General features: G+C 39.5%; 2 protein-coding genes and 1 non-coding gene across 4 annotated transcripts; 1 reads left to right on the forward strand and 2 right to left on the reverse strand.

Annotated features, from left to right (window-relative positions):
- Positions 1 to 2,183: 2,183 nt before the first annotated feature.
- LOC121527264 (matrix metalloproteinase-16-like) lies at positions 2,184 to 39,029 on the reverse strand. Of its 2 annotated transcripts, XM_041814143.1 has the most exons (11): positions 38,468 to 39,029; positions 29,718 to 29,866; positions 28,474 to 28,488; positions 27,940 to 28,062; positions 24,309 to 24,613; positions 18,001 to 18,162; positions 17,559 to 17,776; positions 13,989 to 14,127; positions 7,738 to 7,888; positions 7,178 to 7,293; positions 2,184 to 4,940 (listed from the first exon to the last, which is right to left on the reverse strand). In XM_041814143.1, the coding sequence occupies exons 1-11, from the start codon at positions 38,591 to 38,593 to the stop codon at positions 4,606 to 4,608; spliced, it is 1,839 nt and encodes a 612-aa protein (XP_041670077.1). In that variant the 5' UTR covers positions 38,594 to 39,029; the 3' UTR covers positions 2,184 to 4,605. The 2 variants fall into 2 exon arrangements, with proteins under 2 accessions (XP_041670077.1, XP_041670078.1); XM_041814144.1 differs by lacking the exon at positions 28,474 to 28,488.
- Positions 39,030 to 50,062: 11,033 nt separating this feature from the next.
- Positions 50,063 to 57,424, reverse strand: LOC121527090 (proteasome maturation protein). The gene is made up of 6 exons (XM_041813788.1): positions 57,299 to 57,424; positions 55,132 to 55,229; positions 53,852 to 53,912; positions 52,655 to 52,756; positions 50,852 to 50,945; positions 50,063 to 50,240 (listed from the first exon to the last, which is right to left on the reverse strand). Exons 1-6 carry the CDS (start codon positions 57,299 to 57,301, stop codon positions 50,173 to 50,175), a joined length of 426 nt encoding a protein of 141 aa, XP_041669722.1. The 5' UTR covers positions 57,302 to 57,424; the 3' UTR covers positions 50,063 to 50,172.
- A 261-nt stretch (positions 57,425 to 57,685) lies between these two features.
- trnac-gca lies at positions 57,686 to 57,757 on the forward strand. The gene has a single exon. It is a non-coding gene; the product is annotated as a tRNA-Cys (tRNA).
- The last annotated feature ends 14,332 nt before the right edge of the window (positions 57,758 to 72,089 follow it).

Here is a 72,089-nt window from a genome sequence, read left to right on the forward strand (position 1 = left end):
AAGATGTAAACAGCAGAGATGGGCAGTGCTGTTTTGCTTGATGGCCCCACGGTGTTTTACACACTGAGCATTTACTTTTTTTTTGTAAATATTTAGCAATAAAGAGTAATACACCAGTTTAAATCATTGAGGAATGTCTTTGTGTTTTTTAAAGAATCCTGTGACCCCATATCAGGTGTCTTTTGACCCCTGTGGGGTCCTGACCCCCACTTTGAGACCCACTGATTTGGATAAAAGTTGATCAAATCAATATAAAGTTGGTCTAAGAATGTTCTGGTAATTTTAGACCTTTGTCAGGTTTGTCCTTACAGGCAGATTGATCTGAATCTAAACTATCACTTGTAACGCTTCACTTTTGTCAAGTCAGTGTTAATCACACACAAGGAGGAACTTTTTTTTTTAAGGTTTATTTTTGGGCATTTTGTGCCTTTATTTGATAGAGGACAGTGGATAGTCAGAAATGGGGAGAGACATATGGTAAAGGGCCTCAGGCTGGATTTGAACCCGGGCAACCCGCGTACATGGGGCGCGCGTGTGCCTTATCCATTCTGCCACCTGCGCCCCACAAGGTGGAACTTTTAAGGAAAATAGGAAACCTTTTCATGTAGAGAATATATCACAATAAAATAAACAACAAACTCTAAATAAGCATAACCAATAAAGCTCTTAAGAGAACGTCATAAATTCATAACGCTTCACATTTAATGAACCACCACCACCAGAATGAATGCGCGCACTGCTAAATCAAAACTGGGTCACAACAAAAATAATGATTTAATATCAGTCTTTATAATTTCTAAATAAACTAAAAGTCCCAAACTAACGAAAAACACAACTTGTCTTCAGTTGCTGCTCTCTTCAGTTCCTCCCATAATTCCTTGTGTCTCTCAGTAACGGGACATCCCGCTCTCTAAATGTGCCGCCGTTATCGGCCTGGATGGAGTTTGTTCCAGATCATTACACTGCCATTTACAGGACGCCTCCATCCTGAGAGGACGCTGGTTTCTGAGACTGAAATTTTTCCCACAGTGCATGGCTGTGATCTCCATGTCTGTAGATTATTACTGCTATAGGATGGAGCCGGGGTCAGATATTAGACTCATGGATGTCTGGGCGTCTTTGTGAAGCTTTAATAGATAGATACTATCACACTGAGGACGCTGGTAGAGGGATTATTTAGAGCTGTCACGGGCGTTTCTGTCCATCTTCAGGCTGCACCATCATGTTCATTTATCAAAGGTGAGCCTTTGACTTAGACCACATTTATCTGGATTGGACTGGTGGTGTAGGTGTGGTGTGAACTGACATTTATGACAGGTAAGCTCTGATCTGATCAGAAGAAGTCAAATAATCAAAGATTGAGGATTTGAGGTTTTATCAGGGTACCCAAAGATCCTTGAATAGTCTTTAAACTGACTTTTCAAACCTAAGAAATCTTTAAAATCTGATATTAATTGTATGATACTAAGGCTCGTCTTTCGTTTTCTAGATAAATTTAACCATTCTTCTGGAATATGCTTGTCAAAGTTACGATATTAACATGTTTAAAAATCCCTTTAGAGATCCTTGGGGCATTTTGTGCCATTCAGTTTTTTTTTAGCCATTTTGGCTGTGTTGAATGAATTTTGCTCAAACTTGGCAGAAAATATTCATTTTTTAATAATGTTAGAATTGCCGTCTCAGTTCCTTAAATTAGCCTAAAATGGCCGAGCAACACAAAAACCGACCCCTTTGTTCCCAAGGACCAAAAATGTCCCGTTAAAAACCATTGAAAATGCCATTTTTGATCCCACATTTATCTTAACATAAATTGATGCATTCCTTTATGTTAAGATTTTCTTGTGGACTACTGGCTTTCAATTTTTAGTTTTTGTATTTGTACACCAGATGGCACTACTTTCTCCCATTCAAAGCATGCTGCAAAATTTCACACTTTTTACTGTTTTCTGTAAGGGTACCATGCCACTGTAATGATGAGTGTGTGTCGCTGTTGATGTTGGATAATGGTGTGTGTGTCGGATATTACTGGATTAATAAAACTTTACACAGAAAAATGTCTACAGGTCATTAGCTAGGACGGATAAAAGTTTTTTAATTTGAAAAAACCAGAGTGAGTTCAGGTAAATAAATCTACCCCAGCTCTGGTTTGATGTTTTCAGACACAAAGAGATGAGGAGACGGCGTAAGATCTTCACCATTGTTTTATTCATCCTCGCCATCATGAACACCAAAACGCCATCTTTGACCAGAAAACGGGAAGTAAAAAAAAACCAAAGGAACAAAAACAGTATGTTGTCATGGAAACACACACCCGTTCAGACATGTACCACACCTTTAGAGATTTCTCTGTACCTGAAGGAGAGGATGGAGGGGGCGGAGTTACAGTTCATTTAGAGCCACGCTGAGCTGAAGCGGCTGACGTTAAATGCTAACATGCACGCTGACACAGGCACTGATCCGGACTCATCCAGGGTCCTCAGTCAGGAGACAAAAAGCATTCTGGGAAATGTAGGCTCTTTAAAAACAAGGCAGTCATCTGTCATTCACAGAGAAAAACACGCACAGAGTGAAGGATTATGGGCCGTGGACAGAAAATAAGACTATGGCTGTATTCGAACCGCCTGCAGAGTGCCACTGTGGTACAAACTAGAGGTGAGTGGTAAACTGGTTTACGACCAGTAAATCAGTTTAAGCCTGTTATAGAGCACACAGAGGTACGGCCAGATCAGGCTTAGAGCATCAGAGACAGACCACAGCTCAGTCTGAGTCCAGCATGTTGAAGAACAGCCAGGTAAGTACCTGAACATCATCTTTCAGTGTCCTTGATTAATCTGCAGCAGGAAACAGCTGTTCTCTGAGTGTGATGTCTGTAATGACAGTAACATACACTCTGCAGAGCGTCTCTGCCAGCCTGTCTGGAGCATTAATACAAAATGTGAGACTCAGTCTGTCCGTAGACCAGTGGTGGAGATTCATATACCCCTTAAAAACGGTCTAAGGTGAGTTTTAACTGATTACTTTATTTCTAAGTCCATGATGAGTCAAAGAAGTGTGCAATGGTGTTAAACAGAGAAACAGCTGTAAACACAGTAGCTTCATGTTCTCACCTGTAGCTTTGTTAATAATAAACACATTAATTCAGAATGAAACTCATTTTTCTGCTCTGACATCACAGGTGTGTTTAAAGAGGAGGAGGAGGGTTTCAACACTGGAGTATGCATTTACCTGTTATCTCTTTAAGTTTAGTTATACTGTGGTATAATAATGGTACCATACAGGGAAAGAATACTGATACCTGTCTGATTAGGTATAAAGGCTGGACTACAAACATGGTAGTATGTTTCATGGCCCTCTAAATAAATGGTGGTAAATGACAACGTCTTTAGGGACTCAAAATCTTAAATATAAAAACAGGACAGTTTAACTTTCCACCGATCAGTGAGTTATACATCAAAATAAAGGTGCATGGTCACAGCAGAATGCTGCCATTTTGTTCTCTGACCAAGGCGCATTGCACTGTGGGAGACAGTCGATATATATCAAAGATTTTATATCTGGGTATTTTGGCTCAATTGGCATGCACAGAGGCGGTTTGAATACAGCCGTAGAATCAAAGCAAAACACTGTCAATACAGGCTGACCAGACACTCAGCAAGCCAGTGCTGAGGATTCTGGGTAATGTAGTAAAATAGAGAAAAATAAAACAATCACAGGAAGCTTCAGTAAAGTTCTTTAACAAACAAATAAATGATAAAAATGAACAGAAAACAAATAAACAAATAAAGCTGTATAAAAACAAACACCTCAGTGGAATAGGATGAAGAATTAAGGCGAGTTAAAATATTGCAGAATCTTTTGGCCCCGTGTCTCAGACAGACCCGCCCCCTTACAGTCTTAGCTCTGTCCTGGTTTGGTCAGGAGGACCTAGAGCCCATTGGTCTCTTTGGAGAAAGAGTCCTTTTTGGTAGTTTACATGTGTATGTGTGAGTGTGAGTGTCAGGTTAAAGGGAACAAAGAGGACTTCCTCTTAAAAAAATAAAAACCAAAGGGGGACGGTCTGAGACGGTCCACTTCCTGTTTGTCCTCCTTAAAGACAGGTGGGGGGGGCACTGAAATCAGTTGTTAGAAAACAGCCGAGTCAGCATCAACCTGATATGACTGATGGCGCCCCCCAGAGGTCCTGATTGATGGGGCCACGGGACCCCTAGAGGGCCCCCTCATGACTGATAGGGGTACGGCACCCCTTAAAGTCTTCTTTTAATTGACAGCAGCACAGTGCCCCCTGGAGGTCCTCCTCATGATTGTGTGTGTGTGTGTGTGTGGGGGTGTGGGGGTGTGTGTGTGTGTGTGGGGGGGGGGGGGCGGCGGCGAGAGGTCCTCGTCATGCCTGAAGGGGGCCCTGCACCCCCTAGAGGTTCTCCTCATGATAAAGAGTTAGTGAGTGTCTCCTGGGCTAACCAAACTCACTGTTAAAAAGCCAGAGGCCATGGAGGCCAGAGTCTGGTCCTGGGGGGCTAGAGACAGGCTGAGGCTCCCACTGCAGGAGGAGAATTGTCCGTCTGAGTCCTCCTGAGCGGGAGCAGGTCTACGCCCCCCGTAGTGGTATCAGACCCACTCCTGCATTGAGCGTTTGCAGTAGAGGATGTGCCGCGGCGTTCCTTTCCTCTTGAACTGGACTACGGTGTAGATGAGAACCAGCAGACACAGAGAGAGGACACAAGGGATCACGATGGCCACCGCCTTAACTGTGCTCGCCTCATCCTCCAGCTCGATCACCACGTCTGATGTGCCGTCATCGGTGGGAGGCCGGCCTGGATCGATGGGGGTCAGGTCACATCCCATGAAGTCTTTGAGGATGGAGCGAGGGTAACCGGGTTCAACCCGCAGCAAGTGGTTGTTGAACTTCCAGTACTCCCTACCTTTGTAGAAGTAGGTGAAGCCTGAAAGAGAGGACCATAAGACTGTTAACATGGAGTAAACTTAGACCAAACCAGAGTCAGACCAAAGGGTTATTATTGAATATAAACATGGAGTAGAGCTTAGACCAGAGGGGTTTTCCATGAAAGTGGATAAAGGGTTAAGCCTGGCTTACTTCTGCGAGTCTGGCTTATTTTAGTAGTAATTTCATTCCATCAATGTTGCTAATTGGAGTCTCAGTTGAGTAACCATGATTACTCAGACTTCAGAACTAGCCTGCTCTGGAGTAGGTTAACTGTCCTGCTAAATCTAGATGTGTTTCAACAAATGTCTGACGGACTGAAACTGATGCGCTACATAAGGTTCTGCCAAGCTTATTCTCACCCTCGTTTACATAATTAATTAATTCAGGCTACAAATTTCAGCAATACATTTTTAAACACCATGACAATGTTTTACATAGATCTCAAAAAACAGATTATGTCAATTTCTCCACAATAAAACTACGTATTCCTCAGGTTTACAGTAGTTTCAAAGACAAATTGAAAAAAATAGCAGCTTCATTATCATCAAATGTTTATTCTTTATTATCAAACATGAATTTAAAATCACAAGTTCAAAATCATGAATAAATAATAAATGATGTAATACAGAGAATAGCTGGCTGGGTTAGACCCTGCCCCCCCCGGTTATGTAGGTCACGTTAAGAGTGTGCTACTCTACACACCATCAGTGCCAACCCCTCATCCTCGCTGTTGTACCCCTCTTCCTGTTCCACCTGGCTTCTCCGGAGGCTCCGCCTCCCTCCGCTCTGGCAGCCTATCGTGTCACAGATGGTTGACCACCTGCTCTGATTTTCCTACAGCTCCTTGCCAACAGACCTGATCTGAATCAGCCAATCAGAAGAAAAGAAACTCCACTCAGTCCAATCAGGGAGCTCTCTGAGGTGTCTGAGCCCCCCTAAGCTTGGCGAGTTCTGAGAGCAGACTGAGCACCAGCGGATGTCGATTTTCTCCTGAGAAACCAGAGAGAGGACGGAGAGGCTGGGATACTGACTTAAGTGATAATAGTGATTAGTTGATCTGGATCAGTTAACCGATCTTAACCTCAAAGGTCTGAGTGCATCGGTCCCTGGATCAGTTAAAATGAAACATGAATAGAGTTGGACCGGTTCTAACGTAAGAGATTGGTTCACTGATTATCAGCTCTCGCTCTGCTATGCTCTGGCTCAGCGTTTTTAATCTTACATGACCAATGGTGACCTTTTGCCTTTAACGAGACTTGCGTTACCCATAGGTGCTTGCTAGGTAGCTGGATGTGTTTCAGTCCTCCACTTCAGAAATCAGGTCATGTGGACTTAATATGAAGGAAGGATGTATGCTTCAGAGAAAAGCAATGAGGAACAACGACAGCTCATCAATCTCAGCTGTTAAGACGGCGGAGCTAAAGTTTAGCTAAGATGTAGCACAAACAGACCTAAATATTAAACAGTTTCATAGCTAAAACTCAGTTATCACCGTAACTACAGCCCGCTCTGTAGTTACAGTATGGTTTACAACCACAACCTATTTATCAGAGTAATTGACATATAATCAATCACACTGATATCAAAGGGATATTTCAGGATTTTTGAAGTTGGGTCATATGAGGTACTTGGCTATAGTAGTGGCATTAGCCTCCAGTGATTTCTGTGAAAGTTGATCCTGTGGTTATTATGAGCTCAGAGAGATCCGCGGCATAATGGCTATAGATGGGATCGTTTCATCTGCATAGTTTAACGAATTTTGTGTGAAAATGGGCCAAGAAATTATGTTGGCTCGCCTGTGCGCTGTGTTGCTAATTTGCGATGCGGATTTGGGCATTTTGTCTTCTTCTGCGGCGCACAGATATCCTCTGATCAGCTGTGTGGGTCTGCAGGCTTCTACAGGGATAATAACACCACACGAAGCTAAAACAAAGATAATATGAGGGATTTCTACTTGAGTGATGTTGATGTGCTGTTCACTGTGGATACGAGTGGATATTTGTATGAGCTGGAGTACACCGAAGAAGAACTTGTACAGATGGAAAGCCAGCAGGCTGACAGAGAGAGCAGAGAAACTTCATTTGAAAGTTTTGAGCAGGAGTGATCCCGAGTTACCTGGAGGTGTAAGTGTGAAAAATACATGAACCCATGCTTGGGAAGCAGGGTCTGAGGAGTAACTGGTGCCTGAGCACTGACTATAATGATAAAGTAATAATGATGCTAGCATATACGAACCGTTAGCTTTGTCCACGAAGGCCCCCTGTGGGGAGTCCGGGACTCCTCTCCATACGGTGACAGGCTTCGGGTATCCGGGGTCCATAGTCCTGGTCTCCTCATTGTAACGCCAGTACCTGTACAGGTAATGAGGGAGTGAATCAAATCTTTGCTCTTAACCCACCAAGTTAACTCTTTAAAAATACTGGTGAGTAAAGGTCACTAATCTCTGATTTTACATGTTTAACTGTTTTAGTCATGTCTAAACAGACGTTTCAAACCTTTCCCACCCTCTCAAACTTCTCCACATTTCATCCATAGTAATAATTAAAAATAAATTAAATCAATTAATAATAACAATGCTAATAATAATAATAATAATACAACTATTACTAGTACTACTAAAAATAATAAATACTATCATCATCATCATCATCACCATCATCATCATCATCATTATATTATTATTATTATTTACTATATTATCACTGAAGTATAACCACGTTTCTTCCTTTCCTGACTCTGATCATGTGACTAGCTGTGACTCAGACTCTTAAGGTTTCTCCTGGTGCATGACCCACCTGTCCCCTTTAAAGAAGTAAGTCTTGGACACGTCCTCCCACCACAGCGCCGTGTCGATGCTCTGAGCCGGCATGCCTTGTCCAAACTGAGAGATTTCTTTTGGGTACCCGGACTGCAGCACGGTGTCTTTAAACACCCAGAACTGCTTCCCTGCAGGACGAGAGAAAACAAATTTATTAGAAAATCAGAATAAATGAGGAGAGGAAGGACAAGCTGGATCACGCTGCAGGGTCAGATTTATATGAACATGCATGGATGATAACCTCCTGGGTCAGATGCATGACTCATGTTGGTGTTTGTTGGTCTGACAGTTGTGTGTATCTGTAGTGTCAGTGTCTCTGGTCTCAGTGGATTTACTGATTACATAGACTTCCTGTGCAGTAATGAGGTGAAACAATGCGTAAGTGACCTCAAGAGGTGTTCCCCTTCATTATGGTGGAGAAAACAGCTAGGAGCAGGAGGAAAAGGAGCAGGAGGAAGAAGAGGAGCAGGAAGAAGAGGGTGGAGGATCAGAGAACAAAGAGGAGCATCACGAGGAGGTGAGAGACACACATCCTCTACACTGATATGAACAGAAGAGAGTGAAGCATGTGAGGATTCTCTGTCTAAAACAGTGAGATGGTCTTAGAGGTCTACATCAGGATGTGGTTTAGACTCCAGGGATGTTTGGGTCTCTCTGGGATGGTTCAGATTGAGGACAAACAAACAGAAGATGCTATCTCACCTAAGATCAGACCAGATCCATTTATAAACCATTTAACCATCCCAAACATCCTCAGGCTGTACAGTGGTACCTCCATGGATTAAAACCAGATTATGTAAGAAGCAGTATAAACCAATCACAGCCTGCGGTGTGGAGCTCAGAGCAACACCTCTACAATCAGTCCTTTATGCCTTTTACAGAGTCAATAAGGAAAACACAAGTGTCACTGTTGTCACAGTGATGCTGATCTTGAGCTGCAGAGCCGTTCACACACCTCACAGGTAAACTTAGTTACAGAAAATCAGATGAAGCTTCTTAAACTCAACATTACTGTGGATCATACAGACAGCTGGAGTCATGGCATTAGTCAACAGTTATTACAGGTTCTTTTCTTAGCTAATCCATCATTATAATACCATCTCCATACTGACATTTTTGTATCAACATGTTCACATTACACTGATGATTTTTCAAGGCATACTCCATAAATACTCTGAGACACCACGGTACTGCAAACCTTAGTGTGGGTTAGAGTTAGAGCTCTGACTCTCAGGAGGCTGTCTGTGGTTTAAGAAGAACATTATCGCTATCAGCAACAATGAGTTTGGAAGTACAGTTTCCTTTAGATTAAATAAACATGAAATATTTCTGCAGAATCAGATAGAGGACCACTCAGACACAGAACACTGGAGAGACCTGAGACTGGCACCAAACAGAGAAAGGAGGGAGACCTGAAACAGATGTGTTTCAGTAGTTAAGAGAGGTTTACTGAGCAGAGGAGAGAGGAAGAAGGGAGGAGGAGAAGGCTGGGGTTTTAATGTGAGCAGAGGAAATTCCTCTCATTTCACCTCCTCTGATAGTGCAACACTCAACCAGGGTCACACTTCCTCTGACAGACTCACAATAACACACACCAACACACACACACACAACCACACTCCCAGACACCGGCCCAGTCCGGATCCAGAGGCAGTGCTGAACTGGTCCATTAAAACTGAGACGGTACAGTCTGTCTCTGTCTCAGACTGAGTGTATAAAGCTCACTGACAGCAGACCCCCCCCCCCAACCCATCAGCTCTGAGCATGCTCTAAAGTCTGCAGGTCATTGGTCGATCTATCGAAACACTGTAGAGCTGTTTTCACTGGGGTGTACCAGTACTTAGAAACACTACTGTGCACATGTGTGTATTTACAAAATAATAAACTAAAAGCACATCAGTACTGTGCATCACATTAAACCAGAATGTGGTACTTTCAATTGTCAGCTTGAGGAAAAAAGACTCCACCTGTGGGTCGCATGCAATCATATCAGCCTGCGCTGGGAGTAATAGGCACTCATATCACTCTCTTCAGCTGCTTCAGGACATTTTTCTTCTTCAGCTGCTCAGGTAAATGGTGAAAAGTGCTCCCAAACTTTGTAGATAGTTAAAAATATCAATCCAGTGTAGATATCCATGGTGGAATCAGAAGAATTTAAGTAAATTAGAAAACTTTAAGAGCTGAAGGACGGAAAATATGATGCCTTCGGGTAACCTTGGTATTCTATATGTTATGATGTGTTCAAATGTCACATAAAAACAGGAAAATATAGTTTTTGACGAGAAACTTCAATAAATACATTTGTGAGTATAAAGAATGTGTTTGTGTGTGAGGGATATACAACAGATGTGACAGACTGAATCATATCTTTTTAACTAGAGCATTACTCAGCTAAGACCACTTCATTTTGTCTTTCCACAAAATTATACAAAAGTAACGATAGTGGTATCGATAAGGACTTGGATCAATAAGGGGTATCAAAAGGGTATCAATATCAATAAAAATTAAGGATCCCCATCTGGTGATGATGGAACAGTCTGCCATTGTTTGTCATAGCCCAGTCAAAAATGCATTCTGGGATACAAACAGACAATATGGCAGTGGGCTAACCTGCCAACTGCAGGAATGATTGATAAATGGCTTATAAATGGATGAAAAAGACGTCCAAGGGGCTCTGATTTATGGTTCAAACATAATTTAACTTTGAATAACACATCTCTTCTTGTCGTATATGACAACGCTGGCATAAGAGGGTTAAATGATAATAGGGTAAAGATCATTTTACTGCAACAGTTTTATGGTTTTATTTTGATAAGTACAGGATGTGTTGCTGCTGTCAGTAAATGGTGAGTCAGCGTTAACATGCTACGTCATCGTTAGGGATGGGACCGATCCGTTCCAATATCGGTATCGGGTCCGATATGCACATAATTAATAGATCGGATATCTGACTGATGGCGCCGATCCAAGTGACCGATCCAAATCCATCCTACAGTTAGGATGAGAGAACACAAAGAAGAGTGGGTGTGATGTTAGCCTGATAACGGGCGGCTCTAGCATTGAAAGCTAGTGCCGCTAGCGCCTTCATTCCTCTTTGAAAATTAAAATAATGCTTTGATATTTGGCCTCTTTTCACTTCGGATGAGTAGTCATACATGAGCTTAACCCTCAACAGCCCACATACCACTTTATTTCCATTTAATCCTTTGGAAAACTGTCGCTAACTGCCGTTAGCCGTTAGCCACCAACAAGCTACTGATTGTTGACATTGGGTGAAGGGTCAGAGAAGAAGGCTGCGGCCAGTAACTGAAGCTACAGCGGTCTCTAGTGGCAGGAGGTCTGTTACAGTTTAAAAGAGCATTACAGACAGGGATTTCAAGCACGTGCTCATAAAAAATGATAGGTAATTAGTTTAACCAACTAGTAGATCAATGTTTAGTAGTAGTTCAAATAAAGTTGTTTGGAATACATTTAAATTCAATTCATTTTTGTATTTATTTTGCTTTTTAATAAGAGGAGCTGGGTGGTTTACAACAGCTTCATGTAACCTCACACATTATACCAACAACAATAATAATTTTTAAAAATACAAATATATATCGAAATCTGTATTGGCACATATTTATCAGAATCGGATTGGAACTGAAAAAAAAGTGTATCGGTGCATCCCTAGTCATCGTCACACCAAACATTAGTGACCTCCATGACCTCCATACTCAGAGGAACCATGGAGACCATGACGGATGAAACCTCCTTCTTTGATTCCATCAGGTTAAATCTGAGAGCCAATCAGGAGGCAGATCTCTGCTCCTCATTTCCTGTCTGACTTTTTACACTAACTGTGATAGAATGAGGCCTGAATGAAATCAGTCCAGAGTGTTACCCTGAAATATGGTGTTCTGACTGAAAGTGTGTCAGGACGGTGAATCAGAGGGATGAGGGTGTACCTGGACTAGTCTGTTAGAGTCTAGACTAGATACATGAAGATGTGTAGTTAGGGTGAGTGATGCTAACAGGTTAGCGCTCTGCCTCCTCTCTCCTCTAACCACTGAAATTTTAGACTTGAATCTGCTGTTTTATAAAGGTCAGTCTGGATCCAAACGTAGACTTGGAGAGAAGACAGCTCAGACTGACAGGGATGATGATTCAAACAGAGACGTTAAAAACCAGGATCCACAACTCAGTTCATACCTGACATTAAAATCTGATTCAAGATTTTTTAAAAACTTTACTTCTTGATGTTGACACACCTCAGTGAAAACAGTCTGATAGTCCAGACTGATACTGAAGGGTCTGGGATGTTTTCATCTGGACTGGACTGGCTGTGTAGACAGAGACCGCCCCATCAGCTGATGTGAAGAGTAAACTAAAATCATGTCTTTATGTCTTTCCATCCAGCCTCACTTAGAGCAATGGGGATTAGGACTCTTTAATAGGTCGTTTCCACCGAGCGGTCTGGCTCAGTTCTGTGCGGTCCGGCACGCTTTTTTGGCGTTTCCATAGAGAAAGGGTCCCCAAAAACCGACCCGTACCGTCCCACTTTTCGGCACCCTTCCGTAGGGGTGCCAATCTTACCTAACCGTACCAAAAAGGTGGAGCTACACACACAACAATAGGGGCTGCACTGATGTCACATCAGCGCGCGACTCAGCTGCTCACCTCTGGGCTTCAAATATGGAAGTCTGTGCTGTGAGAAGCGGGCGAAAACGGGAGAGAAATGGACCAATATCTGCCTAAATGGGAAATATTTGGACACGACGGAGATCCAAACTGTTTCCTAGTCTATGGATATTGGTATCTGGCCACAAATCAAGTTTCCTGACGTTTACCTGGATGAGTTTAAGTACACAAAGCAGAGCCCAAAGGCTCACATCAGCCTGATCCATCCACGATGGATGAGAAACTAAATTAATGCTTAAGTTCTGTGAATACGAAGCCTTTTAACAGTTCATTAGCATCTGTAACTAGTTATTAATCTACGTCTTACGTTAGATAACCTGTGAAAACATCACTCTGTGGTTGTTGAACGGGCTCGTAAAACTTCAGGCTGCAGCCAATTTAAAACAAGATCAGCGCACCCAGGATTTCTGACTTAATCTAGCTTGACTTTAACACCAGCTGAACTTTTACTTTATTTTTAATGCGGCGAATTCTCACAGTACAGCTCTAAACTTTCATATTTTGTCACATAAACTGTTCTAGACTAGATATATTCACATATTAACGTAGCGTTACAACTCAGACCGTCTCTGTTCACGTATTCCATCAGCTGAGGATCTGTACTAACAGCGGTTAACATAATTAAGATGTAGTTATTTTTTCCAAAAAGCACTTTAAGCTGAAATAAAGCTGCTTATTCCCGACTGATTTCTGTCACTCATCCTTTCTATAACTCTGCAGCTGGAACAGCTGACTCGCGCTGTCTGTGACTTCACATGCATGCTTTTACAGCCCGCCCACCCAAGTGAGAGCACGGGTGTCTGTGGAAATGCAAACTATTTTTGGTTTCAGCGTACCAAACCATACCAAACCGAACTGAATCAAACCGGACCCCCTGATGGAAACACAACTTAAGAGATCTAGACTCTTGGTCTCAGATCAGTAATAAAAGCTGGTCTATCTGATCCCAAACAGATCTTCATCTGGTAACAGTTAGACTTTTGAAGTCTTAAAAAAATAGACATAGAAAAAGGAAACCGTCCCACAAATGCTCATAGAAAAGAGCCCACTATGAGAAGTGAAGGACGCACCATCACTCCTCATTAATCATCGTCTTAAATTATTACAATCTAAGGCTGGCCAGAATTTTAAGATGATGATTGTGGGGTGTATCCCAAGTGGAGCCTCATCGCAAACAATTCTTTGTCTAAATAATCATCGTGTGTGTGGTGTCAACACGATTGTTTTACTGCTCCACATCGCGTTGTAGCCTCCCAGACTCTTGATCACAAATACTAAATATGTTTGATATCTACGATTCTAGGTAGTAGGACCTTTGACAGAGTACCCACAACAACCAGTGAGAGTGAGCAGATGGGGTAGTCTCACCAGCTGGATCATACGTTCTTTCACCACTCAAAACCATAAACACAACAGTAGTTTCATTCAGCCAGGATTCCATCCTGAGCCTTTCCCTTGTTTTAACATTTTTGCTGCACCTCTAACACATGCCAGGGCAGCAAGAGGATATTGACAGACAGGTCAAAAGGAGGTCAAAGGTCAGCTTACCTTTAAAGAAGACAAACTTCCCCTCGCTGTTCTCGTAGACGGCGTCAATCTTTGGAGGTAGACCTCTCCAGAACATACTGATGAGCATGGGATACCCTGGCATAACCGAGTTATCTCTGACCCTCCAGAACCACTGGTCCTAGAACACAGAGGTAGAACACAGAGAACACAGAGGGAGAACAGGGAGAACACAGAGGGGAACAGGGAGAACACAGAGGGAGAACACAGAGAACACAGAGGGAGAACAGGGAGAACACAGAGGGGAACAGGGAGAACACAGAGGGAGAACAGGGAGAACACAGAGGGGGAACAGGGAGAACACAGAGGGGGAACAGGGAGAACACAGAGGGGGAACAGGGAGAACACAGAGGGGGAACAGGGAGAACACAGAGGTAGAACAGAGAGAACACAGAGGGAGAACAGAGAGAACACAGAGGGAGAACAGGGAGGACACAGATGGAGAACAGGGAGAACAGAGGAGAACATAAATGTCAAGTCAAACATACCCAGTCTAGGTTAGTTCTAGCTTTTATTCAACAACAGTTCTAGATCTGTTCCTTATGAGAGTTTAGATGTCACACAGGTCTCCTGAATGTTGGAGCAGTGAGAGCAGAGGAGGGTCATAGGAATAGCTAGTCATATGATATCACTGTATCCCTATATTAACAAATAGCTACCGTAATGCTTTAATTACTATCATTAAGCAGTGCTTAATGAGCACTGTTTAAGATGGAGAACAGAGAGAACACAGAGGGAGAACAGGGAGAACACAGAGCCAAGACCACACCATGAACAGACCGTTTATTCACCAAAACCGTGATGAGGTGACATTCAAAGCAGGAATCAACTCACCTAGGATCAAAAACTGATTTCATTTATTAATTTATTTCTGGAAAAAGAACAAAAAAATTCAGAGACAATCGTAGACCATTAGAGACTATCATAAACCAGTAGGGACCATCAGAGACTATCATAGATGATCAGAGACTATCATAGACCATCAGAGACTATCATAAACCAGTAGGGACCATCAGAGACTATCATTGACCATCAGAGACTATCAAAGACCATCAGAGACTATCGTAGATGATCAGAGACTATCACAGACCATCAGAAACTATCATAAACCATTAGAGACTATCATAAACCAGCAGAGACTGTCATAAACTATCAGAGACCCCCAGAGACCATAATAGACACTATGAGACCAGCAGAGAGCCTCAGTTAATATCAGAGATGATCACCATCCTCTATCACTATCAATATCCTCTTACAATCTCTCTGTCCCTCCTCTTATAATCTCTCTGTCCCTCTTCTAATGATATCTCTGTCCTTCCTAATGATCCCTCTGTCCCTTCTCTGATTCTAACAACGGTCCATCCATCATCTCTGACCTAGACTGGTATCTCTTCTCTTCGTTAAGATGAATGGAGGCCAATTAAGTAAGAGGCTCCTGGTGCCTCTTTAACAGCTTTTCTCCCTCATGTTGTCATAAACATGCTTTTAAAGAATGCACTGACATATTATGACAAAGGGGGCCTAGATTGGCCTACATGTAAAAGGCAAGGATGGAATGTTTTACACGCTCTTAAGGATGACAACATTGTTCAAAAGCCTATTTAAGGCTTTTAAGGCGGAGAATGGAATGTTGGTGAAGTTGGGAATGCTGGGGCTTTTAACCCACTATTTTTGATGATCAACTTTTAATACCCTTTAAAGACCCTGCAGACCCCCTCTGTTCCAGTCTGAACTATCAGATCTTGGACTTTTGGTGTGTCCAGATGAAGTATTACAGGCCCTCAGTATCGGAATATCCACCAAAGCTGTCACTGTGAGGTATAAATGGGGTCAGAGAGATGAACAATGATCAGACTGTCTCTGCTCCAAATCTGATCAGTCTGATAGTTTCTGTGGGAAACCCCCAGCCCCCCCTTTCTCTAGCTCTCTCCTCTCCTCCTGTTGGAGTATATCTGATAATTTACGTAGATTTTCAGTGTTTCAGTGTCTTTTTTTCTCTCTTCATCTCCTCTCTTCTCCTCTACTCTCTTTCTCTCCCTCCCCTCCCCCTCCTGTTGGGAGTTGTTTTCTGAATATTTTCTGTGTTTCAGAGCCTTTTTTCTCCCTCCTCTCCTCCTGTTGGAGTAATAGTAGTTCTTTATAGATTTTCAATGTTTCAGCGTCTTTCTTCTCCCTCCTCTCCTCCTGTTGGAGTAGTAGTAGTTCTTTATAGATTTTCAATGTTTCAGCGTCTTTTTCTCCCCTCCTCTCCCCCTCTCAGAGCTGGTTAATTGAAAACAGACCAAAAAGTGAAATGTGAGCATTCTGAATGGTTCAGACTTCATAAAAAGAAGAAAACTTCTTCCTCCACTCCCTCTCTGAAAATAAAGCTGAGCAGACTGAAGTCAGCTGGAATCACAGAAACTTCCAGAACAACTTCAGTCCTAAAGACGACAAGACCAATGTTCTCTGACCACAGTCACACTAGAACCAACAGGAATGCTCTGTCTGCTCAGAGAACCATCATTTAAACACAGAGGAGGATTGTGGAACATAAAGAGCATTATTAGATTCTAACATTATTAATAGGTATTATCATTAATAAAGGACAGAGTCTCTGACTCAAACATCTCTATTCTTAAAACTAGAATGGCCGTCTGAGGCGGCAGACCCACGCCTAAGCAGCGCCACCAAGGAACTCACGCTCCCATCGATTACTATGGTGTTCAAAATTCGAAGTCCAAGAAAAACCGAACGGGTGCGCGGATCATCACCAAAATCTAATCGATTCTTCCCTGTCACTATCCCAGTATTCCCTGAAAGTTTGGTAAAGATCCGACTTTCCGTTCTCGAGTTATCTTGTACACATACAAACAAAGATACGGAACCCTTTACATAACCCCCTGCCTATTTCATCGGCATGTGTAAACAGACACCCTCAATAAAGATGACTACAGACAGAAGAAGACTGAAACCCCAGAGAACCATGGAGACTGATCACAGAGACAAAGATCACTCAAAAATCGACTCTGGTCTCATCATTCAATCGTCAACCATCACCAAATGTCTGAGCTAAGAGAAAGGCTGAACAGTCACTGAACGCTTAAACATGGCCACCATGGACAGCCAGAACTCTTACCAACTATCAGGTCTGATCAGTTGTCAATATTTTTGTCCTATTTAGACATATGAGGCTTTTCTGACCTCTGTTTTTACAGACAGGTTATTATTTTAATTACATTTAAATGACAGAATTTTCTCCTGATAAAAAAAGGTACAAAAAAATGGTGATCAGAGTGTTGAATGTTCAGTCACACATCGCAACAGATTTCTGCTTCTGAATAAAAGTTCAGGAGAGACTGTCGGGGATGGGGGTTACCCGGTCCATCCACAGTTGGTCTATTATCCTCTGAATCTGGTCTATTTCTATCAATAGCAGCTCCTTCACAGTCAGAGAGAATAGTGATGCATTCATGGATATTACAGAGAAATCAGACAGAGCTGCTGTGAGCTGTCTCAGTTCAATTTCATGTACTGGTGCCCCCCCCAGGTGTTCTCAAGGAGCAGACTTACCTTGAAGACAAACATCTCCCTCCTCAGGATGGCAAGCGTGTTGAAGGCGCCCTCACAGATGTTTGGTTTAGCGTTGGGGTGGGACGGTCTGTCACCAGGGGGCAGGCGTGGGGGTCGGGTCTGTCTGTCCGGTTTACGAGGGTCTGAGGGGGGCAAAGAGCGAGGGGGCGGGGCTGTGGGTAAAGGTTTAGTGGGCTGGGGGAGTTTATCAGGAGGACCTGTGGGAGGCAGAGAAGAAGGAAGGGGTGAGGGGAGACAGACAGATATCTGAGACCACAATCAGTAGCACTTAGAATAACAACACACAATCATTAATACATGATCAATAATAATAATTGATAAAATAAATGAAGAGAGAGACGAATGATGCAGTGGCATTAAAGGTACACGTGCTGCGTCTTTTACACATGTGGACTACAGGTGTGATGGCCTGATAACTTACCGTAGATCTTCTGGATCCCTAGCAGGTCGTCCATGGGTAGTTTAAAGTTCTCCGTGTCCATGTACTGGTAAAATGGGGCCATGATGGCCGTAGGGTCGTTAGAGTGCTCCAGTCCCAGAGCGTGGCCCAGCTCATGGACAGCCACCAGGAACAGGTCGTTACCTAGAGACAGATAGAGAGAGACAGGAGTCAGGGGGGAAAGGGAGTGTCTGACTTGATATTTACTGCTAAGATACACTGATATTTACAGCTAATATAGACTGATATTTACGGCTGATATAGACTGATATTTACAGCAGATATAGAGCTGATATAGACTGATATTTACAACTGATATAAACTGTTACTTATAGCACATATAGACTGATATTTACAGCTGATATAGACTGATATCTATAGCTGAAATAGACTGACATTTACAGCTGATATAGACTGATATTTAGACCTGATATAGAGCTGATATAGACTGATATTTACAGCTGATATAGACTGATATTTAGACCTGATATAGAGCTGATATAGACTGATATTTAAACCTGATATAGAGCTGATATAGACTGATACTTACAGCGCATATAGACTGATACTTACAGTTGATAAAGACTGATATTTACAGCTAATATAGACTGATATTTACAGCTGATATAGACTGATATTTACAGCTGATATAGACTAATATTTACAGCAGATATAGAGCTGATATAGACTGATATTTACAGATAATACAGACTGACATGTACAGCTGATATAGACTGATATTTACAGCTGATATAGACTGATATTTACACCTGATATAGAGCTTATATAGACTGATGTTTACAGCACATATAGACTGATACTTACAGCTGATATAGACTGATATTTACAGCTGATATAGACTGATATTTTTAGCTGATATAGACTGACATTTACAGCTGATACAGACTGATATTTACAGCTGATATAGACTGATATTTACAACTGATATAGAGCTGATATAGACTGATATAGAGCTGATATAGACTGATATTTACAGCTGATACAGACTAATATTTACAGCTGATATAGACTGATATTTACAGCTGTTATAGACTGATATTTTTAGCTGAGATAGACTGATATTTACTGCTGATATAGACTGATATTTACAGCTGTTATAGACTGATATTTACAGCTGATACAGACTGATATTTTTTAGCTTAGACAGACTGATATTTACAGCTGATATAGACTGATATTTACAGCTGATACAGACTGTTTTTTACAGCCAGTATAGGCTGATATGTATAGGCAAAATATCAGTTTTAAATATTAGCAGTGATGTTGAAATCTGCCCATTTAAATATGCTGATATCAGGGCCTGGGAGATATACATCCAGCATACTAGATGCATCAGGGCTTTTGCCACACTCGATATATAAAATGACTATACCTTGAACATCAAGTTTAAGTGTAGAGCCATCACTGTGCATTTCTCGCTGGAGTTTCGCTACTCCCATATTCCCTGAATGCATCCTTCATACAGCAGAGTGCTCACTCCTCTGCCCACCCAGAAAATTCATGCGCATTTTTCTATCAGCAGAGGCGAGAGAAGCATGGCATAGGAAGTAAACCGACGATGTTTAGAGACGGACAATGAGAAACAGCATTGGATCTTTCATGTGGCAGTGATTCAGATTTAAAAAAAGAAGATGTCTAACTAAATGTGGTATTCTTTAAAATATGCTGCACAATGATACCAAGATAATGGCAGCAGTAACACAACACATCGACAAAAACATGAACCAGTGTTGTTGAAAAGCCACGATTTAAAAATCTCAGAAAGACACTCAGCCCAAAGTATGATTTGCCTGGGTGCAAACATTTTGCTGAAAACTCCCTGCCAGAGTCATACATGTCAGAGAGAAGATGGCCCAGCAGATAACAAATGTGATCCATTTCTCTGCAACTAAAGAGCCTTTTCTTAGCCTAACAGTTCATAACATCACAACTGGGAGTGCCTCCTAGTCCCTGATAATTACACAGGAGAGCTCCTTGCACAAGGGTCTAAAATACACTCTAATGTAAAGGAACTCGTCAGAAACTGGTCCAGTGTGCATCAGCACAAATAACGGACTGATGTCATCAAAGCTGTGATCCTGAATAGTGGACTAGACAGCAGTGTGTTGGCCATCGGCTGCATCTTAGGACTGGTGAGTTTCTGTGTATGTCTGCTTAATAAGGAAAATAATAACCATTTTAAAATCAACAATAGTAAACATAACAGAGAAAGAATGTCAAAACTTCCCATACACTGTTAAAGACTGGGAGTATTTCATGATTTATGTATTTTTTATTAGAAGGATTCCCATTCTTTATTTTTATTATTAAAATCGTTTAAATGAGGTCTTTTTCAGAGTAAAACAGTGTTCTGAATTTGACTTGATATTCTGCATACAAATTTTTAAAAAAAGTTTAATACAATGGTCTATTTTGATCACCATACTGGTGTCATTTTATGCATCATAGGGCTGGATTAAGCATTAAAGAACAACTTAGAGGATATTTTAAAATACTGCAATAAACTGATGCTTGGATCAGTGGTTTAGGGTTAGAAGAAAGGATATCCCTAAATCAGGCCAGGGCCCCCTCCCCTCTGAATTACAACATAAACCTTTCATTAACAGAAACAACAACCTTTAGTGAATTTGAACCAGACTTTACAATACATAAAAACAGAATCTCTACAGCAAACAGGTAATGGCCCCATCATGAACCGACAGACTTAAACTCTTCACCCACATCTGACTGAGACAGTTATACTGCTGTCTTAAAGAAAATACATATTAAAATAAATATAGAAAATAAATATAAAATAGAGTCAGAGCAACGTCTGAGCTGTCTGTCAGCGTTAGAACAAAATATAAAGAGTGAGTAAAGAAACACCAAGAGATTTATCTGATTCATATAAAAATAGTCAATCAGCTCCTCTGATCTATGAGAACATGAATGTTTATACATGGATCCTAACATTATAATAACTCCCATCTACTATAAAAACAGACATGGATGGCTATGAACATCATTTTGTTAATAACACGCTGGATCAGTAAAGTCTGGGTTATTTTCTCCTCATGGTCCGATCCGTTCTCTGCCAGTTTTCTCTGTGAGCTGCAGAGGATTATGGGTACGGCATTCTGAGACCATCTGACTTAGCGGTGGGAGGGCAGAGACCCCCCGCTGTGTCAATGTGAGTGTGTGGGAGGAAGAGAGCGCTGTGCCCCGTGGAGGCGTTTCTTCAGTCAGTGGGCGGCGGTTTATTTGTGGAGTCAACGTGGTGAGCAGAAACAGTCGGACGGCTCTGAGCTCAGTCTCCTCTGTTAGTCATTTTAATACTCTGGTTATCTGTTTAATAGTAATGAAGTCTAGTTTATTTTATTTATTTAACCAGCTGAAGAGTTAGTACTGATCATGAAACAGTCACGGCAGCAGAAGACAGTGGTTATAAATATCTAATAAAAAAATGAATAATGATGCTGATCATGTTAATTGATCCTATTACATAATTCTCTCCAGCTCTCTTTCTCCTGAACACAAACATCCTCCAAACTCAGAGTTTCTTTTTAACCCTGAATCTGTTTATCCTCCCACACAGAGAGATAAAGCTCTGATTCTACACTAACATCATCTCTATTAGAGCTGAGTTAAAGGGTTAGAACTCCTCCACAGCCTCTCAAACATCAGAATACCATCACACCTATAGTGACAGGTGATGTAAGGAAATGTTAAAGACAGAGAACTGAAGAGGAAAGTGTTCTTCTCTCACTGAATCAGAACCTGATCATCAGAGTTTACTCTAAAACTACAGCTAGGTCAGAGAAAAGAAAGAGTTCTCATGTTTCTGGGCTCAAATAGTGACTGGAGCACATTTATCATTGTAAATATGATTTTATCTAAAAACAGCTGCAACTACAGCATTGAGTGTTGTAAGTAAACTGGTATCAATACTATCATGGTAAATTTTCTACCAAAGACTGGATTTTTACTACGCTGTCATCACTGTTTTAAATGACTGTGTGTTGTGTTGCAGTCCACAGTTAAGTTCAAACTGTTGCTACTTTTAGAGCAGCAAAGTCCCAGGACAGACAACAGGTCAGTGTGAGTCCAGTCAGCAGGTTTAACTCTAGCATTTAGAGCAGCTGAGTAACTATCTGTGTGACTGGAGTTCAGTCTGCCATCCCAGGTTTGTCTCCTCCTCTTCATCACTCAGAAGGAGCAGGAGGTTCAAATAGAGTTGAATGAGTCTAGTCCACAGATTTGCTCCCTCCTCTTTATCACTCCTCTCCTGCCTCCTCTGCCCCCAATCACATCATCTATTGATTGGAGCAGTCAAACATCACTAGCTGCTGTCCACAGTGACCACGCCCTCGTCTGGGTTAAAGATCCCAGAGACTGAACAGCAGTAGGTTAGAAAACAGAGATTCAACTCTACTGTGTTGTATTTAGAGTTTTCTCCTCAGATTATGAAAGAGTGATGAAGAACAGCTCTGACTATGTGGGCTGAGACTATAGAGGATTAAAGAGGTCAGATTATGGACCAGTGTTGGTCCTACTGATTTTAACCCAGAGATCTCCCTGAGACAGCAGGAGCTGGAGTCTGATTCTTCATTCACTAACATCTTAACAACGCTTTAGAAGTTTGGATCAAACTGTGATTCAAATTCACACTTTCTATGGTGTTGCAGTCTTTGGTCACACGACAGGGCTGTGTGTCTGCTTTCAGGTAGGATCTGAACAGACACTTTAATAAACCTGTGACTGAGTTGATCTTCACTATTCATATATATATTTACCTGTCTGACTGTTGGACAGCCTCCTGATAACTTCAGTTTTGGAATTTTTACTCTTTTATCACCATTCAGACTACATGGTCACACCCAGAAATATTGATTATTTCAGTGATCAACAGAGCTAAACAGGTTTAAAAACATGTCCATGTTAGGGCTGAACGATTTGCAAAAATAATCTAAATGTGATTTTTTCCCAATATTGCGATTGCGATTTAATATGCGATTCTTATTAGGTTCCTCAACTTATGCATTTTTCAATATATTCAAGCAATAAATCATTCTATATCATAACAGTCAGGAATACTCATCATACGTTTAACCATTTTATTGCAAAATGGATATGCAGTTTTACTTAGCAGAGAAGGCTCTGCTCTAAAGATGCTCCCTGGGTTGATCAAGTAACATGTTTTGACTTTTCAGGGAGTGCAAGGCTAGGAACCACTATATGGATAGATACATAAATTATAATTTGAAACAATGAACAATGACAATGAAAAACAAATAAATTATTTCAGAAGCAATTAATTCACAGTAGCATGAATCTGAATATGAGGGTGCAACAAGCTTTAAGCTATAAAGGAGGTAGCTGGGGTGGGGCAGGTGAAGCTGGCTATAGCAGCTGGGGGTATGAACTAATGGCGAGCTTCATCTATATTAGATAGAATGAACTAGTTATTTCTACTTACATTGCAAATTAGATACTTATTGCTATATTGAAGGGAATTATCATTTTTATGGCACTCACTTTGACTAAAACAAAACACATAAAACACAAGTTTAAAGTTAAAGTAATACTGCAACTTCTGCAATTTGTAAATTGCAGCAGGCCATATTGCGATTTAATCTAATTTGCAATTAATTGTCTAGTCCATATCAGAGCTGGGTATTTGCTACAGACTGACAATTTATGACCACTACCACGTATTTATCTCCACACACTAGGGGTGGGAGAAAAAATTGACAAAGCATAGTATCGCAATATTTTGTCTGGGGGTATATGGTATCATCTTGTCTACCAAGTATCGATTTTTTCAAATTAATTGCTAATATGAACTGAAGTCTATGAAAATGGAAAAATAAAATCAACTGTTTAGATAATTGCTTGTCCAGTGAGGTCGGCAGAGGTGACTTTCATAGGGCAGGAGAAAGTTAGTAAAAAAAAACATGGCAGCACTAGGGGAAGGACGTTAGGAATGCAAGCAGGGCACACATAAAATGGACATGGCACATGAGGTTTGCAAGGAGTGCCTCGTGAAAATAAAATACTGCGGAAATACGACAAACATGAGGGCAAGACTAATGCTAAACCAGCTAAACAGTTGAAGAAATGGAAAGGATCGCAATATATGGTATCGCAATACTCACTGTATTGCAAAATATTTAAAATTGCAATAATATCGAATCGTGACCCAAGTATTGAGATAATATCGTATCGTGGGGCCACTAGTGAATCCCACCCCTACCACATACAACCATTAGATATAAACACGCTCTGCTCACCGTCATGGTTAGGATTTCCCAGCGTCCACGGCTCATCTGAGTCAAAGTGCGTGTCTCCTCCGATCCCCGGTCCTGGAAAGTAGGCGTGAGCCAGAAATCCTCCCTCGCCATCAAATGGCGAGCTGTCTCCATGGAAACCTGATGCAAAGATGATGGTGATATCCACATCTTTTTTAGTCCTCTCTAACTCGCTGTATGGAATCGCCTCAAAACGCAGCGGCGTCACATTCTGCCACACGTCAAAAGCTCGTCTGATGGCGTCATGAGTCTCCTCCGCCCCAACCTTCGGTGTCACGTTCTTTATGCTGCAGACAGAGAGAGGGGGAGGTGTTAGACATTATAACTACTGCAAACAGTCAGAGGGGGAGGAGTTAGTCATTGTTACTATTACAGACACAGACAGAGGGGAAGGAGTTAGATGCTATTACTATGGCAGACAGAAAGTGAGGGGGAGGAGTTACACATGTATTATTCTGCAGACAGAAAGAGAGGGGGAGGAATTAGACGTTATTACTACATAAGACAGGCCAAGAGAGGGGGAGGAGTTTGAAGTTTATTATTCTGCAGAAATACAAAAGGGGACGCTATTACTATTGCAGACAGACAAAGGGGGAGGAGTTAGATGTTATTACTACTGCAGAAAGACAGAGAGAGAGAGAAGGTAGATGTTATTACTACTGCAGAGAGTCAGAGGGGGAGGAGTTAGACATTATAACTACTGCAGACAGAGAGAGGGAGGGGAAGGAGTTAGACACTATTACAACTGCAGACATAAAGCGTGGGGGAGGAGTTAGGTGTTTATTATTCTGCAGAGGGGTAGGAGTTAGAAGTCATTACTACAGCAGACAGACAGAGAGGGTGAGGAGAAAGATGTTTATTATTCTGCAGACAGACAGAGGGAGACAAGTTAGACACTTTTACTATTGCAGACAGAAAGAGAGGGGGAGGAGCTGGATGTTATAACTACTGAAGACAGGCCGAGAGAGGGGGAGGAGTTTGAAGTTTATTATTCTGCAGACAAACAGAAGGGGAGGAGTTAGCCCTTCTTTATGGTATAGATAGACAGAGGGGGAAGAGTTAGAAGTCCTTTATGGTGCAGACAGATAGACATACTGTTTAATTTTCTGTCCTCCCCAGACTGTACCAACTACCACAGAGCTTGAAACATCATCAGATTGAAAAATCCATACCATACCAAATCCATGCCAAACTGTGACCCAAAAAAAACAATGCATGAACTAAACCATGACCTGAGTGAACTGTTACACCTCAACTCCAGAGTCGTCAGTGTTTTAGAGTACGTTAGAGTTGGCTTTAGGGAGGACAGCGTGGTGCCATCATGTGATGGTCCTGTGTGAGCCTGTTGAACAGTGAGTCCTTTCATAAAAAAATATCTTTATTTACCAATGAATGGAACATCATTATCAGGAGATCTGTCATCACGTTTATGACATTAGAGCTGCTGGAAACAGACAACATTGTAAAAACCTTAGACAGGAGGTTTTATGGTATTTAAAGTAATACTGGGGCATTTATAAATACTCCAGAATACCACACTGTAACAGATATGATCATTTTTTCCTTTATTCTAACAGTATGAAGAGTTAACCTGCATCAGCAGACACTGGAGGTTTATGATGGTATTTAAAGTGATACTGTGGCTGTTTTAAATACTCAAGTATACAGTATCAGAACAGATGTGATCAAGATTTTCTTTATTCAAACAGTATGAAGGGTTAAAATCCTGTGTGAGCGTGCAGCAGGAGACACTGCTGCAGATTTAAACATCCATGTGAGCTCAGATAATCAATAATTCACAGAGTGAAACAGAAGCAGAGAGGATGATCATCAAATATACATACAGATGCTGTGAAAAACACCACAACTTCATTTAAACAGAGGAATTATTTAAAATAAATGTTTCTCTCTGCTGACAGAGCAGCTGTGTATGTGTGTAAGAACCACCTGATCACCAGCTGATGAGGCTGCTCTCAGATCAGCTGGTGTTAAATATGATCTGGTGTTAATGTTTATTGTTGACTGGAGCAGCTTGGGTAGGTAGGTAGGAGAGAAGGTGGGTAAGTGGGATGATAGTTTTCATTACATTTATGTTGATAAGAATTTCTAACATTTGACTGAAACACTAAACAAAGAGCCCTTGTGAATGTCTCCTTGTTTAGTCCTCATTAAAAGCACGTCTGTGGACTCCATCTCTGACGTCTGGATCAAACACTTAACAAAGAGGTATTGAAAAGGACTGCTGTTTGGGACAGAGAAATTTCTGCTGGTAGAAAGAGCCCTGGAGGCAACTTGGCTAAGTAGACAGTCACTATTGGTGCTTAGTAGGCTAATTCTATTATGTCACTTCCCGTAAGGGTGCTTTCACATGAGACACAAATATCAGACTCTGCCATGGCGTGATTGTTCCCTCCTCCATTGTTGCCAAATAGACCACAGCTGACAACTTTTGGAAAGTAGGTGGAACTAAGTAAAGTAAGTGGCTGGTTCCACCTACTTATTAAAAGTCATCAACAAAGGACAGTCAGCAAAAGGCACAAAGGCAGGTTGTGATCACATCTTCTGTGTACCAGGCCATGGTCCACTAAATCACACCTAGACCATCTCTCCAAGCAGACTCTGGGCCCGTTGCCTGAGTTCACTATGTCTGCATTTGTAATGTCAGTAATGTCAGATTCCTAACATGTTAAGATCAAATTAAACAATAAGGTCCATGTTTTGATGTCCTACGGATGCTGACACAGATCATTATAGAGAGAGAACAGCAGGAGGACAGAGATAATTAACACCACAGTATGACCTGGAGTAGGTGGAGACATGTAGACCAACACATGTATGAAGCATGTTAATGTACTGACAACCTGTAGCTCTGAAAAGGATTGTTGAAATATTACAGGGGGCTCCACTGAGCAAATAAGCCCTGCCCAGAGACAAATGTATATCAGTAATCTCCTTTTGCGAGTGGGAATTTTTGTTCTAAGTTTTCTGGCTGTACTTTTTCAAACCCTTTAAAAGGAACCTGACATGATCAGACAAATTCACCTTATTGGATAGATATTTGTATCTCTCCTATTTATGTAAGCTCAAATTTACTCAAAATGCAGACATCTAGTGAGGTTTTTTGTTCGATATAAATATGAGAGATACAAATATCTATCCAGTAAGGTGAATTTGTCTGATCTTGTCAGGTTCCTTTTAAAAAAGTACTCCCTGTTTCATGGTAATAATAATGAATAATAGGTCACTACAGTGACAGCCTTGGTTTCAGACCTTTAAAGCTGTACTGATAACAATGGGGGCATGTTCAAGATTCTTAAAAACAGTTTTGGGTGATTGTCCATCAGACCGGTCTGAACTAACAGACTGACTCTATCATCCTGTTATGTAACAGATCTGTCAGAGAGACCGCTCTGCTTCAGCCAGGTTTTCTTCTGCTCTCCATCAACTCTTTGTCTCTCTGTGGTTTTATATAATGCTGAGAATTTCTCTCTTCTTCATCCTGTATGTGATGTATTGATATTGTTAAACCACAGGAACAGGTAAATATCAGACTCATCTGTATGTGATGTGTTAATATTGTTCAATCACAGGTACAGGAAAATATAAGACTCGCCTGTATGTGATGTGTTTGTGCTGCCACTTCTGTCCAGTGAGGGCGTAGCGACGTTTCCTCACACTGAACCTGGATGTTCCTCCAATCAGATCAGGAACTCCACACCTGGGCTTCTTCATCCACCTGAAAGGGGCGGAGAGGATGATACAGGTGAGCGGTGCAGTCATTAACAGGTAGATCTACACATCATTCAGACATTCAAGAGCAAGTCTGGTCTAGAACAGTTTACAAAAAAAACAATTTTTTTTTGTTATTAAAAATTAGACTGACATTAACACAAAATAATCTTTGATTACATCCAAATGTTGAAATTATAATATTCTGCTAAATAACTGAGCCTGAGTAGTCAATATAAACATCTGAATAGTCCAGTTTTAACTGAATAGACTCCTCAGATCAATAACAAGTAGCCATGAGAGGTGGGTGGAGCTTGACGGTCTGCCTCTAGGTGGATGGACGGGTTCATTGAGCATGCTCAGTTATGTTACACACTGAACATTCATACACAGACAGGTGGATGGATTGCGGTCTCACCTGATGGTGTTGTCACTGAACACCAGGCCAGCAAAGGAGAGACGGAGAGACACGTTAGATCATCACACACAGACAGAAAGGTGTTAGTCTCACCTGGGCTCAAACTAGGGATATACAGATACCTGTATCAGGTAACAGTGGTGATACCAAGCCTGAGTATTCCTAAAACATCACAGATACTCGGGCTCATTTAAACCATGGTGTTACCCTCTCATGATGAGTATGTAGTCAGAGGAGGAGTCAGGTTTGCAGGTTGGTGATAACTGAACATTAATGAAGCTGACAGAAGTAGAGAAGACTAAGTTAACATCTAGTGATGGATAAAACCAGCCAGGAAGGGGTGCAATTAGTGACATAACACTGAAATCGTCACAGGTTTGATATAGGTGCTGTGACTCTGTGTTACCTGTACAGGTGTGATGTAGGAGCTGTGACTCTGTTACTTGTGCGGGTGTGTTGTAGATGCTGTGAATCTCAGTGTTACCTTTACAGGTGTGTTGTAGGTAAAGCTGAATGATTTGGGAAAATAATCTAATTGCGATTTTTTTTACCCTGTATTGTGATTGCGAATTAATATGCAATTAATTGTTAAGTTCCTCATGTCATGCATTTTACAACAAAACAAGCAATTATTGTTTTTTTTTTAAAAAAACAACATATTCCATTAAACTAGACAGAACAATTTTTTAAAAATACTGAAATGTGATGATTTTTTTTTACTCATTTTGGAAATTTGATGTGAACTGTTGTATTAAAGGGAATGATAATTTTAATATAATTCTCAAATTTAATGAGAAAAAAATACAAAAATGAAGAAAATTAGATTTTTTGTACACTATTGTAAAAATATGGCACTAGAATGGTTGCGTGATATGTAATGTATAGCATCTCTTCTGCAAAAAAAAGTTCTAAACAAGTATTTAGACACAAATTTCAGGATAAAGAAATATTGCACCTTCTGCGATTTGAAAATTGCAGCAGGCTACATTGTGATTTAATCTAATTTGCGATTAACTGCAAATCTCTATGTTACCTGTACAGGTGTGTTGTAGGTGCTGTGATTCTCTGTGTTACCTGTACAGGTGTGTTGTAGGTGCTGTGTTTCTCTGTGTTATCTGTACAGGTGTGTGAATCTCTATGTTACCTGTGCAGTTGTGTGAATCTCTGTGTTACCTCTACAGGTGTGTTGTAGCTGCTGTGATTCTCTGTGTTACCTGTAGTGTGTTTAATCATTTATGACTCACTCGATGGTGTTGCCGTCCAGCGTCCCAGTAATGTTGAGGCCGTAGCGGCGCTGCATGGCAGCTATAGCAGACTGCATCACCTGAGCTGAGCGTAGCACAGACATCCTGGGGTCTGCAGGCGGCAGGTAACCATACCGCTGTAACCACGCCTGTAGGAGACAGATGAGTCAGTACAGGTAGAAATACACAAACAGGTCTGGAAATATTCTCCCAAGAGAATTAAAAATCGTCTTATGCCAGACTTACACCAGAGGACTCTGCTAAAACTCTTAAAAGACTCTAAAAAGACTGACATCTGAGACCCTCTCAAATCTTAAGACAATTTTGTCAGCAGTTGACCATACCTGTCATGTCAGCCTAGAATGAATTGACAGACAAGGCACGCAAACAAACAGGTGCAGAGATCTGACTGCAGCTCTGAGCAGAGAAGTTTTTCAATCGCTTGAGTTATGAGCAGACATTCAGTGGCTCTAAATTGATCTATGCTCACATTCATATTTTGGAGAATGAAGTGAATTAATGTGTCTACGCACAACACCGGCTCCCATTGGTAGTGGACGACAGTCACATCACTAAGAAACTTAATTTGTATAAAATCAAACTTAAGACTTACGACAAAATCAAACGTGTTTGATATTGTCGGAACGCTAAGACTGAAGAAAGACTTCCTTAAAATGGCTAAAATCGAGTCTTTTAACCACCTTACACCTAATGACTGAGACAACGGGAGCAAGCTGCGACTTTAGGTAGACTCCCATGATTTTACTCCGACTTTGGAATTTTGTCAGGGACTTTGAAATTGGAGTAAAAGTCATAGGTGTAAGGCCGCCTTTAGACGTGCTGTTATTTAGTAAACTGATTTTTTTTTTTTTTTTTGTTCCACATCATCTCATCACGAATCTCTGGTCTGAACCAGATTTCAGAGTCAGTAAGCTTTCACAATCCGGTCTTTATGTTATGTTCTATAATGTGTGATTTTTTTGTTTTATATAATGAGCAGTGCCACATACTTCTCAACCTGCTGGCTCCTAATCCTCACATTAGAGGATGGGAACAGGCACAAATGTACATTTTCTTTAGCTGATTTCAAAAACTGTGTTTAAATCTAGCATGTGGATGTAAACCCTCCAGCTGAGCTGTATTCATTTAGATCTTGTTCAACAGCAGAATTTAATCAGTCAGGTTTTCTCATGTCTGTTTTTTTTTCTCTTTGTTCCTTAAGAGTAAACCTCCCCATCCTCACTCACATCTCTAACATCTGTCCTACAACCCTGCCACTCCTCTGGAGGCCAAATGAGGATAAAGGATAAAAATCTTATCAATGAAGTGAGCAGAGTTCAAACACAGTGCTACAGATTAAACTAGAAACATACCCAGCTGTGGGTCTGCACAGACTGGACCAACCATACAAAGGCTTCCATCATACCAACATTTCAAACTTTAAAATCAGATCAGTCATAAAACAGTCTATATTCAATGTTTTAATACCATGACAAAAAATAAGTACTAGTGAGGAAGGATCATTTAGTCTTTTTATTACCAACCTACAGTGATACAGGAAAGATAACAGCCCATAAGTCAGCACTTTTGTGGCAAATAGACCAGATACTGTTTTTTTACTTTATTTAGACAGGACAGCTTAAAAGAGACAGGAAATACAGGACAGGGGGCATGCACCAAACAGCGCTAAGACCATGAATTGATCCGGCGGCACGGTGTTGGGGGCTCCGGTTTCTGTGTATGAGTGCCTGCTCTACCCACTAGTAGTTTAGTTTTACTCTATAGTTTTCCTTTAGTAAACAGGACAGTAGTAACCTGACATGCCAGATGAATTTGTTTCACACATCCATCTGGAAAACTTTCCCTAGAGAGCGTTTGGGAAAGGGTAGAGCCTTTGAAAAAAACTCGGAGGGTGATTGGATGAACGTTCTGCCTGTCACATCTTTAATCAGAGCAACAAGACACGTGACGTAGCTGCAACCAAGGTGAGCCCCTAGGAGGAGTAAACTCCATCGAGAACTGCATAACGCGAACCATGGCAGCTGTATTTTTTTTTTTAATCATTTATTTTTATTTTTTTGTTTATTCTAAGAAACTATCTGATTCATCGATGAATAGAAAAAATAATCTTCTGATGAATCAATGATTGAAATCGTTTGTTGTAGCCCTAATCCAGAGATCCAGGTGTCTGTCCATCACAGGTCTCTCCACATTTCTAGTGTTCCCTACCTTTAACTTTTTGGAGACACCTTTGGTTCAACAGTCTTTGCAGATCTATATCATTTCCCTCTACATTTGCCACAAACTCTGAATACTACCACAAACAGTCCTACAGTTATCTCTCTCCACCAAAGTCAGACTCCACAGTCTATATCACTGCATCACTGTACAAGAATCCATGACCTTAGACCGCCCTCCTGGTTCTAAAGTTCTCAGACCACATTCAGTATCAGTGTGTTTGGCCCTCCCTTCCAGGGACCACCTCTCCAAGATCCACGGACTAGATCTAAAACATCCCTATCCTAACACCAGCTTTGATGTTTTTACATCCTAGTACACCTCTCCATGGTTTGTGTCTTCATACTAGCTCTCCTACATCACTGTCCAAGGATTACCTCTTTCATCCATATACCTGCATCCACCTACCTACCACCTCTCTGTATCCTTAGACCACCTCTCCTCATCCTCAGTCTATCTCTCTGTCCTCAGACCATCTCATCTCATACGTCCTTGGGCCACATCTTTTTGTTCTTAGACCACCTCATTGTGTCCTTAAACCACTTCTCTGGGTACTAAGACCACCTATTTGTGTCCTAAGACCACCTCTCTGGGTCCTAAAACCACCTTTTTGTGTCCTTAGACAACCTCTTTCAGTCCTTAAACCACTTCTTTGGGTCCTTAGACCACCTCTTTGTCTTCTTACAGCACCACTTTATATCCTTAGACCACCTCTTTGTGTCCTTAGACCACCCTGTTGTGTCCTTAAACCACTTCTCTGGGTCCTCAGACCACTTCTCTGGGTTCTTAGACCACCTTGTTGTGTCCTCACACCATCTCTCTGGGTCCATGGACCACTTCTTTGAGTCCCTAGATCTGCAGGCCATCCTGTCTGGCGTCCCCACTCGCCCCTCTAGTGCCGTCTCAGGTCCCTCCATGAAGAGCAGACGGCAGGAATAATTATCCTGAAGCCTCCATTGAAAGGCCAGCCTATGAGGCGGAGAATCCCTCTATTATGGATGAAAGGAGGTTGTTGTCATGGCAACCCTCTAATAGCGTGCTGATGTTGATGTTTGAGGCAGAACAGCTGACGGGGTCACTTCAGGTTACACCAGCATCACTGTTGATAAGAGCCGCAGTCAGAGGAGTCTTCATCATTCCTACATTACAAATACACCATCAGCTCTAACTTAAGCAGGATCTACCGCTATCTGTCAGTGTTTCATCATTACTAGATTATCAATACAAACTTTCGCTTAACTGATTTAAAAGAATGCAGGAGAAAAACAGATCACTTTATTAGGTTCATCCAATCAACCGCTGATTAATGCAAATACCAAATCAGCCAATCACATGGCACCAGCCAATGCATTTAAGTACAAAGAAATGGAGAGGAGGGTGAACAGAGGAAGACAGGGCTTCCCCGAGGCTGTATCTAACACTGTATGTCTCAGTGGAACAGCTGTGAAGTAAGGCTATGTCAATAAAAGACAAAGAAAAAGAGTTGTTGGAGCTCGTGTTGTTCTTGTCCCTTTAGTCTGAAAATTAAGCAAATATATCATTGTTTATCAGGAGCTCAATCCAAACCGTTGAGCTATCAGTGGATCAGTATCATGAGAAAAAGGTACAAAGCATGTAGGTCATGTTACCTTGTGTGTTCTGTGTTTGTGTTGTTGTGCCTATGTGTAGTTGTGCATTTGTGTATTTTCGTATTTGTGTTTTTCAGGATCTGATAAACAGGCTGACACAGAAACCCTGCTGTACAGAAATCTGCTCTGAAAACGCAGCCAACTGACGTCACTGCTGCTGACTGAGAGTGTTTATGTGTGTGTTTTCTATGTGAATGTTAAAATGGATGTTACTGTGTGTATTAATGAGTGTATTCCTAAGACTACTCAGTGTGAGGAGGATGAAAATCACACTATAAAACTGTCAGAAAGACCATCTGTTCTGCTTCTTTAACATTTTCTCCCATGCATCAATGTAAAAGTCCAGGTGATGTGGTTTAAATGGTGAACAGGTTAACTGGTGGCTTTAAGCTGAAGGTGTCTGGAGATGTTGTGTTAAGGCAAATATTAAAAACCAAGAGTCCCTGTGCATGTTGCTGAGTGTGATTTTTATTTGTATACCAAAATATCCTCATGACACATTAGATGATGAACTAGATTTAATAGGTAAAGGAGGAACAGAAACAGAGATAGCATAAAACCTTCCAGACTTAAACCACAGAGACCGATATAGACTGAAGTTTACAGCTGATATCGACTGGTATTTACAGCTGAAAAAGACTGATATTTACAGCTGAAAAAGACTGATATTTACAGCTGATATAGACTGATATTTACAGCTAAGATAGACTGATATTAACAGCTGAAAAAGACTGATATTTACAGCTGATATAGACTGATATTTACAGCTGAAAAAGACTGATATTTACAGCTGATATAGACTGATATTTACAGCTAATATAGACTGATATTAACAGCTGAAAAAGACTGATATTTACAGCTGATATAGAGGGATAGTTACAGCTGAAAAAGACTGATATTTACAGCTGATATAGACTGATATCTACGGCTGATATAGACTGATATTTACAGCTGATATAGACTGATAGCTACGGCTGATATAGACTGATATTTACAGCTGATACAGACTAATATTTACAGCTGATATAGACTGATATTTACAGCTGAAAAAGACTAATATTCACAGCTGATATAGATTGATATTTACAGCTTAAAAAGACTGATATTTACAGATGATATAGACTGATATTTACAGCTGAAAAAGACTAATATTTACAGCTGATATAGATTGATATTTACAGCTGAAAAAGACTAATATTTACAGCTGATATAGACTGATATTTATAGCTGATATAGAGGGATAGTTACAGCTGATATAGACTGATATTTACAGCTACATATAGGAATATTTACAGTTGATACAGACTGATATTTACAGCTGATATAGATTGATACTTACAGCCATATATATGGATATTTACAGCTGATATAGACTTATATTTAAAGCTGATATAGACTGATATTTACAGCTGATATAGAGGGATATTTACAGCTATATAGACTGATATTAACAGCTGATATAGACTGATATTTAAAGCTGATATAGACTGATATTTACAGCTGATTTAGTGTGATATCTACAGACTGATTTTAACAAGTGATATAGGCTGATGTTTACAGCTGATATAGCCGGATATCTACGGCTGATATAGACTGATATTTACACCTGATACAGACTAATATTTACAGCTGATATAGACTGATATTTACAGCTGAAAAAGACTAATATTTACAGCTAATATAGACTGATATTTACAGCTGAAAAAGACTGATATTTACAGCTGATATGGACTGATATTTACAGCTGAAAAAGACTAATATTTACAGCTAATATAGACTGATATTTACAGCTGAAAAAGACTGATATTTACAGCTGATATGGACTGATATTTACAGCTGAAAAAGACTAATATTTACTGCTGATATAGACTGATATTTATAGCTGATATAGAGGGATAGTTACAGCTGATATTCACAACTGATATCGGATGTTATTTATGTATGATATAGACTGACATTTACAGCTGATATTGGGACATTTACAGCTGATATAGACTGATATTTACAGCTGATATAGACTGATATTTACAGCTGAAAAAGACTGATATTTACAGCTATATAGAGGAATATTTACAGCTGATAAAGACTGATATTTACAGCTGATACAGACTGATATTTACAGCTACATATAGGAATATTTACAGTTGATACAGACTGATATTTACAGCTGATATAGATTGATACAGCTATATATAGGGATATTTACAGCTGATATAGACTGTTATTTACAGCTATATAGACTGATATTAACAGCTGATATAGACTGATACTTTAAAGCTGATATAGACTGATATTTACAGCTGATTTAGTGTGATATCTACAGACTGATTTTTACAAGTGATATAGGCTGATGTTTACAGCTGATATAGCCTGATATTTATAGTTGATATCGGTTGACATTTACAGCTGATATAGACCGATGGTTACAACTGATAAAGGCTGATATTTACAGCTGATAAAGGAGCCCCGCCTTCTCTTCTCCACGTCAGAGCTTGGGTCACGTGTGTGCTGGGATGCTTTGACTCAGTATCATGGAAGAGCGTACTCCATTGCAACTGGTTTATCCACTAAAGCCGTGTATAAACCAATGTCCCAATTATTTTACGTCCCAGATAGTTAAACGAGTGCTGAATTTCAGCACGAGTTTGCAGCAATTGCACACAATTTATTAAATTCTCGCAACAAGTCTGGTGCTCATAATGCAGGAAAGTCCTGCAATGCCCCCGTATATAACACTGCAAACTTAGAAACTGGTGGAAAACATGGTTAAATTTAGCAAAAGTTGGGCTCATGTCCCCACCAACTCCCTTTAGATCGTCTCACTACAGCAGGCAGAAATACGCACAGCCCCTTACATGTGTGTGGGGGCAGGTGTGCCGTGAATATCGGAGGGGGTCAATTCCAATACAGACTATCACTGTGCTGCCCATCCAGAGGTCACCTGACGATCATTTTATCATTTTAAAATTCATTCATCCAGGATCAATAAACTGGTGGACGATCCCTTTTGTCTTTTAATTCCTTGCATGCATGTTTCTCATAGCCCCTGACACTATTTCCGATATTTATGATCATTATTAACACCCTTAGATAAACCTTGTCCGCATGCAGATTACGACAGAAACTCTTTAACCTTTAAAAACATAAGAGTATTAACAAAAGATCACACAGGCATAGAGACAACAGGAAGAGATGAAGACATGCCACGTGTGTGGATAATAATAGTGAAGAGAGAGAAAATTAGTAGTTTCATCATGAAGCACATTTACCAAAATAAATTTTCGTACCTACAGTATAAATATGTTGTGTTACAATGAACTGTTTGTTAAATAATTATTTGGTTATTCATTTGTTAAATATTTCAGATGTCAGACTCATTTGCATGTGTGGAGGCCTTTTTGACAGTATAGGTAAACTTTAAACTTAATATTGGTATGATACAGTCCTAAAGTTAGTCCTGATGTGGCAGGTAGACAAAAAAAGTTCATTTCCAACCCTGTCATTCAAACATGCTTAAATACATAACTATAGTTAGATGGTTAGATATATATATAGATACATAGATATTTCAGTTTTTTAGTATGTAGACAGCATAAACAGGCAATTGTGAGAGGAAACCAGACCCCCCCCAAAAAAGCCATAAACCTAAGGGAATCACTGATGTTTGTTTTCTTGAGTTAGGCTGCGTCTGTTTCTGGAAGAAAACAGACCATAATACCAGGAGTAACAGCTCAGTTCTAGTCAGGAAAGACTAGACCTTCTCTACATTTAAAAAGGAAAATAACAACACCATATCGACCAATTTCAGTTAAAACTACTTTGGAAATATCAGCAAATAAAAATCCAACATCTTTTATGCTTACAAAGAGTTTATAGGGTTTTATGAGGAGAAGAAAGCCTTAGGCCTACTGTGAACTAAGTTAAACTCTCACTGGATTTCTATCTAAATTTTTCTGTAGGTTATTTCATTTTAGCTCTTTGACAGTGGCAGAGGTTTGTTTTTTATATTTTTTCACACAAAGACTGACTCATGTCTGTGTCAACCTACAGAAAGAACCTGTTTTTATCCAAACAACAGTGCTATCCTCATGTCTTAATGTGAATAATTCACGCATTCTTCTTTAGTCACTCACACATGCCAACAGGCTGGTGTAGTTTTAATAAAGAGCATTATCCTATCACAGAGTGACATCCTGACAATATTTTAACTATTTATGATTTAACATCTTTACATCACAGACCCTTATTGTTCTTTCCTTGTTCCTCTCTGTAACTGAAATATGAACCCAGACAAGGAAACAAAGCATGACAGAAATCAGATTAGAAATATTTTCCAAGTAAATCGTAATATGATCGTGTAGCTTTAAAGCAGGGCTACTGAGGAGGAGGAGGAGAATGGAGATGCAGCTGCTCTCACAAAGACTCTGTTGTTATGAACACAGCCTGAACCGGGTTAAACAGGGCCTAAGCACGGGTTAAACCCGAGTTAAACACGGTAATAACCAATTAAAACACATGTATTAAAGTGATAATAAATCATAGCGCCCTCAGTGCGCAGACCCAGCTCGCTCTGCTTCGTTACAAACCACCGTCGTGCTCCAGTGTTATGGTTTAAGTAGTGACCGTGTTAACTTGTGACTCTCAGCCGACTGAGTCTGTGGTTATGGTAGAACTACAGATGTTGGGGACGGTAAATATTCCGACCAGAGCCCCCAATGATGGGCTCTGTTGTCGTTAAACTGACTATTATACAATAGAGACAAGTCTTAACGGGCATTTAAACACAGTGAGAGCACTAACATCTGCTCTTAAAGACAAACAAACATACGTTTGACAATCACCAGGTAACACGGTCACTGTTCACAACAATACACCAGTTCTTACCTCCACACTGAACGGCTGCTCCTCTCCGTTAATCGCCGAGCACAGGATCCAGAGGAGGAGAGCGGCGGGACGGAGCCAGCAGCTGCCCGGAGCCGGGGCACCTCTGCCGGGCCACAGCACAACCATGCTGCCCCCCTCCGTTTCTACACCGATTAACGGACACAGAGAGAGTCTAGACGGAGTCCATGATCCTACACCAAGACCATGATCCTACGCCGAGTAACGGACACAGAAAGTCTAAACGGAGTCCATGATCCTAAATGGAGTCCATGTTCCTACACCAATACCATGACCCTACACCGAGTAACGGACACGGAGAGTCTAAACGGAGTCCATGATCCTAAACGGAGTCCATGATCCAACACCGAGTAACGGAGTCGTCCATGTCTCTGACAGGAGGAGCAGGAACTCGGAGGAATATCTCCCACCTCAGAGGAGCTTCTCCTTGGTGATACAGTGTCCGTTAGCGGTCAGCAGTCTGTCGGTCCCCGAAAAGTCCTCCGCTACTCCCACCGTTGTTCCGGTCAGATGAAGCTCTGCAGCGCGCGGCATAGCTGCCCGTTTTCTATCTGTTTCCCACACACTGCGCAAGCGCAAGCAGACACGAGCGCCCCCGTCCTTCTTCATCCAAAATGACCAATAGGAACGGATGGACTGAGAGGCGGCAGGAATCTCTAAAGACTTTTTTTAAATTTCAGGTTAAAAAACTAAAAGGAAAATAATCACGGATAATAATAAAAAAAAAAATTTAAATAAAATAAAATAAAATAAAATAATAATAATAATAATAATAATAATAATACATATAATAATAATAGTTGTGATAGTTACAATATTAATAATGACAATACAATAATAATAATAATGAAAAATAATGACAACAATTATAATGAGAATAAAAGTTATGATAATAATAATAATGATGATAATAATAATTGTTATTATTGTATTAATACTCCTGTTACTACTACTACTACTAATAATAATAATAATAACAATAATGGTAATAATAATAATAATAATAATAAAGATTATAATATATTGGGTTTATGCTGATATTTACAGATGTGAGGTTTTTCAGGAAAATGTTCAAAAAACTTCTGATGTTTCTCAGAAGAGGAAAGTTGTTTCTGTAACCCGTGATTATGGTGAATAAATATGACATAAAATCAAAATAGAAGCCATTATCACTGAGAAATGCAGCTTTCAATCTGAGGTCACTGACTCCTCCGCACAGGACAGAGTTGTCAGCCTCCAGACTCTCATTTCCCTCCATCTTGACCTGTTGTTGGAGTCCTGCAGGACTAAGACTGTAGTGATCTGGATCTCCTCTTCTTCAGGTAAATCAGTTAACCTGTGGTAAACAAAAAGAAAAGAAACATCGTGTTTTTAAAGTGTATAGATCATAGTCAGTTGATGTAGAAATGTTCTGATGATAACTTCAGCGTACAGCGCCACCTGGAGCTTTGACAGACTAACTTTCCTACATTCAAATTGTTTCAGAAAAGCTGTTTACACTTCCTGACCCACAGCTGACCTTCATACCACTGGGAAAAAACCATGGACAATCAGCATCAAAGAAAGAAAGAAGTAAATAAAAAGGCAGCGATAAGACTGTAAATACAGAAACATTATAATTTATTATCAATGAAACATGTTTAAAATCAATAACCATCATGAAATCACACAAACACACTTTGTACGAACTCACAATGATTATTTAATTAAGCTTTCATTCCAGTATCACCACTTTAAAATGTCAGATCTAAAATACGAATGTTCTATACGTATGAACTTCTGGTTTTATTGTACAAATTATATTGTACACTATATACATGTATATATTTATGAACTCTGTGACCTTTACTGGACATGCTCTAACACACACACTGACAGACAAACAGAGTGTGTATTAAACGTGATAAAACCATCAGGAGTCAATATGGAGAACAGAGGAGCTGTTATGTCTGTGGACTCACTAACATTAGTGATGTTTATGTCATCAGACCGGCGTTAACCTGTATTTTCTGCTGGTGTTAGACCCCTGGGGTTACTGTAGTTTGTTCTCCATTGGACATACTGATGATTTTTAACTGTTTGTATTCTTAAAGTCACAGAAGATCTGAGAACCATCTGGTAATCAGCCAGTCTAAAGTGGATCAGACATCAGCATTTTTTTTTTTTTATCACTTTCATCACATTTAAATTATCCTGACACTTTCCTTTTCAGCACTCCTTCCCAGCATGCACCTGGGCATTCCCCACTCGCTGTCTGCAGCACAAACACTTAAGATAATGAGGCGGAGTGGACGCTGCTGCAGCACGATGCTGCAGGATGCAAGTTTAGAGCTTCTAAGCTTTATCATCGGTTCATACGGAGTGGATGTTTGTTGTGACAGCAGACAGACAGAACATGGGTTAAGGTTCGGGTTTATGGTTAGGGAGTTACGGTTGGAGTAAAGGAGTTAGGATTCAAGGGTTTTGGTTATCTAAGCTTTATCACTGTGAGGAAGATCAGCCTAGTAACTCACTGAGTGTGAGTCAATCAGTGCACAGCCAGGTGTGTGTGGCTTACTGCCACTGATTGGGGCCAGGTGTAGCAAACCTATATGTACTCCTGGGCTGTAGCACTGTGCTGACTTGTTAATTCACCTTCAGAGATACTGAAAGCATCTCTCTGGGTTTTCTTGTGTGTATTTTCATGAAAGAGTTAGCATAACCATTTCTGAAACTTTCAGTAAGAATCCTTAATTAACCAGTCACTTAAATACCATTGTGTGTCAGTGCTGAGGATTATATCTCAGCCATTTTTGGTTTCCTTTTTCAAACTGGTCTAGTGGCCTTTGCATTTTATTTTTGATTTTTCTTAATCTCCAAAGTTGTTTCAGTTTGTTGTCAGCTGCTGTGCAGTAGTGGTTTAGTTTCTTCATCATTTAGAATGGGAGCTTTTGGGTCATCACTTACCAGCAGATGTTTTTTATTTTCTTTCCCCTCTCCCTGTTGATCGTTAGCAATTTTAGTGGTGTCTGCATTTGTATCCCACTGCCCTTCCTTCCTGACACTTACAGAGTTAGGGGTTAGGGTTATCTCACGGGTTCATATAGTGTGGACATTTGTTGCAACATCATACAGGGCAAAAGGTTAGGTTAGGGTCAGGTGGTTAGGGTTAGCTTTATCACAGGTTCATACAGAGACATTTGTTCTGATCAGACAGCCAGAACAATGCTCATCACCAGGTTGGAGGTCATCTCTCTCTTAGGGTTAGGGTTAGGGGGCTATGGACTAGGGTTAGGGTTAGATATATCACATTATCATATAGAGTGGATGTTTGTTGTGACATCAGACAGACGGAACAATGCCCATCACCAGGTTGGAGGTCATCTGTCTGTAAGCTAATTAACCAATCAGATCAGTGTCCTGGACTCTAATCTTTTTGTCCTGCTGGTCTCAGTCAACCACAGTGATTGAGGCCAGAGAACACCTATGTCTGGACTTGCTGATGAGGATAAACCAATCAGACTGCTCCTCCTCATGAGTTTGATTCAGTTTAAAAACACATTAAAGTAATGACCTTTTCAAAACTTTACCTCCTTTTAGGTAAAACCCAACCATCATTTATAAAGTAGAGCTAACACCTGATAGTTGATCGTTTCGGTGAGGTGGACAGCTGGTGACCTTGACCTTTGTCCTCCTAAATCTAATCAGTTCATCATTTCCTACACCAGTAGGCTGTGAGAGATCACTTAAAGCAAAGAAAGAGCAGAAATATATTTTAGTTTTTATCTCATTTTAAATATTTTTTAAAAATCATTGATTAGGTATTTATATTTTTAGAACTGGAACCCAGAAGCTAAAAAAATATCCTGAAGATTTGGCTCACCTCTCACCTTTTAGCCTTGACTCTGTCTAATCAAGCAGCAACCTCTGGTCCTGAAAAATGAAGCCAATGCGGAAGTGCAAAAAATTGCTATACCGCGAGTGTCCACTTGAGGTTGGCTGCAGGAACACTGGAAGTCCTGTCTGGACACATGTTAAACAGCCGGTTTTGACACACAAAATAACCTGGTTTACAGCCTGGTTCACAGCACCAAATGTGTCTCATTAGCGAGTGTCTTACTGTGCTCCCACTGTGGGGGGGGGGGGGATGTACCATGATCGTTTGGATTATATTTAGGATGAAAGCTGATTGGCACGTCTCATTTGATTGACAGATAGATCGGCAGGCAGAGGCTCTGTTTCTGTCAACCGGAACGCTAGCTAGCAGGCTGACAGGAAGACGCGCATAGTGGGCGGGCTGTTAGGTTGATCCAAAGTTCGGTTGAGACCGCGATTTCAATATGGAAGCCTCCACGGATTGGCTTCAAGAGCCGTTTGAGTCCGCCTATTGTAAGCAGACGACTGACGTCACACGGGGTTTGTCCAATTCTTTCTACAGTCTATGTGTCTAATATAGAGGACTGGTGTCCTGTTTTAACTGGTGTTGGATTAACTGGTGGCACTGCTTTAATAATTCTACTATACAGCCATGCTCCTGATAATAAAAATACAGCAGAGCCTTCAAATGTTAACGTTCCCTTGGAAGGGTTTAGATTAACAAAGAACCAAATATTAGGAAGGAAAAACAGCAGATAAAAATTACAGTACTGGTCTGTTAACTCGACTCTGTCTCCACAAATATTTAATATTCACTTCTCTGAAGATTCACTTTATTTTAAATTTATAAAAATGTAGGTATCATAAATCTGGACTTCATGTAGGAAGGTTTGGGGCCCTGGAGGATTTTCAGACATCTGAGAGGTGGGGTTACATCAGGTAAGGGGCCAATCAGAGTACTGCCATGGAGAGACAACGAGTCACATTCATATCTACAGGCAACTTAAGGCTAAGAGTTATCCTAACCAGTCTTTGGACTGAGGGAGTCAGACAGAGCTCTCCTTTCTACATGGAACATTTCCTTAGTTACACAACTTTTATTCTCATATACACAATTATTATTCTCATATACACAGCTATTATTCTCATACACACAGTTTTAATTCTTACACACAGCTATTATTCTCAAAGTAATTATCCTCATTTACACAGTCATTGCTCTCAAATACTCAGTTATAATTGTGCTATACAGTTATTATCCTCATATACACAGTTTTCAATATCATATACACCTTATTATTCTCATATGCATAGCTTTTATATATAGGTGTGTGTAAATATATACAGTGCTTAACAAATTTATTAGACCACCTGTCATATTTGTCTCAGAGACCATCCAGCATCATGAAGTGCTTTAATGCGGACTTTTTCATTTTCAGTGAGCTCTCCACGTTTTACCATTTTGAACAGGAATGAGGAATTTCAAACTGAATTCACCTTTTTATACCCAAATTTTTAATTAATTAATCAAGAAATATTAATGTGCTTTACTATTTTTTCAGTGGTTTTTTAAATTTGAAAATTCATGGATAACAATAATAATTGTATTTTAGCATTAAAAATATCAATTTGGTTAAAGAGCTTCTACATTTTGGTGTATTAACCATTGCAGAAACATAAATAAATGATTTTGGTAATTACCAATTCTGTTAATTTAGGGCATCTGTGGCATAAACCTTACTATGGGTTAGGGTTAGGGTGGTCTAATAAATTTGTTAAGCACTGTGTGTGTGTATATATATATATATATATATATATATATATATATATATAACCCTACATTATTAATTAAAAGATGATTCTGCAGATTTGATCTTGATCATAAACTGCTATTTTCCATGTTTCTGCCTGTCTTTTGTTTCTTCTGTGTCTTTAGGATAAATCTCTCCAACCATTCATCACAGTGAGATGCTGCAGGCTGTTTAATCCTCTGCAGAGTAAAGAAATGCTTATTCCTCGTCCATTTGTGTGTCTGAGCGCTTAATATTGATCATGCAGGTTCAAACCAATCAGAATAATGGAGCAGGGAGCAGACGGCCAAACAGGTCTGGCTCTGATTCCTGTAGAGATGGAGTTCACTGATTTAAAGAGCTCCATGTGGTGTCTTAGTGAAATAAGCCTTTAATACGTCTCAGAGTCTCCAGTCCATTATACAGATTCATCCTGACCCAGCACAGCTGATTCCAACACGGCCAGAGAACCAGGCAGGGGCAGGAAAAGCAGAGACCGAGCAGAAAGGGGGTCAGAGAATCACAGACAGAAACTCTAATTAACCCAGAATCAGGTTTATCTAATCATCATGATTCATCCAAAGATGTTAATGAATCAGAATTATCTAGTCATCATGATTCATCCAAAGATGTTAATGAATCAGATTTATCTAATCATGATTCATCAAAAGATGTTAAAGAATCAGATTTATCTAATCATCACAATTCATCAAAAGATGTTAAAGAATCAGGTTTATCTAATCATCATGATTCATCCAAAGATGGTAAAGAATCAGGTTTATTTAATCATGATTCATCCAGAGAAGTTAAAGAATCAGGTTCATCTAATCATGATAAGAGATAATAAATAATCAGGTTCATCTAATCATGATAAGAGATAATAAATAATCAGGTTTATCTAATCATGATTTATCCAGAGATGGTAAAGAATCATGTTTATCTAATCATTACTGATTAATGCGTCTGAGTAATCTATCACATCTAACGTTCCTTTTACTGTTAAAACATTCTAAAGTTTATCATTCAGGGTTTTTTTTTAATTCAGAGCTCTGATCTGGTTGACCAATCTGGTCTGAAACCACAAACCAGACTGGGACCAGGTAAAAAGACTTGGTGTAGTAAATCCCCCAGTTGATCTTTAGGCTCAGAGCACAGGTGAGGAAGAACACAGGTGAGGAGGAACACAGGTAAAGAGGAGCTCAGGTGAAGAGGAGCACTAGTAAAGAGGTGCACAGGTGAGGAGAAGCAAAAGTAAAAAGGAGCACATGTTAAGAGGAGCACAGGTGAGGAAGAACACAGGTGAGGAGGAACACAGGTTAAAAAGAGCACAGTTGAAAGGAGCACATGACGAGAAGCACAACTAAGGAGGAACACAGGTAAAGAGGAGCACAGATGAGGGGGAACACAGGTGGGGAGGAACACATTTGAGGTGGAGCATAGTTGAGGAGGAGTACAGGTGAGGAGGAACACAGGTAAAGAAGAGCTCAAGTGAAGAGGAACACAGGTCAAGAGGAGTACAGGTGAGAAGGAGTATGATTGGATTCTATATTTTATTCTTTTTTTAGCAGTGATTTAATTATTTCAACAATAAACACAGATGAAAACACATTTTAAATATAAAACAGGATAGTTACGAATATTAACTGTTTTTTTACAAAGAATTTCATCCTTAGATTGACTGGCTGTTCACTCTTTACTCATGATTCATTTTATTTTTCTATTTTTTACTTTAACGTGATTTAATTACATTCATTTCATATATTTAATGTATTTTTTATTTCATCTTATTTTTTTCTACCCATTTTATGGTCCTTTATGTATTTATTGTTTTTGTTTGTTTTCATTTCGTTTAATAAAACACTTACTGATCCCCTCCTGTCTCTTGTTTTCTGTTTTTTTTTCTTTTCTTTTTTTTTAACTTCCAAAGGTGAGTCATCACATAGGTGTAAATATCACACCTTGATCATCAGATTAACTACTTGTAGTCTGATTAAACTCTGTTTTTTATGAATCCCTTGTTGATCCTCTGGATATGTCTCCAAGTTTGCTCCTGTTTTTAATATTAATATTCTCTAACCAGGTCATAAATGTAAGGGCGATCTGATGAAGAGTCTGTTAACTCATAGATAGGCAGTAATAGAATGATCACATTTATATAAATATACATGACAAAAATATAATCTTTTATCTCATCTGTCAGCGCCTGAAGAGCATGATGACAATCCACGCATGCGCAGTGAACAGCCGTCTGACTGAAGTGATAATGAGCGTTTGCTGTTAGCCGTTGGCACGTGTTAGCTGTGTCTGTTTGTTAACCCTTTGTTAATAAAGGTTTATTATTGATATCTGATAGTAAGCATCATGTATCTAATCAATAACTGATAACGTTTCCTCTAAACACTGACGCTCACGCTCATTGGTTGACATGTTTCCTCCTTCAAACGTCACTCCTGCCTCTTGTCGTTTGTTCCCAGCATGCTCTGCGGTACAGGATCTAAATTCAGTCAGACTGAGGCTGTTGATGGTCAGACTCTAAGATTGATTTCTCTAAAATGTCGAGACAAAGTGATTACTCATAGACCAGAATTGGCATTTTCTACTCTTATCCCGATCTTAACCCTGACTCTGATGGACTCTTTCTCCTCTTTTCTATAAATACAGATCTGGTCCCTGAACACCTTCGGTTGGTCCGATGGCGGTGAGATTTCAATTGATTGCTACAGTGAGTTACAGAACCTCTACGTTTCTTCTCTCCCCTCCCTCACCGCCGACCTAGACCAGCCTTTTATTTAGGACCTGGACCAGTCTTTTATCACCGAACCTCTACGTTTCTACTCTCCCCCCCTCTCACCGCGAACCTAAACCAGCCTTTCATTCAAGATCTGGACCAGTATTTCATCAAAGATCAGGAATTAAACCAGCCCTTTGCATATACAGGTACATCTCAAAAAAATTAGAATATCATGAAAAAGTTTAATATTTTTTGTCACTCATTTCAGAAGTGAAACCCATAAATTACACAGACTCATTAAACATAGAGTGAAATATTTGAAGCCTTTGTTTCTGGAAATTTTGATGATTATGACTTACAGATGATGACAACCCAAAATTCAGTGTCTCAGAAAATTATAATATTACATAAGATCAATAAAAATGGATATTTTAAACAGACATGTCAGGCTTCTGAAAAGTATTTTCTTTTCTATGCACCCAATACTTGGTTGGGCCTCCCTTTGCATGAATTGCTGCATCAAGGCATGGCATGAAGGCGATCAGCCTGTGGCACTGCTCAGTTGTAATGCAAGCCCAGATTGCTTTGATAGTGGCCTTCCGGTCATCTGCATTGTTGGGTCTGGTGTCTCTCATCTTCCTCTTGACCAGTGTTGGGTAGCGTTACTTTTGAAACTAACTCGTTAGATTACTGCCTTACATAGTAAGAAAAGTAATTTGTTATGTTACTGCGTTACCTACTTCTAAAACTACACGTTAGAGTACTTTTGCGTTACTAAATATTAAAACCCTTTAGCCACTCGTTCCACTCAGCGGTTGTAAAAACGACAGATAACGACCGCACTTCTGCATTTGAATGTGCAGACTCTAATGCCGATGAACAGCTTAATTTACATCCCATAATCTGTATCTGTGCAGCCTGAAAACACTACCTACAGACAGGAAAACATTTACAGCTCTTTAACAAGTTCACAATCTGACAACTAGCTGAGCAGAGACAGACAGAATCACTCCAACACTATGCGTAATAACAGCGCGCAATTGGAACAGCTGCACAGCTGATTCAGTGACAGCAAACGGAGCTTCTAAACTTACGTTTCACCAGGATGCTGTTCTTGTCCCTTTTGTCCTAAAATCCATCATAATGGGGATAATTCCACAGTGGCCTGCTGTCCTCTCTGTCATCTCGCTGGTTCAACAAGCTAACAATGCGCGCGTACAGGCACAGAATATTTACCTTCCACTGGCACATGCCAAGACTACAGGAAGAGAGGACAGAGCAGATGCTTCAAGGAGCTTCCTGTTTTCTTTCTCCCTTTTTGAGGCCAAGGAAGAGAGAGGAAATTTGGGATTTTTTTTTTGGTAACGGATTACTTTTATGAAAATGTAACTAATAACGGGATTACTTGAATTGTAAAACTAACGTGTTACGTTACTCGTTACTCCAAAAAAGTAATCTGAGTACTCTAATGGATTACTTTGTAATGCGTTACCCCCAACACTGCTCTTGACAATACCCCATAGATTCTCTATGGGGTTCAGGTCAGGCCAGTTTGCTGGCCAATCAAGCACAACAGCACCATGGTCACTGAACCAGCTTTTGGTACCTTTGGCAGTAAGGGCAGGTGACAAGTCCTGCTGGAAAATGAAATCAGCATCTCCATAAAGCTTGTCAGCAGAAGAAAGCATGAAGTGCTGTAAAATTTCCTGGTAGATGGCTGCAATGACTGAGGACTTCAGTGGACCAACATCAGCAGATGCCATGGCAGCCCAAATCATCACTGACTGTGAAAACTTCACACTGGACTTCAAGCAGCATGGATTCTGTGCATCTCCACTCCTACTCCAGACACTGGGACCTTGATTTCCAAATGATATGCAAAATTTACTTTCATCTGAAAAGAGGACTTTGGACCACTGAGCAGCAGTCCAGTTCTTTTTCTCCACAGCCCAGGTAAGACGCTTCTGATGTATCTCTGGTTCAGGAGTGGCTTGACATGAGGAATGCAACATTTGTAGCCCGTGTCTAGGATTCATCCATGTGTAGTGGCTCTTGATGTGCTGACTCCAAGCTCAGTCCACTCCTTGTGAAGCTCCCCCAAATTCTTGAATGGATTTTGCTTGACAATCCCCTCAAGGCTGCCCTTATCTTTTATGCTGGTGCAACTTTCCTTCAAATCAACTTCCTATGAATATGCTTGGATACATTACTCTGTGAACAATCAGCTTCTTTAGCAATGACCTTTTGTGGCTTACCCTCCTTGTGGAGGGTGTCGATGACTGTCTTCTGGACATCTGTCAAGTCTGCAGTTTCCCCCATGATTGTGTAGTCTACTGACCCAGACTGAGACCATTTGAAAGCTCAGGAAACCTTTGCAGGCGTTTTGAGTTAATTAGCTGGTTAGGGTGTGGCACCATGACTTTCCAATATTGAACTTTTTCCACAATATTCTAATTTTTTGAGGCAATGAATTTTGGGTTTTCATTATCTGTAAGCCATAATCATCAATATTTCTTTTAGGCTTGAAATACTTTACTCTATATGAAATGACTCTGTAATATATGGGTTTCACTTTCTGAAATGAATGACAAACAATATTGAACTTTATCATGATATTCTAATTTTTTGAGATGTACCTGTAGATCCATGATTCTCCTGTCAGAATCTCAGAGGATAACACAGATTTGTTCTCTCCTTTTTAAAGTGTATTATTGACTAATATTAGATAATACAGGGTGTCTATTTCTATTTAATAACCAACTCTGTAAATAAAGCAGACCCACTGTATAAAGACAGCAGAGGTCAGAATAAACATTTATACTTAACATCATTCAGTTACCTCCTATCCTGTGCCTGCTGCTGTAAACTCTTCAGCAAAATTAATTGCCATGAATGAGTTTATTTATAAGTGAAAAGCACTGAAGGCCGATGAGACAGAGAATTATAGATTTAAACCTGTCTGATAAAGCCATGTTCAATATAAATCCTCTCAGTTACAGTTAACACTCAACATTCTAAAAGGTGATGAAAGACATTTTAAGGATCCTCAGTAACCCCACTATGATTTAAATAAAACCTGATGATAATCCATAAATTGACCTCTCATCAAGAATAAACTTAACAAAAAATGTTATTAATAAAACAGAAAATAAGCCTTTTTAAAAATAAAACAGGTTAAACAAACAAAGAGAAATGAAGAGCTGAGACTTTGTTAAACTTTATTTAAATGGTACAAAACAACAACAGGACAGATGTTTGACTCAGAACCACCACAGCCAGGATCAGGTGGCCCACTCTGGTCTGACAGAGGGTCACAGCAGACCCAGTCTGAATTCCACCATCACATGAGGATCTCCCATCACCTCGCTCTGACACGGGTCTGTGGGCAGAGGAAAAGAGACAGAGACAACAACAGAGACAAGGTCAGAGACAGAGACCAGTTCAGAGAGAGACATGCTGCATGCGCAGCAGCAGTTATGATGATGTGCTAATGATGATGTTGATAGTGAAATAAAACTTGTTTTTAGTGAGGTTAATTGTTTCAGATGCAATAATATACAAACTGGATTCAATTTACCTCCTCACCGTGTGTCTCCAGTTTCCCCTAGCTCTAAAACAGGGTCTCTGCAGGTTTCAACAAGTAAAATTTAAGACTTTTTAAGACTTTAAGGCCATAATAAATACAATTTGAGACCCATTTCACATCCATACTGGCAAAAAAGTAAAAAAGACTTGAAGGGAAATCGGAGGCCCAGAATTACTTGCAAAGTATATGTAGGGCCCTATGAAATCTGTTTCATTTTTTGCCAAATTGCTAGACTGAATCTGACCAGGGGAAGCGATGAATGTTTTACCAGCAGGGGTGGCTGATTAAGTAAATGACTTTAGAAAACTGACAGTTCAGTTCAGAGAATGAAAACAGAGATAGAGTGTAAGTGGTTTTTAAATACTGTAATGACCACATTTAAACACCAGGGGGCAGAAACTCACCATTCAGGATGTCCTCAAAGCCAATGACATCATCACTTCCTCTGAGCGTGTCCAGAGCGAGGTTAGAGCTCTGGAGGAAGGGGAGGCGCTGGATCTGTGTGAGGGGGCATCAGAACGGCAACATTAGACAACACAATTTGGGGGGGGGGGCGCTCAGAGCATGAACAGTCCTGCTGTAGAGACTGTAGAGCTGGGGTGTCAAATGTATGGACCATGGGTCACTTACACTTACGATGACTTACAGGTGCCATCTGGCCCGTGAAACATTTGAGGTAAAAGAGGGATTTTTTTTGAAAAATAGGAATTTTCAATATTCACAAATTGAAGAGCTTAAAATGTTATTTTTCACCCATTTATTATGAACTGCCTATGATTAAAGCAAAGAAAAGCTTAATATGATGTAATAAATGAGTTACAATTTTAATTTTAGCAGATTATCTCCACGGTAACGAAGCGATGGAGAATCAACAGCTAATAAAACAGACGTGTTTCTATTTGATCAAAATATCCTGGAAACTCTGAATACGACTGGATCTACTATGACAATGAGATCAGGATGTACAGCACCAATAAAATATAGTGACCTCCTTTGGTGTTTTACCCCTTCATTGATTTATAAATCAATCTTGTTCAATATATCTTACAATTTCAACCTCTTTAATTTCAAAGTGAAAACAGATTTCTACAAAGTAATGTCAATTAAGTAAATATCTGAAATGTAAAATAAGTGATTACATAAATTTTCACTTCCTTTAAAGTGACTGACCTAATTCAACTGAGGTCCAGATAACTGGTGCTAGTAGTCTCACAGTTAGTGAAATGGGGATCACCTGAGTACAGTGAATGTGTCTCAGTGATTGTAGTATAATGACACCTGTGCCCGGAAAGGCCAGTCACTGGTTACTCAGTAGTCCTGGCTACAATTACACCATGAAGACAAAAGAACACCATGAAGACAAAATAATTTTAATCGTGTGTTTTTCCTCCTCCTCTCTATCCTCCCTCTTTGTCCCCATTTATTCTCTGGTTCACTGGGTCAGTGATGAAGTGTCATAGGGTCAGGGTCAGCATCTTAAGGTCAGGGTTAGCGTTATATGGTCAGGGTATGGATCAAAGGGTCAGGGTTATCATCATGGGGTCAGGGTAAGCAACATAGGGTCAGGGTTAGCGTCTTGGGGTCAGGGTCAGCATCATAGGGTCAGGGTTAGCATCATAGGGTCAGGGTCAACATCATAGGGTCAGGGTCAGCATCATATGGTCAGGGTCAGCATCATATGGTCAGGGTTAGCATCATAGGGTCAGGGTCAACATCATAGGGTCAGGGTCAGCATCATATGGTCAGGGTCAGCATCATATGGTCAGGGTCAGCATCATATGGTCAGGGTTAGCATCATATGGTCAGGATTAGCATCATATGGTCAGGATTAGCATCATATGGTCAGGGTTAGCGTCAGGGTCGGCATCTTAAGGTCCAGGTTAGCATCATAGGGTCGGGGTTAATGTCATAGGGTGACTGTTTGGTTTGTACATTCAGGGTTAGGGTCACAGTTAGCATCATATGGTCAGGGTTAGAGACATAGGGTCACAGTTAGGGTCATAAGGTCAGGGTTAGGATCACAGTTAGCATCATAGGGTCAGGGTTAGGATCACAATTAACATCATATGGTCAGGGTTTGCGTCATAGGGTCAGGGTTAGGGTCATAAGGTTAGGGTCACAGTTAGCATCATATGGTCAGGGTTAGCATCATAGGGTCGTAGGTGTGGTTCTTTGTGTCGCTGTTGAAGCGCTCTAGGTGTGCTCACCTGTCGGGCTGCTCTATACTCCATCTGTAGTTTGAGCGGAGCGTGAAGACCCTGAATGTTTCTGAGAGTGGACATATTCATCTTATCCTGGTTCAGCTGGAACTGCACAAACACAGACAGAGTCTTGGTAAACCTGGATCAGAGAGACCTCAGTCTAAACCACACAGATATGGAGATCAGGTCCTCTCCAGGTAAAAAGACAGACCCCAACCCCTAAATTCCTCCAGATATGCATATAATCTATCTCCGCTCCGGCACAGCAATGGAGAAGATGGGGTTTAGCTTTAGTCAGTGAGAGAGCTTCCACCAGCTCTGCTTCACTGCATCTCTGCTCCGTCAGTCCGGAGCGCTCTGCAGCAGATACCCTGGACTTCTATTTCTGCCGGATGCCTGAGACCTGTGCATAAACTCAGCAAGGAGCAGATTGAACAGGGCAGGAATGTTGCCGAAACCAAATCAAAATATCCGGTTAAATTTCAGAATAAAATACTCTGTGTAGATGCCAGACAAATGTCAGATTGTATTTCCTTTCACTACACTGACAAAATGTTATAATGAGGTGTAGCAGAGCTCATAGTCAACAGGTCAGAGGAGCAAGAGGAAGCACATTTATTTATAAAGGGTTACTGACCCATGGTAGAAGAAGAAACATCCACGATAGGACAAAACAGAGACAAATCCAAGCAAGTTCATCCTACTCCTGCTGTTATGAACAATAGTTTCACATGTGTTTGTTATGTTTTAAAGCACTTCAGTAGTTTCTACTTGCTTGGCCAGGTGTGATTCTGTAACTACCACCAAACTCCTCTTATGGGTCTAGCAGTTCAGCAGTGCTGCTCCGTGCTGCACTGCAAACGCAGTCAGTGAGTGTTGACGAACGGTGGGGCATGCAATTAAACCGCAGCACAGCCATCATGGACCAAAGACAGACCCAGTGGAAGTCCAGGGTAAGCCTGTCTTCAGTTACTGATCAGTATAACCAACACATTCCTGAGTCTGGGTGTCCTGTACTTTTTCTTTCTGTGGTATCAAACAGGATTATACATTTATATTTTTCTCCTAGATTTGAAGTAAAGCTGAGATACTGAGTGATAAGAAAGTTCTGGGATCTGACAGCACCAACACCCAGTCCTGATCAGGTGTGATTTCTGCTTTTGTCAGGTGTTGAATTGATTTCCTTTTGGTTTGATTACTCACGTTTTTCTCTGTCAGCTCCAGTGGGTGACTCTGGATCAGTTCATTCTTCACGCTGCTGAAACTAAAGATGATAGAAAAAAAACAGATGGTTTAATAACAGGATCATGAAGTCTGCTTCTGTGAGGAACTACAAACATGTTACTGCTGAAAACAGGCGCTACTGTGATGTCAGAGAACCAGCAGTCAGTGCTCCAGTCTGTAGGAGCATGACAGCATGTAAACCCTTTAAGTAAATGTATTCATGAATGTGAAATATAGATGAGTCAGTGCTGACTGTGAGGATAGAAAACTTCATATTCAAATGAATCTATGGGAAAATTAGCACAATTTAGAGCCCACTGACTCAGTGAACTCAGATAGTCTGAATCTCAGCGCTCTGGTCATTTATTTGCTCCTGAACACAAGAAGAGGTGGGGTTAAGCTTAAGCTGGTACAGTGGGCTTCAGCCCTTGTACATCTGCTGATGTCTGAGCAGCAGCATGAATACATATAGAGTAGTGGTGTAAAGATAAACAGTTAACCAATCTTAACGTCAAAGGTCAGAGTGATCTCGTTTTCCCTCTTTTTAAAATTTTTGTTATAGCAATAAGTTATTTTTATTCTATTATCAGTTTGTACCAGATCGAACTGGACCGAATCGTTCTGTATTTTGATGAATCATCAGTAAATCGAATCGTAGCATGTGAATCAAGATTCAAATCGAAGCGTCTTGAGAAAGAGAGATTCACACCCCAATGTAGATGTGACATGCTTTGATCCAACTGTTCCTCTCATTAATATGAAACACTGACAATAAAGGGTCACTATGGTCTGATGGTCAAATGTTTACTTCAGTTTTGGGCAGACATGAATCAGCTGGATTAAAATACAGCTCAGATTACTTTGGAAAAATCCGTCTCTCTCAAATGTGGGTCATATCACAACATGTACAGGAGGTAACCATGCTCCACCCCTGGCAGGACCCCGCCCCCAACAACCCACCATCAAAAACGGATCATTTCTGCCGCTAAAAATCAACATCAGTTTAAACTTTTTCATTAATAAAACCCAAACAAATGCTTACATGTGTTTTCCTCAGCAAAGACCTATGTATTAACTATTTTAATGACTGTTTATCACGATTTACCTCATATGTGCTAAACTAGTTTTGATAGTGGTACTACACATGTGGGTTAACTCTTAATTTAAATTCTTTTTTGGGTAAAATTTATGGACCCCAAGTTTGGAACCAGTGAGAGGCTGAATAAATACAATCAAAATAAAATGAATGAATCGCTCACCCTCCTCTGAGAGCGTCATGTACTCCATAGGCTCCTTGTGGACAGAAACCTGCCACAGGTACGCTGTCCTTCAGCTGGGAGCGAACACCTCTGCTGTTCTGATAGAAAACAAAAAACATTCACACAATTAAATAGAATCTATTCAACATTTACAGCATCATCATGGTAGTGATCCTGAAGATCTGAGAAAAGGAGAAGACACCTGACAGGACTGATAATCATAAGTAGTCAGTAAACATGGAGCTACACATTCCTACTAAATTATGAGTTAATTTCAGGATTTTCAAAGATTCTATTCTTGATCCACTCTCAGATTAAGTTAACTGTTTCAAATCAGATTATCACATAAAACAGAATAAATCATTTAAAAATTATGTTGCCACCAGAAACAAAGATCTCCAGTGAACACAAAATAATCAATACTGATCGAATCCATCTATGTTTCATTAGAAGTAGGCTGCTCATCACAGAGATGAAGACCACTGAAGAGAATATTTAATTATAAATATTGAAACTATTTAAACTAGGGCTCATGTAACTGGGATTTGATTGTATTGATTGTTCCATATTTTCTTCACAATAGAACAGAAACAACATATCAGATGTTGACACTGAGACATTTTTACCATTTCATGAAAAATATTAACTCATTTTGAATTTGATGTCAGCAACACATCTCATAAAAGTAGGGACAGAGCAACAAAAGGCTGGAAAAGTAAGCGGTACTCATGAAAAACAGCTGGAGACTTTTTACAACCAATTAGGTTAATTACCAACAGGTCATGACTGGGTATAAAAGGAGTATTTTAGAGAGGCAGAGTCTCTCAAAAGTAAAGATGGGCAGAGTTTCACCATCCACAAATGACAGTTAAAGCTGGATCATGAAAAGAAGCATATGTGATCAGGATCCAGAAAAACACACATTTTCTCTGAACCGAAGCTCATTTAAAATGGACTGAGGCTACACGGAAAAACTGTTCTGTGGTTAGATGAAGCCACAGACACTGTGTCCTCTGGACTAAAGGGGAGAGGGACCATCCAACTTGTTATCCTGGTACAGTTCCTCAAACCTGCATCCCTAATGGCATGGGGTTGCATTAGTGCCTATTGGGTGGGCAGCTTACACATCTGGAGAGGAACGATCAATGCTGAAAAGTAGATAGAGGTTTTAGGGCAACATATGCTCCCGTCCTGATAATGTCTCTGTCAGGGAAGGCCTTGACTATTTCAGCAAGACATAAACCACATACCAAATCCATCACAACAGCATGGCTTCAGTGCTAACTTGGCTGCAGCTAGAATCCTACATCAGGCAAGAATGGGTCAATATTCCTCTCCCATTACTCCAGCAACTGGTCTCCTCATTTCCCAGACGTTTACAGACTGTTACTGAAAGAAGAGGGGATGCTATACAATGGTAAAAATGGCTCCGTCCCTACTTTTTTGAGATGTGTTGCCGCAACCAAATTCAAAATGAGTTAATATTATTAATGAAATGGCAAAATGCCTCAGTTTCAACATCTGTTATGTTGTTTATGTTCTACTGTGAATAAAATATTGGTTTATGAGATTTGACAATCACTGAGTTTTGTTTTTATTTACATTTTACACAACGACCCAACTTTTTGGAATTGGGGTTTTATTTAGTTTAGATACAAATCTTCTAAAGCCCAACCATAATAAACTATCTTGATATAAAGATGAACTATCGACTTAATACAGACATACTTACATCAATTATAGTGTAATCTCAATAACCCTCTCTGTCATTAGAACACCGTAGAACTCTGAGGCTAATGCTAATGCTAACAGTGATCTGGTGGTCTCTAATATAACTTGTATATCTTAACGTTCTTCTCCAGTCTCCCCTTGTCCTAACTGGAATAATTTCTGTAGTTTATCATTAACTGATCACATAACCGAGCTGATAAACCGGATAAAAAATAAACTACAGCGTTAACATCGTTAGCCCCTGCTGCTACTGTTAGCTACATAGCATTAGCTTCAGTGACTAATCATATTTATCAATTTCCGGTTAAATCACAGGATAAAGAGATTAAACACTGACATATATGAGTTTAAACTATCTTAAATATACAGACATGATCCCGTCAGGTGATAATTCTGATCGTAATTCAGTTTAAATAATAATTTAGAATAATCTCACCATCGTGCTGCTGCTGCTTCACTTTCAGTTCTTTAATGTCGCGGTTACTGACGTCGCATCCGGTACAGCCTCCGTTAAATCCGGTCAGTGATCGATACTGTTATTGATCTGGAAATCAGGTTTCTCTGAGTTTATTTTGGATTTTAAAGTAACAGAAGATTTAAACCGGATTAATCATAGATTGTGATTAATCTCTTGTGTATATCTGGTGTTATTTGCTGTTAAACCGTCAGCATCAGACAATAGTTTTAAATTTCGAAGTTTGAACATCCTTCCTTTAGTTCATAGTTGTACTATTCCTTTTTATTCTTATATACCTATCAGGTGCTATAATAACTCTCTGCTACTAATTATATAGTTATCTCAGCTGGCCATTTGTACACAATCGGGGGTATAGCTCAGTGGTAGAGCATTTGACTGCAGATCAAGAGGTCCCCGGTTCAAATCCGGGTGCCCCCTCTTTTTCTATAAATTTTTGTTCTACATGATTTTCTTGCTGGACAGATCAGATGTAACTCCTCTAAAATAGCCGATCATCACCCAGAGGCTGTGAGTAAACCGAGAGAACACAGAAAACAAGAGAAGAAATTCCTTTTCATTTCATTTTAATGTATGGATTAAATATCTAATATAAATATGACAGTTACACAGAGATATTTAACACCATTTAACAGTGTGATCTAAAAAAGCCCTCTAAACTCAGAAAACAGTTCAGTGGTCTATTTAAACCTTTATATGTATAATATTCAACTAGATGGTTCCCTCTCCTATAACACTCTGTCACTAAAGTTTCAACTTATTTGGACAATTTTTTTATCTAACCAGATAAAAACACACCAAAATCAAGATCTCTTTCATGGGGAGCACACTTCATAATAAATAAATAATAGTAAATAATAAATAATTAATAAGAAATAATGCATAATTATAGATAATGGATAAATGATAACAAGCAAACAATACATGATGATAAAGAATAGATAATAAATAATAATGAATAGACAGATTAGAAGTATGAGTTAAATCAATCATTTAGAGATTCAGTCAGAGTGAGGGTGAGAGGGCGTGTCCATGGTGGAGGCGTGTTTCCTCCAGGCCTGCTGGATGATGCTGGCTGCAGCCTGCTGGACCTCCTCTTCACTGAGCTCCTCCTCATTGAGCGCCATGTGCTGGACCTGCTCTTCACTGAGCTCCTCCTCATGGAGTGCCATCTGCTGGACCTCCTCCACTACAGGCTCCTCCTGATGCTCCTCACTGTGTAGCTCCTTTCCACCTGCCTCCTCTTCCTGCAGCTCGTCCTGCTGCACCTCCTCCTCCTGCACCTCTTCCTGCTGCACCTCCTCCTGCTGCACCTCCTCCTCCTGGACCTCTTCCTGCTGCACCTCCTCCTGCTGCACCTCCTCCTCCTGCACCTCTTCCTCCTGGACCTCTTCCTGCTGCACCTCCTCCTGCTGCACCTCCTCCTCCTGCACCTCTTCCTGCTGCTCCTTTTCCTGCTGCACCTCCTCCTCCTGCTCCTCTTCTTGCTTCACCTCCTCCTGCTGCACCTCTTCCTCATGCACCTCCTCCTGAAGCTCCTCCTCCTCCTGCTCCTTTTCCTGCTGTACCTCCTCTAGCTGTTCCTCCTCCTCCTGCTCCTCCTGCCTGTCCTCCTTGTTATGCTCCTCCCTCTGTAGCACCTCCTGCTGGTCCTCCTGAGGAGCCTCTTCCATCACCTGCAGCACCTCCTCTTCTGAGCTGAGGAGGATCAGACAGAGATCTTGATCACCTTCTCTGTTTATAAACACGCCCCCGGCTCCCTGAGGTCAGCTGGTCATTTGAAACTTTTTGTTCTTCGTCATTTATCAGAGAGCAGCTCCATTTACTGAGACTTACTAAGCTTGTGACATGAGATTATTTATTTATTTACTTAAATAAATACATAAGTAAATGCATAGATAAATATTTGTTTGTTATTGTTATGTATTCCTTACTTAGTCATTCACGTATATATTTTATTTATTTATTTTTCATCTATTTCATTATTTATTGATTCATTTACTACTTATTTATTCTTGTATTCATTTATTCAATTAAATTTATACACCTGTGTTTTTCTGAGAACCCCTGGAGTCCAGGGCCCCGGGTGTCTGCTCGCCTTTGTCTGATGGTTAAACTGAGTATTTACGTGTTAGCTGAGGTCTAACTTAGAAATAAAGATATTTTAAATAAAAATAAACATCTGAATAAATTAGAAGGTTAAGCAAAGATGATTATTAGGAGCAGATAAAACAGACTGACTTTAAATAAAGAAAGATATTTTTAAATAAAGTTAAAGAGGATTAACTCTCTAACGTGTCCAGCTGATGTGAAGAAGAACAGAGGTTTAATTAAGCCTGACTGCTGTTAGCTTCATCTAAATTAGAGTTCATCGGTAATCAATATAGAAGAGCTAGAATTGATCATAAAAGTTTAGATTAATGCATTATCAGAGTGAACATTTTAAATAAACTCACCTCATGACTTCACCTCCTCCGATCGCCTCGTTAACCAGGATTCAGTCATTAATTCATTAGGTTACCTAGCAACAACACAGGCTGACGTCACCACCTGTTCCCCTGAGGGTTCCTTCAAAATAAAAGTCTCTATTTATAAATGGTACTGAAGCTCATTTAGATCACTCATCTTATTCTGAAGTATGTCTAATTGATTTACATTAATATTTGAGATTTATAGAAACATATAATCACACAGCTGACTATAACTCTATGTGCAATATCTATCTATCTATTTAATATATATATATATATATATATATATATATACAGTATATACAGTGCTTAACAAATTTATTAGACCACCTGCCTTATTTGTCTCAGAGACCATCCAGCATCATGAAGCGCTTTAATGCGGACTCTTTCATTTTCAGTGAGCTCTCTACATTTTTCCATTTTGAACAGGAATGAGGAATTTCAAACTGAATTCACCTTGATATGAGCCTCTACTCATATCAAAGAGAGCTCCATTAATCAGCCACAGGAGGGCGATATAGATCAACAAGACACTCTCAACACTCCTACTGGCCAAACACAAGGATACACTGAGCATGTGCAGAAGACTAAACTAACTCTCCTTTATGATGGTAATAAATCATAAAATCACTTTTCTACAATTCTGCATATAAATTTTTTCAATAAAATCAGAGAAAGTTGGCAAAATATGATTATGTATCATCAGAGTCATAATAAAAGATTACTATAAAAATTTGAATATAAGGCCACCCCAATGTAAAAACTGGTCTCATTTATATTTTTAAGGTAAAAGTTACAATGAAAGTCTAGGATGTCAAATGAGAGAAATGAAGATTCCTCTGGCTCTGGATCCTGTAGTAATTATCTGAGGTAGTTTAATACACCACCTTAAATGTAGAGTTTAACCCAGCTTTAGTTGTTTTTAATATTGTGGACATTTCTCAGATTTCATCCTTCATAGTTTTATAGACCAAAATGTTCCTGAGTGATCCTGAACTGTCAGAGGAACATCTATGTGTTTTAAAATACTGGGAAAAAGAGATCTCATCTTTCACCATCAAGCCAGACCTGATGTGACTTTATGAACCAACACTCCTATATTATGTAAATGGACTGACTGCAGCCCTGAGGTACACACAGGTAGTGGATGGCTGAACACAGTCTCATTGTGATTATTTAGTGCTGCTGACAGAGAAATGCTAAAAGCACTAGAAACAGAGGAACATAAAAAACACCAGCACTATCAGGAGCATCAAGAACGCTAGAAAAACCAGGAACATCAGGAACACCAGAAACATCAGGAATGCCAGAAACAGGAACTCAAGGAACACAAGAAATACCAGGGGCATCAGGAAAACCAGAACCACCAGGGGCATTAGGAACACCAGAAACATCACTGGCATCAGAAACACCTGAAACACCAGGAAAATCAGGAAAATCAGCAACACCAGAAACATCAAGAAAACTAGAAACTTCAGGAACACCAAAAAACACCAGGAACACCAAAAAACACCAGGGGCGTCAGGAACACCAGATACACCAGGATAGTCAGGAACACAAAAAAACACCAGGAACATCAGGAACACCAGATGCACAAGGAACATCAGGAACACCAAAAACACTAGGGGCATTAGAAACACCTGAAACATCGGGAACATCAGGAACATCAAAAACACCAGGGGTTTCTGGAAAACCAGGAACAAACAGGAACACCAGAGACATCAGGACCATCGGGAGCATCAGGAACATTGGGAACACAAGAAACACCACCACAACCAAAGACACCAGGAGCTTTGGGAACACCAGAAACCAGTCCATCCATCGAGCAGACCACTCATCCATCCATCCATCCATCCATCAATCCATCCATTCATCCATCCATCCATCCATCCATTCATCCATCCATCCATCCATCCATCAATCCATCCATTCATCCATCCATCAATCCATCCATCCATCTGTCTGTCCATCCCTCCATCATCCATCCGTCAGTTTGTCTCTCTGTCTGCCCGTCCATCCATCTATCAGTCCGTCCATCCATCCATTTCATCCATCCAGTATTTCAGTTGTTGTTGAATCTTTGTGCTCTGCTGCACCCATTCCATCAATGTGACAGGAAGTTGTTGTGACCTTTAAAATGCTGATCAGAGTAAATGACTGTGACGTGATCTCATGGATCAATGAGAGTTATTATACAGAACAGCATGGCAGCTTTATTTAGAGAGCATCATTAACATAAACCTCAGACAGATTTATGAACAGAATGGAGAAATACCTGGAGAAATACAAGTACAATATGACCTGTCCCCTTAAAGAGATATAAGGCTTTGACTAGTCATTTAAACCAACCCCGATAGATTCAGGTTCAATACTTGAACAGAATGAGAAATAAATATCATAATATACATAGTAATAATAAATATAAAGAGATACAAGGATATATTGCTGATACTAAACAGGGAAGAAGAATTCAGCCCTGACCCAACAGTAGTGAACACACAGCCTGTCACTGCCAGATAAAACAAACAAACAAACAAGAAAACAAATAGATAGGCTATTAGTGACTGACAGTAATCTTAGGCATAGTCCTCACATCTGTAATGATAATCCCTGTGGCCCCTGGGGGCACCAGGTTTCTATTCAGACAGCTGATGAGCAGATTCAGAGAGGATCCTGTCATTCATCTCTTTATAGACTCACTCTGCTCTAATTAGCTGTCAGACTTCCTGCTTCCTGATTAAACTGACATCCTGCAGAGACCGCCATCCTCCTCCCCGATCACCCTGACGACTCACTGAGGATGGATTCATGTTCCATCATCCAGCAGAGCTTTAATAATATCATATCATATTCATATATATAGGACATTATATATATATATATATATATATATATATCAGATATCATAATTTTATATATATTTGACCCCCCCGCCCCCCCCGCCCCCCACACACACACACCCCCACACACCCCCCCACACACCTATATATAATATATATATATATATATATATATTATATATATATAATATATATATATACAGTGCTTAACAAGTTTATTAGAGCACCACCCAAAGTAAGGTTTATGCCACAGCTGCCCTAAATTAACAACATTGGTAATTACCATGATATTTTTAATGCTAAAATATAATTATTATTGTTATCCATGAATTTTCAAATTTATTGATTCACAAAAAAACTGAAGAAAATAGTAAAGCACATTAATATTTCTCAATTCATATGTCAAATGATAGTTATTTACTTGCATTCCTGAACAGAAAAATGAGTTTCAGTGGTTGAATGTTATGCTTGATTAATTTCTGACTTCTCAGAGAAGCCCAGTGAGCCGGCTCAAATTTGGGTATAAAAAGGTGAATTCAGTTTGAAATTCCTCATTCCTGCTCAAAATGAGAAACATGGAGAGCTCACTGAAAATGAAAGAGTCCACATTAAAGCACTTCATGATGCTGGATGGTCTCTGAGATAAATAAGGCAGGTGGTGTAATAAATTTGTTAAGCACTGTATATATATATATATATATATATATATATATATATATATATATATATGACATTGTATCTATGTATATTACATATCATATTTAAATATATATGACATTATACATATATATATTTGCTAACGTGCCATTAGCTATGTTAGTTTGAATATTTGGTAATGCAGAATCACTCCAATGAGATAGTTTTATCAGTAGGTATCAGTAATATAGGACTTGTACTGACAACAGGTTGGATGGTCTCTCTCCTTTTTTTTTCACAGGACAGATCGTTTGTGGTTTCCAGAAAGAATTCCAATTTTGGATCACAGTTTTTCTCAGTTGCTTTGGTACATTTCTCGAATCATCCTCGATGTTTGCAAAACAGTAAATGCATTTCTCAGAACAATTCGTACAAATAGCAAAACACCATGGATTACCTGCAAAATCCAGTCTCTTGCTCAAAATCCTTAGTTCATCTCTCAAAAGTAAATATCTGTGTCAATGAACATGGCAGTGCCATCAGAATGACAGGTCCTTGTGTCATTGTGTACAGTTAAGACAGTCAAATTGCTTAGTCATGTTGTCAATGTACTGTCATGTTGTAACAGTGTACTCTGGAGGGATGTTCTGATGTAAACTATGGCTAAAATTTTGATGACAATTATTATAAATTGTAAGTTACACCTTAGTGTATGTGGGAGATTGATTGCAAGAGACTGGACAAGATTCACATTTACGCTTTTACTGTTTGTACTGTAATTTGTTGACAGACGATGTCATTGCAATACAGAAAGGAAAAGACAGCACTGCATAGCACAAAGAAAAAAAAGACAAAAGTAGAAATGTGAACATAGGACAATCTTCTTGAGGAAAACTGTACATGCAGTGCTGTAGGAATTACAGGGCAGTCTTCCTACACCTCCTGACATTCCTGTCTGTTAGGCCACAAATTCTCATCCACATCACAACGAATATCTTCTCCTACAATGCAGAGTGGAAAGAATCTTTTGGAGTGTCTTATCCAGCCTCTGCAGGTATCTGCTGTGATGTCATCACACGCTGCATCCATGGTAGCCAGGACGGGCATCTGTGTATGTGGCTGGCGATCATATACTTTCCATCTCCATGCTGTCCTTTTTAAATGAGCTACCCAATGTAGAGAAGAAATATGGTCTAGGTCTGATTAAACCATTGCTATACTACCGCTACAACTCAGTCACACCTGTAACCATCACAGACTCTGGAGCAGGTCAGGAGGAGAGTGAAAAACTCTTATCTGTCATCAGAAGCTCCCAGGGCTGTTCTTTCCTCTTTTATAAATCAATAAATGTGGTCCTGCTCTGATTGATCTGCGTTTATTCTATAGCTATATTTGAGCTAACCAATACACTGTCAGCAGCCAACACTTTCAACTTCCAGTAAAACTAAACCCGCCTGTAGCTACCACATCGACCTAAAATCATGATGATTGGTCAACACAAACATTTTAGATTTGGATCTGCCTGATGACAGTCTGGATGATCCTCCTGCTTTGAAAGCTTATTAAAATAAGCCGCCACCATATGGTTTTGATCAGGCATCTTTACGGCCACTTTTAGTTACTGTCCTGACTTTAGTCTCCTTAAATCTTCATCTCCTACTAACAGTATGTTCCTGAAGGTTCTGAAGACCACAGAAGTGTTTTTAGTCTGTTTTTTAGTGGTCCTGCTGTGAATAAAGGTGACAGTGTAAAACTAGCCGTAGGATGATTTAAATATCATTTGGTCTTCAACAAGTCTGGAGTGATATAAATCTGCTACTGCTGCTGCACAGAAACACGCTTTTATTGTACACACAATAATAACCATATAACCTGCTGACGCCGCTCTTCTACTGGGCAGAGGCTGCACTGATGCATGCTGGGAAAATCTGTCCAATAAAAAACACACAGTTAAAGAGTGAGCAGGAAAAAACAGCACCAACAGCTGTCATCATTTCCTGCTAACCATGGAGAAAACCTGGAAGGAAGGTCTTCAAATCCGGTTTAGATTTATTCAAAATTACCCTGTAATCAGACCAACACCAGGTGGACTGATAAGGTTCACACTAATAAAGATAAAACCTGTATTCAGACTGACACCGGCTGGTCTGATAAGGTTTATACTTATTAAGATAAACCCTGTATTTTAGACAGACACCAGCTACAGTGATACAGTTTACACTGATAATGTTAAACCCTGTACTCAGACTGACACTGGCTGGACTGATACGGTTTATACTGATTTAGATAAACCCTGTATTCAGACCGACACCAGCTGGACTGATACGGATTACACTGATAAGGTTAAACCCTGTATTCAGACTGACACAGGCTGGACAGATGTGGTTTATCCTTATTAGAATAAACCTGTCTTTCAGACCAACACCACCTTGACTGATCTGGTTTATATTTTTAGGAAAAACAGTATTCAGACTGACAGCAGTTTGACTGGCAGAGGAGGGTCTGAATCTTGACTCATGTTCTTGTTCAGTGCTCAGCGTTGGTGTGTTTGACTATTTTTCTTGGGTATATGGTGAAAATTTCACGTGTGAACTGTTCATCTTTGAGCCCATATAATCTGCCAAGAAAAGAGTTCAAACCATGGTGATTTTTATATCTGGTTTTGCCAAGTTGACAATTTGGATTACTGAGTGAAATTTTACTCCAAAATTTGGTAATGTGGAGCCACGGATGGTTCTGGAAGGACTGTGAAAAACTTGTCTGAGGGTTGGACAAAGCTATTAGAGAACAATGGACTGTCTGAGCTTATGATAATAAACTTATATACAACACAATACAATACAATAATAACTTTATTTATCCCCGAAGGGAAATTCATTTGTCTGGAGTCTCATCTGTTTATGGTAGAACTCTATGGTCTGATTACTGAGGGTATAAAAGATCTATATCTTTCCGTCCTGCAGCAAAGAGAGAGGAGCCGTCAACCACTGTTGTTTTTTTGGTCATTTAGGGTGATATGAAGTGGTTGATCCATGTTCCTCAGAATGGCCTCCACCTTCTTCAGTGTGCATCTCTTCACCTCATCCTCCAATGAGTTCAACTTGATTCCAACCACAGAGGCAGCTTTTTTTCACCAATTTGTCCAGATGCCTTGCATCCTTGTGTTTTACACTGCTTCCCCAGCAGACTGTAGCATAAAACAGAACACTTGCCACCACACTTTTGCAGCATCTTACTGCAGATGTCTATTGATCGGAGTCTTCTCAGGCAAAAGAGGCGGCTCTGCCCCTTTTTGTGAAGACTATGTTTTTAGACCTGTCCAACTTATTATCCAGGTGTACACCTAAATATTTATATGATAACACCACCTCGATGTCCACACCACAAGTGTTCACTGGTTGAAGAGGGAGTTTGGATCTGCGGAAATCTATGATCATTTCCTTGGTCTTTGAGGTGTTGAGTAGGAGGCAGTTTTTGTGACTCCAGTCACTGAAGGCCCTTATCAGATCCCTGTATTCAGCTTCTTGTCCATTTCTAATACATGCCATGATAGCAGTGTCATCTGAGTATTTCTGGATGTGGCAGGACTCAGTGCTGTATTTAAAGTCTGATGTATATAGTGTGAACAGGAATGGAGCCAGGACTGTCCCTTGTGGTGCCCCTGTACTGCTCATTAATGTCCCAGAAATATGGATATATGGACTGTGAAGGGAATGTTGTGCTCTGTGGGAGGGGAAGGAGAGCTTATTGTTAACTTTTTAACTTAGGTTAATGATTTAATGTTGTTTAGAGTTTTCAAACTCCTGAAATTGGTCAGGCCCTTTTCTCTTTGTGCACCTGAGTGATTATGGACTTTCAAGGCCTTCCTCTTATCAAGAAGTTGTTCTATAAAGAGGCTCTCTCTGTTAGTAAATCTTCATGTATCTCAGTGATGATCATCAGCCGTTCTACTATAATCCACTTGAATCCCCTTTAATCCAGCTTAATCCAGTTACTGTGCTCATAAAGCTGCTCCCTCTGGGATTATATCAGACATCTGTCAGAGAAAAAAAAACTGAATTTTTCCTGAGTTTTCAGTTCAACACCTTTGATCCCCTGACATCCAGGTTGATAGGCCAGAACAGGACGAGCTTCCCTTTCACTATGGCCATAAATGAACACCATTAACTGTCTGCACAAGTCAGCATCATGCCAATATGACCATGATCTAATGTCATCATCCTGATCTGTCCATGATCTACGACCATCAAATTGATATGACCATGATCTACGACCATCACCCTAACATGAACAGGATGTACTACCATCATCCTGATATGACCATGATCTATGACCATCGTACTGATATGACCATGATCTATGACCATCATACTGATATGACCATGATCTACTACCATCATACTGATATGACCATGATCTATGACCATCGTACTGATATGACCATGATCTACGACCATCGTACTGATATGACCATGATCTACAACCATCTTACTGATTTGACCATGATCTACTACCATCATCCTGATATGACCATGATCTATGACCATCGTACTGATATGACCATGATCTACTACCATCATACTGATATGACCATGATCTATGACCATCATACTGATATGACCATGATCTACTACCATCATACTGATATGACCTTGATCTACTACCATCATACTGATATGACCATGATCTACTACCATCATACTGATATGACCATGATCTACTACCATCATACTGATATGACCATGATATACAACCATCATACTGATGTGACCATGATCTACTACCATCATACTGATATGACCATGATCTACTACCATCATACTGATATGACCATGATCTACTACATCATACTGATATGACCATGATCTACTACCATCATACTGATATGACCCTGATCTACTACCATCATACTGATGTGACCATGATCTATGACCATCATACTGATATGACCATGATCTACTACCATCATACTGATATGACCATGATCTACTACCATCATACTGATATGACCATGATCTACTACCATCATACTGATATGACCATGATCTATGACCATCATACTGATATGTCCATGATCTATGACCATCATACTGATATGACCATGATCTATGACCATCATACTGATATGACCATGATTTACTACCATCATACTGATATGACCATGATCTACTACCATCATACTGATATGACCATGATCTATGACCATCATACTGATATGACCATGATCTACTACCATCATACTGATGTGACCATGATCTACTACCATCATACTGATGTGACCATGATCTACTACCATCATACTGATATGACCATGATCTACTACCATCATACTGATATGACCATGATCTACTACATCATACTGATATGACCATGATCTACTACCATCATACTGATATGACCCTGATATACAACCATCATACTGATGTGACCATGATCTATGACCATCATACTGATATGACCATGATCTACTACCATCATACTGATATGACCATGATCTACTACCATCATACTGATATGACCATGATCTACTACCATCATACTGATATGACCATGATCTACTACCATCATACTGATATGACCATGATCTACTACCATCATACTGATATGACCATGATCTATGACCATCATACTGATATGTCCATGATCTATGACCATCATACTGATATGACCATGATCTATGACCATCATACTGATATGACCATGATTTACTACCATCATACTGATATGACCATGATCTACTACCATCATACTGATATGACCATGATCTATGACCATCATACTGATATGACCATGATCTACTACCATCATACTGATATGACCATGATCTATGACCATCATACTGATATGACCATGATCTACTACCATCATACTGATATGACCATGATCTACTACCATCATACTGATATGACCATGATCTATGACCATCATACTGATATGACCATGATCTACTACCATCATACTGATATGACCATGATCTACTACCATCATACTGATGTGACCATGATCTACTACCATCATACTGATATGACCATGATCTACTACCATCATACTGATATGACCATGATCTACTACATCATACTGATATGACCATGATCTACTACCATCATACTGATATGACCCTGATATACAACCATCATACTGATGTGACCATGATCTATGACCATCATACTGATATGACCATGATCTACTACCATCATACTGATATGACCATGATCTATGACCATCATACTGATATGACCATGATCTACTACCATCATACTGATATGACCATGATCTATGACCATCATACTGATATGTCCATGATCTATGACCATCATACTGATATGACCATGATCTATGACCATCATACTGATATGACCATGATCTACTACCATCATACTGATATGACCATGATCTACTACCATCATACTGATATGACCATGATCTATGACCATCATACTGATATGACCATGATCTACTACCATCATACTGATATGACCATGATCTATGACCATCATACTGATATGTCCATGATATACAACCAACAGCAGGAAGTCATCTCCATGGAGACTAACAATCTCTTTGATTCATCACTTTGATTAAATTGATTAACTCCAATTAAATTCATTAAAGTTACTGTGCTGATCCCATGGGGGGGAGGTTCTTAATATCCTCTACAGAGACAAAACAAAACAAAAAATCACCAGCAGCATAAAACTCTAATACAGAATACAAAATCCTTTTCTAACTGTTTGCAGGCAGAGCTGAGCTTCATATCATATCAAAATCTTAATAACATGATCTGAATGATTGCCATGACTCCAACATTTGAATAATGTTTCTGATTTGATTTAATATGATACAGAATTACACAGGACAGTTTCAGAGGATTCATGATGGTTAAAAGGAGGGGGGTAACAGACAGAGGGAGAGAGAAAGGGAGAGAGGAGGTCAGAGTGGTGGAGTTCAGCCGGAAGCTAAGAGAAACGTCAGATCTGTGAATATCACATTACTGCAGGGAAAACTCACTGGGATGTAATCCTGACTTTATTTATTCATAAAGTTAGCACACTTTAAAAATAATGATATTAAATCAACACATTACATACATATAAACAATATATCCATGCTTTATATTTAAAATTATATTGATAATTTATATTCAACCATTACATCAACACTTTATATGGAAACATTATATGAACACATTACATTTAAACATCATATCAACATTTCATATTCTAACCATATCAAGTGGTTATGTTTAAACATTATATTAACACTTTATATTAAAACAATTTATCAACACTACACATTTACCATTATATCGGGTCATTATGTTCAAACATTGTAACAACAATTTGTTTAAAACGGTTTATCAACACTGTATATTCAACCATACATCAACACTTCATCTACAAACATCATATCGGCACTTTATACTTAAACATTATATCAACACTTTATATTCAAACACTATATCATCACTACAATCGCACATTTTTTTTTAACAATTTGAATTAAATTATATAAGCACTTTATGTTTAAACATTATATCAACAATTTATATTCAAAATTGTATCAACACTATATCAACACATTATATCAACAATTTAAATAAAAAAATTATATCAGTACTTTTTATTCAAACATTATCTCATCACTATATCAACACATTATATTAACAATTTAAATGAAAAATTATATCAGTACTTCATATTCAAACATTATATCATCACTATATCAACACATTATATCAACAATTTAAATAACAAAATTATATCAGTACTTCATATTCAAACATTATATCATCACTATATCAACACATTATATCAACAATTTAAATGAAAAATTATATCAGTACTTCATATTCAAACATTATATCATCACTATATTAACACATTATATCAACAATTTAAATGAAAAATTATATCAGTACTTCATATTCAAACTTTATATCATCACTATATTAACACATTATATCAACAGCTTCAATAAAAAATATGTATGAGCACTTTATATTTGAACACTATATCATCACTATAATCAAACATTTTATCAAAAAATTGAAATAAGAAATTATATCAGCACTTTAAATTTAAACATTATATCAACATTATAAATTTAAACATTATATCAACACTTTATACTTAAACATTATGTCAAAACTTTAAATTTAAACATTATATCAAAAATTTATATTTTAACATTATATCAACACTTTAAATTTAAACATTATATCAAAACTTTAAATTTAAACATTATATCAAAATTTTATATTTAAACATTATATTAACACTTTACATTTTAACATTATATCAACACTTTATACTTAAATATTATATCAACACTTTATATATAAAAATAATATGAACACTTTAAATATAAACATTATATCAACACTATAAATTCAAACATTATTTCAACAATTTAAACTTAAACATTATATCAACATTTTATAATTAAACATTATATCAACACTTTAATTTAAAACATTATGTCAACACTTTAAATTTAAACATTCTATCAACACTTTAAATTTAAACATTAAACCAACAGTTTATACTTAAACATTTTATCAACACTTTAAATTTAAACATTATATCAACTCTTTAAATTTAAACATTATTTCAACATTTTAGAATTAAACATTATATCAACATTTTAAATTTAAACATTCTATCAAAACTTGATATTTAAATATTATTTCAACACTGTATATTTAAACATTATATGAACACTTCAAATATAAACATTATATCAACACTATAAATTCAAACATTATATCAACACTTTAAATTTAAACATTCTATCAACACTTTAAAT

The sequence above is a fragment of the Cheilinus undulatus genome, linkage group 19, assembly GCF_018320785.1.
Source record: "Cheilinus undulatus linkage group 19, ASM1832078v1, whole genome shotgun sequence".
NCBI classification, from domain to species: domain Eukaryota; kingdom Metazoa; phylum Chordata; class Actinopteri; order Labriformes; family Labridae; genus Cheilinus; species Cheilinus undulatus.

What these genes read in the sequence shown, in the direction of transcription:
- LOC121527090 (XM_041813788.1), bottom strand. An exon ending in CATGACGCTCTCAGAGGAGG is followed by an intron (nt 53,913 to 55,131) that starts GTGAGCGATTCA and finishes TATCATCTTTAG; the next exon opens with TTTCAGCAGCGTGAAGAATG. An exon ending in CTTTGAGGACATCCTGAATG is followed by an intron (nt 50,241 to 50,851) that starts GTGAGTTTCTGC and finishes CTCTGCCCACAG; the next exon opens with ACCCGTGTCAGAGCGAGGTG.
- LOC121527264 (XM_041814143.1), bottom strand. Translation starts at nt 38,593, where the DNA reads ATGGTTGTGCTGTGGCCCGGCAGAGGTGCCCCGGCTCCGGGCAGCTGC. An exon ending in AGCAGCCGTTCAGTGTGGAG is followed by an intron (nt 29,867 to 38,467) that starts GTAAGAACTGGT and finishes TGTCTCCTACAG; the next exon opens with GCGTGGTTACAGCGGTATGG. An exon ending in CTTCGTGGACAAAGCTAACG is followed by an intron (nt 4,941 to 7,177) that starts GTTCGTATATGC and finishes CCTCTCTTTCAG; the next exon opens with GCTTCACCTACTTCTACAAA.